This window comes from Pristiophorus japonicus, chromosome 4, assembly GCF_044704955.1.
Source record: "Pristiophorus japonicus isolate sPriJap1 chromosome 4, sPriJap1.hap1, whole genome shotgun sequence".
Taxonomy (NCBI): domain Eukaryota; kingdom Metazoa; phylum Chordata; class Chondrichthyes; family Pristiophoridae; genus Pristiophorus; species Pristiophorus japonicus.
Window position 1 is genome coordinate 150,183,306 of NC_091980.1, and position 72,089 is coordinate 150,255,394.

General features: G+C 51.4%; 1 protein-coding gene across 2 annotated transcripts; it reads left to right on the plus strand.

Annotated features, from left to right (window-relative positions):
* The first annotated feature begins 11,590 nt into the window (after positions 1-11,590).
* Positions 11,591-45,999, plus strand: LOC139263098 (E3 ubiquitin/ISG15 ligase TRIM25-like). 2 transcript variants are annotated; one of them, XM_070878643.1, is made up of 7 exons: positions 11,594-11,608; positions 18,069-18,542; positions 28,865-28,960; positions 30,026-30,256; positions 36,303-36,325; positions 37,453-37,586; positions 44,959-45,999. In XM_070878643.1, exons 2-7 carry the CDS (start codon positions 18,219-18,221, stop codon positions 45,477-45,479), a joined length of 1,329 nt encoding a protein of 442 aa, XP_070734744.1. In that variant the 5' UTR covers positions 11,594-11,608; positions 18,069-18,218; the 3' UTR covers positions 45,480-45,999. The 2 variants fall into 2 exon arrangements, with proteins under 2 accessions (XP_070734746.1, XP_070734744.1); XM_070878645.1 differs by lacking the exon at positions 28,865-28,960 and having other exon boundaries at positions 11,591-11,608.
* Positions 46,000-72,089: the final 26,090 nt, after the last annotated feature.

The following is a 72,089-nucleotide window of genomic DNA, read 5'->3' on the forward strand; positions in this document are numbered from 1 at the left end:
GCACCGACACCGCTCGCCCCGAAAGCGCCCACCCCGACACTGCCCCGACACCGTCAACCCCGACACTGCACCGACACCGCCCACCCCGACACTGCACCGACACCGCTCGCCCCGACACGCCCACCCCGTCACCGCCCACCCCGACACTGCACCGACACCGCTCGCCCCGACACCGCCCGCCCCGACACCGCCCACCCCGACACTGCACCGACACCGCCCGCACCGACACTGCCCGCACCGACACCGCCCGCACCAACAGCGCCCGCACCGACACCACCCGCCGGCGACACTGCACCGACACCGCCCGCACCGACACCGCCCGCCCCGACACCGCCCGCACCGACACCACCCGCCCCGACACGCCCGCACCGACACTGCACCGACACCGCCCATCCCGACACTGCCCGCACCGACACTGCACCGACACCGCCCACCCCGACACCGCCCGCACCGACAGCGCACGCACCGACACTGCACGCCCCGACACCGCCCGCACCGACAGCGCCCGCACCGACACCGCCCGCCCCGACACTGCACCGACAGCGCCCGCACCGACACTGCACCGACACCGCCCGCACCGACACTGCACCGACACCGCCCGCCCCGACACCGCCCACCCCGACACCGCCCGCACCGACACTGCACCGACACCGCCCACCCCGACACGCCCGCACCGACACCGCCCGCCCCGACACTGCACCGACACCGCTCGCCCCGAAAGCGCCCACCCCGACACTGCCCCGACACCGCCCACCCCGACACTGCACCGACACCGCCCACCCCGACACCGCCCACCCCGACGCTGCACCGACACCGCCCACCCCGTCACCGCCCACCCCGACACTGCACCGACACCGCCCGCCCCGACACCGCTCGCCCCGAAAGCGCCCACCCCGACACTGCCCGCACCGACACCGCCCGCCCCGACACCGCCCGCACCGACACCGCCCGCACCGACACCGCCCGCCCCGACACCGCCCGCACCGACACCGCCCGCACCGACACCGCCCGCACCGACACCGCCCGCACCGACACCGCCCGCACCGACACCGCCCACCCCGACACTGCACCGACACCGCCCACCCCGACACCACCCACCCCGACACTGCACTGACACCGCCCGCCCCGACACTGCACCGACACCGCCCACCCCGACACTGCACCGACACCGCCCAATCCGACACTGCACCGACACCGCCCACCCCGACACTGCACCGACACCGCCCACCCCGACACTGCACTGACACCGCCCGCCCCGACACTGCACTGACATTGCCCGCCCCGACACTGCACCGACACCGACCGCCCCGACACTGCACTGACACCACCCGCCCCGACACTGCACCGACACCACCCACCCCGACACTGCACCGACACCGCCCACCCCGACACTGCACCGACACCACCCACCCCGACACTGCACCGACACCGCCCACCCCGACACTGCACCGACACCGACCGCCCCGACACTGCACCGACACCACCCACCCCGACACTGCACTGACACCACCCACCCCGACACTGCACTGACACCACCCACCCCGACACTGCACCGACACCGCACACCCCGACACTGCACTGACACCGCCCCGACACTGCACTGACACCACCCACCCCGACACTGCACTGACACCACCCACCCCGACACTGCACCGACACCGACCGCCCCGACACTGCACTGACACCACCCACCCCGACACTGCACTGACATTGCCCGCCCCGACACAGCACTGACATTGCCCGCCCCGACACTGCACCGACACCGCCCGCCCCGACACTGCACCGACACCGCCCGCCCCGACACTGCACCGACACCGCCCACCCCGACACTGCACCGACACCACCCACCCCGACACTGCACGGACACCGCCCACCCCGACACTGCACCGACACCGCCCGCACCGACACTGCACCGACACCGCCCGCCCCGACATGCCCGCCCCGACACTGCACTGACACCGCCCGCCCCGACACTGCACCGACACCGCCCGCACCGACACTGCACCGACAGCGCCCGCACCGACACCACCCGCCCCGACACTGCACCGACACCGCCCGCACCGACACCGCACGCCCCGACACCGCCCGCACCGACACCACCCGCCCCGACACCACCCGCCGGCGACACTGCACCGACACCGCCCACCCCGACACCGCCCGCCCCGACACCGCCCGCCCCGACACTGCACCGACATTGCACCGACACCGCCCACCCCGACACCGCCCGCACCGACAGCGCCCGCACCGACAGCGCCCGCCCCGACACTGCCCGCACCGACACTGCACCGACACCGCCCGCCCCGACACTGCCCGCACCGACACTGCACCGACACCGCCCACCCCGACACCGCCCGCACCGACAGCGCCCGCACCCACACTGCACGCCCCGACACCGCCCGCACCGACACCACCCGCCCCGACACTGCACCGACATTGCACCGACACCGCCCACCCCGACACCGCCCGCACCGACAGCGCCCGCACCGACAGCGCCCGCACCGACACTGCCCGCACCGACACTGCACCGACACCGCCCGCCCCGACACTGCCCGCACCGACACTGCACCGACACCGCCCACCCCGACACCGCCCGCACCGACAGCGCCCGCACCCACACTGCACGCCCCGACACCGCCCGCACCGACAGCGCCCGCACCGACACCGCCCGCCCCGACACTGCACCGACACCGCCCGCACCGACAGCGCCCGCACCGACACTGCCCGCCCCGACACTGCACCGACACCGCCCGCCCCGACACTGCACCGACACCGCCCGCACCGACAGCGCCCGCACCGACACTGCACCGACACCGCCCGCCCCGACACCGCCCGCACCGACACTGCACCGACACCGCCCACCCCGACACGCCCGCCCCGACACCGCCCGCCCCGACACCGCCCGCACCGACACTGCACCGACACCGCTCACACCGACACCGCCCGCACCGACACCGCTCGCCCCGACACCGCCCGCCCCGACACCGCCCGCACCGACACTGCACCGACACCGCTCGCCCCGACACCGCCCGCACCGACACTGCACTAACACCGCTCGCCCCGACACCGCCCGCACCGACACTGCACCGACACCGCTCACACCGACACCGCCCGCCCCGACACCGCCCGCCCCGACACCGCCCGCCCCGACACCGCCCGCACCGACACTGCACCGACACCGCTCGCCCCGACACCGCCCGCACCGACACCGCCCGCCCCGACACCGCCCGCACCGACACTGCACTGACACCGCTCGCCCCGACAGCGCCCGCACTGACACTGCACCGACACCGCTCACCCCGACACCGCCCGCACCGACACCGCTCGCCCCGACAGCGCCCGCACCGACACTGCACCGACACCGCCCACCCCGACACCACCCACCCCGACACTGCACTGACACCGCCCGCCCCGACACTGCACCGACACCGCCCACCCCGACACTGCACCGACACCGCCCACCCCGACACCACCCACCCCGACACTGCACTGACACCGCCCGCCCCAACACTGCACTGACACCGCCCGCCCCGACACTGCACCGACACCGCCCGCCCCGACACCACCCACCCCGACACTGCACCGACACCGCCCGCCCCGACACCACCCACCCCGACACTGCACCGACACCGCTCGCCCCGAAAGCGCCCACCCCGACACTGCCCCGACACTGCACCGACACCGCTCGCCCCGACACCGCCCGCCCCGACACCGCCCACCCCGACACTGCACCGACACCGCCCGCACCGACACTGCCCGCACCGACACCGCCCGCACCAACAGCGCCCGCACCGACACCACCCGCCGGCGACACTGCACCGACACCGCCCGCACCGACACCGCCCGCCCCGACACCGCCCGCACCGACACCACCCGCCCCGACACGCCCGCACCGACACTGCACCGACACCGCCCACCCCGACACTGCCCGCACCGACACTGCACCGACACCGCCCACCCCGACACTGCACCGACACCGCCCGCACCGACAGCGCCCGCACCGACACTGCACCGACACCGCCCGCACCGACAGCGCCCGCACCGACACTGCACCGACACCGCCCGCACCGACAGCGCCCGCACCGACACTGCACCGACACCGCCCGCACCGACAGCGCCCGCACCGACACTGCACCGACACCGCCCGCACCGACAGCGCCCGCACCGACACCGCCCACCCCGACACTGCACCGACACCGCCCGCCCCGACACCGCCCACCCCGACACTGCACCGACACCGCCCGCACCGACACCGCCCGCCCCGACACTGCACCGACACCGCTCACACCAACACCGCCCGCACCGACACCGCCCGCACCGACACTGCACTGACACCGCTCGCCCCGACACCGCCCGCACCGCTCGACCCGACACCGCCCGCACCGACACTGCACCGACACCGCTCACACCGACACCGCCCGCCCCGACACCGCCCACCCCGACACGCCCGCACCGACACCGCCCGCCCCGACACTGCACCGACACCGCTCGCCCCGACACTGCACCGACACCGCCCACCCCGACACCGCCCGCCTCGACACCGCTCGCCCCGAAAGCGCCCACCCCGACACTGCCCGCACCGACACCGCCCGCACCGACACCGCCCGCCCCGACACTGCCCGCACCGACACGCCCGCACCGACACCGCCCGCCCCGACACTGCACCGACACCGCTCGCCGCGACACTGCACCGACACCGCCCACCCCGACACGCCCGCACCGACACCGCTCGCCCCGACACTACACCGACACCGCCCACCCCGACACGCCCGCACCGACACCGCCCGCCCCGACACTGCACCGACACCGCTCGCCCCGAAAGCGCCCACCCCGACACTGCCCCGACACCGCCCACCCCGACACTGCACCGACACCGCCCACCCCGACACCGCCCACCCCGACGCTGCACCGACACCGCCCACCCCGACACCGCCCGCCTCGACACCGCTCGCCCCGAAAGCGCCCACCCCGACACTGCACCGACACCGCCCACCCCGACACTGCACCGACACCGCCCGCACCGACACCGCCCGCCCCGACACTGCACCGACACCGCCCACCCCGACACTGCACCGACACCGCCCACCCCGACACCACCCACCCCGACACTGCACTGACACCGCCCACCCCGACACTGCACCGACACCGCCCACCCCGACACCACCCACCCCGACACTGCACTGACACCGCCCACCCCGACACTGCACCGACACCGCCCGTCCCGACACCGCCCACCCCGACACTGCACCGACACCGCCCACCCCGACACTGCGCCGACACCGCCCACCCCGACACCGCCCGCCCCGGCACTGCACCGACACCGCCCACCCCGACACCGTCCACCCCGACACTGCACCGACACCGCCCACCCCGACACCACCCACCCCGACACTGCACCGACACCGCCCACCCCGACACTGCGCCGACACCGCCCACCCCGACACCGTCCACCCCGACACTGCACCGACACCGCCCGCCCCGACACCACCCGCACCGACACCACCCGCACCGACACCGCCCGCACCGACACCGCCCGCCCCGACACCGCCCGCACCGACACCGCCCGCACCGACACCGCCCGCACCGACACCGCCCGCCCCGACACTGCACCGACACCGCCCACCCCGACACCACCCACCCCGACACTGCACTGACACCGCCCAGCCCGACACTGCACCGACACCGCCCACCCCGACACTGCACCGACACCGCCCACCCCGACACGCCCGCCCCGACACTGCACCGACACCGCCCACCCCGACACTGCACCGACACCGCCCACCCCGACACCGCCCACCCCGACACCGCCCGCACCGACACCGCCCGCACCGACACCGCCCGCACCGACAGCGCCCGCACCGACAGCGGCCACCCCAACACCGCCCGCACCGACACCGCACACCCCGACACTGCACCGACACCGCCCACCCCGACACTGCACTGACACCGCCCACCCCGACACTGCACCGACACCACCCACCCCGACACTGCACTGACACCGCCCGCCCCGACACTGCACTGACACCGCCCACCCCGACACTGCACTGACACCGCCCACCCCGACACTGCACTGACACCGCCCACCCCGACACTGCACCGACACCGCCCACACCGACACTGCACCGACACCGCCCACCCCGACACGCCCGCCCCGACACCGCCCACCCCGACACTGCACCGACACCGGCCACCCCGACACTCCCGCCCCGACACTGCACTGACACCGCCCACCCCGACACTGCACCGACACCGCCCACCCCGACACCGCCCGCACCGACAGCGCCCGCACCGACACCACCCGCCCCGACACTGCACCGACACCGCCCGCACCGACACCGCCCGCACCGACACCGCCCGCCCCGACACTGCACTGACACCGCCCGCCCCGACACTGCACCGACACCGCCCGCACCGACACCGCACGCCCCGACACCGCCCGCACCGACACCGCCCGCCCCGACACCGCCCGCACCGACACCGCCCGCACCGACACCACCCGCCGGCGACACTGCACCGACACCGCCCGCACCGACACCGCTCGCCCCGACACCGCCCGCACCGACACCACCCGCCCCGACACTGCACCGACACCACCCACCCCGACACCGCCCGCACCGACAGCACCCGCACCGACACCACCCGCCCCGACACTGCCCGCACCGACACTGCACCGACACCGCCCGCCCCGACACTGCCCGCACCGACACTGCACCGACACCGCCCACCCCGACACCGCCCGCACCGACAGCGCCCGCACCGACACTGCACGCCACGACACTGCACCGACACCGCCCGCACCGACAGCGCCCGCACCGACACCGCCCGCACCGACACCGCCCGCCCCGACACTGCACCGACACCGACACCGCCCGCACCGACAGCGCCCGCACCGACACCGCCCGCACCGACACCGCCCACCCCGACACCGCCCGCACCGACACCGCCCGCCCCGACACTGCACCGACACCGCCCGCACCGACAGCGCCCGCACCGACACTGTCCGCCCCGACACTGCACCGACACCGCCCGCACCGACACCGCCCGCACCGACACCGCACGCACCGACAGCGCCCGCACCGACAGCGCCCGCACCGACACTGCACCGACACCGCCCGCACCGACACTGCACCGACACCGCCCACCCCGACACGCCCGCACCGACACCGCCCGCCCCGACACCGCCCACCCCGACACCGCCCGCACCGACACTGCACCGACACCGCCCACCCCGACACGCCCGCACCGACACCGCCCACCCCGACACGCCCGCCCCGACATCGCCCGCCCCGACACCGCCCGCCCCGACACTGCACTGACACCGCTCGCCCCGACACCGCCCGCCCCGACACCGCCCGCACCGACACCGCCCGCACCGACACCGCCCGCACCGACACCGCCCGCACCGACACCGCCCGCACCGACACCGCCCGCACCGACACCGCTCGCCCCGACACCGCCCGCACCGACACTGCACCGACACCGCTCACCCCGACACCGCCCACCCCGACACCGCCCACCCCGACACTGCACTGACACCGCCCGCCCCGACACTGCACCGACACCGCCCACCCCGACACCACCCACCCCGACACTGCACTGACACCGCCCGCCCCGACACTGCACTGACACCGCCCGCCCCGACACTGCACTGACACCGCCCGCCCCGACACTGCACTGACACCGCCCGCCCCGACACTGCACCGACACCGCCCGCCCCGACACTGCACCGACACCGCTCGCCACGAAAGCGCCCACCCCGACACCGCCCGCCCCGACACCGCCCACCCCGACACCACCCACCCCGACACTGCACTGACACCGCCCGCCCCGACACTGCACCGACACCGCCCGCACCAACAGCGCCCGCATCGACACCACCCGCCCCGACACGCCCGCACCGACACTGCACCGACACTGCCCACCCCGACACTGCCCGCACCGACACTGCACCGACACCGCCCACCCCGACACCGCCCGCACCGACAGCGCCCGCACCGACACCGCCCGCCCCGACACTGCACCGACAGCGCCCGCACCGACAGCGCCCGCACCGACACTGCACCGACACCGCCCGCACCGACAGCGCCCGCACCGACACTGCACCGACACCGCCCGCACCGACACTGCACCGACACCGCCCGCACCGACACCGCCCACCCCGACACTGCACCGACACCGCCCACCCCGACACCACCCGCACCGACACTGCACCGACACCGCCCACCCCGACACCGCCCACCCCGACACTGCACCGACACCGCCCACCCCGACACCGCCCGCACCGACACGCCCGCACCGACACTGCACCGACACCGCCCACCCCGACACCGCCCGCACCGACACCGCCCGCACCGACACTGCACTGACACCGCCCGCCCCGACACGCCCGCACCGACACTGCACCGACACCGCCCACCCCGACACCGCCCGCACCGACACGCCCGCACCGACACTGCACTGACACCGCCCGCCCCGACACGCCCGCACCGACACTGCACCGACACCGCCCACCCCGACACCGCCCGCCCCGACACGCCCGCACCGACACTGCACCGACACCGCCCACCCCGACACCGCCCGCACCGACACCGCCCGCACCGACACCGCACCGACACCGCCCACCCCGACACGCCCGCACCGACACCGCCCACCCCGACACGCCCGCACCGACACCGCCCACCCCGACACGCCCGCACCGACACCGCCCGCACCGACACGCCCGCACCGACACCGCCCGCACCGACACGCCCGCACCGACACTGCACTGACACCGCCCGCACCGACACCGCCCACCCCGACACTGCACCGACACCGCCCACCCCGACACTGCGCCGACACCGCCCGCACCGACACGCCCGCACCGACACTGCACTGACACCGCCCGCACCGACACGCCCGCACCGACACTGCACTGACACCGCCCGCACCGACACCACCCACCCCGACACTGCACTGACACCACCCACACCGACACTGCACTGACACCGCCCGCCCCGACACTGCACTGACACCACCCACCCCGACACTGCACCGACACCGCCCACCCCGACACTGCACTGACACCGCCCGCCCCGACACTGCACTGACACCGCCCGCCCCGACACTGCACTGACACCACCCACCCCGACACTGCACTGACACCACCCACCCCGACACTGCACTGACACCGCCCGCCCCGACACTGCGCCGACACCGCCCGCCCCGACACCGCCCACCCCGACACTGCACCGACACCGCCCACCCCGACACTGCGCCGACACCGCCCACCCCGACACCGCCCACCCCGACACTGCACTGACACCGCCCACCCCGACACTGCACCGACACCGCCCGCCCCGACACTGCACCGACACCGCCCACCCCGACACTGCGCCGACACCGCCCACCCCGACACCGCCCACCCCGACACTGCACCGACACCACCCACCCCGACACTGCACCGACACCGCCCACCCCGACACTGCGCCGACACCGCCCACCCCGACACTGCACTGACACCGCCCGCCCCGACACTGCACCGACACCGCCCGCCCCGACACTGCACTGACACCGCCCGCCCCGACACTGCACCGACACCGCCCGCCCCGACACTGCACTGACACCACCCACCCCGACACTGCACTGACACCGCCCGCCCCGACACTGCGCCGACACCGCCCGCCCCGACACCGCCCACCCCGACACTGCACTGACACCGCCCACCCCGACACTGCGCCGACACCGCCCGCCCCGACACCGCCCACCCCGACACTGCACCGACACCGCCCACCCCGACACCACCCACCCCGACACTGCACCGACACGGCCCACCCCGACACTGCACCGACACCGCCCACCCCGACACCACCCACCCCGACACTGCACCGACACGGCCCACCCCGACACTGCGCCGACACCGCCCGCCCCGACACCGCCCACCCCGACACTGCACTGACACCGCCCACCCCGACACTGCGCCGACACCGCCCGCCCCGACACCGCCCACCCCGACACTGCACCGACACCGCCCACCCCGACACTGCACCGACACCGCTCACCCCGAAAGCGCCCACCCCGACACTGCCCGCACCGACACCGCCCGCACCGACACCGCCCCGACAGCGCCCGCACCGACACCGCCCGCCCCGACACTGCACCGACACCGCCCACCCCGACACTGCACCGACACCGCCCGCCCCGACACTGCACCGACACCGCCCGCCCCGACACTGCACCGACACCGCCCGCCCCGACACTGCACCGACACCGCCCGCCCCGACACTGCACCGACACCGCCCACCCCGACACTGCACCGACACCGCCCACCCCGACACTGCACCGACACCGCCCGCCCCGACACTGCACCGACACCGCCCGCCCCGACACTGCACCGACACCGCCCGCCCCGACACCGCACCGACACCGCCCACCCCGACAGCGCCCGCACCGACACCGCCCGCACCGACACCACCCATCCCGTCACCGCCTGCACGATACCGCCCGCCCCGACACCGCCCGCACCGACAGCGCCCGCACCGACACCGCCCGCACCGACACCACCCATCCCGTCACCGCCTGCACGATACCGCCCGCCCGTGTCTGGTATGTGGACAATGTGGCCTGCCCAGCGGAGCTGATCAAGTGTGGTCAGTGCTTCAATGCTGGGGATGTTGGCCTGGTCGAGGACGCTAATGTTGGTGCGTCTGTCCTCCCAGGGGATTTGTTGGATCTTGCGGAGACATCGTTGGTGGTATTTCTATGAAGACTTGAAATGTCTACTGTACATGGTCCATGTCTCTGAGCCAAACAGGAGGGCGGGTATTACTACAGCCCTGTAGACCATGAGCTTGGTGGCAGATTTGAAGGCCTGGTCTTCAAACACACTTTTCCTCAGGCGGCCGAAGGCTGCACTGGCGCAGTGGCGGAGATGTTGGATCTCATCATCCTTTTACTGGGCAGCACCGTGTTGGCACAGAGAACCCACAACAGGCCTGCGTGGGAGAGAGCGCAGCTGTGATTGGAGGAGCAGCGAGCATGGGAGGGAGCGCTGCTGTGATTGGACGAGCAGCGTGTGCGGGAGAGAACTCCGCTGTGATTGGAGGAGCAGCGAATGCGGGAGAGACCTCCGCTCTGATTGGAGGAGCAGCGAGCATGGGACAGAGCGCCGCTGTGATTGGAGGAGCAGCGTGCATGGGCGGGAACGCCACTGTGATTGGAGGAGCAGCGAGTGTGGGAGAGAACTCTGCTGTGATTGGAGGAGCCGCGAATGCGGGAGAGACCTCCGCTCTGATTGGAGGAGCAGCGAGCATGGGACAGAGCGCCGCTGTGATTGGAGGAGCAGCGAATGCGGGAGAGACCTCCGCTCTGATTGGAGGAGCAGCGAGCATGGGACAGAGCGCCGCTGAGATTGGAGAAGCAGCGAGTGCGGGAGAGAACTCCGCTGTGATTGGAGGAGCAGCGAGCATGGGGGAGAGTGCCGCTGTGATTGGAGGAGCAGCAAGTGCGGGAGAGAGCTCCGCTGTGATTGGAGGAGCAACGAGCTGGGCGGGCCCAGAATGAAGCAGCGCTCAGGGCGGTGATGGCGGACAGACTGCTTGCCCCGAGAGCTGGAGTTTCTGGATCCCCGTCAGTGGTACAGAGAGTTACAGCGCGTCCCCCCGGGCAGCTCACTGGGCCCGGACCACCCCGTCACTCCCGATCTGCCCCCTCTATCCATCCCCCACCTCTCTCCCCATGGCCCCATTCCTCCCTATTTCCCCTCCCCCCTGCCCCCATTCCCCCCCTTTCACCGTCCCCTCCCCTCCCCATTCCCCCTCTCCCCATCTCTATCGACTCGGGATCAGTTCCTATGGACTGGAGGGTAGCTAATGTAACACCACTTTTTAAAAAAGGAGGGAGCGAGAAAACGGGTAATTATAGACCGGTCAGCCTGACCTCAGTAGCGGGGAAAATGTTGGAATCAATTAGAAACATAGAAAATAGGTGCAGGAGCAGGCCATTCAGCTCTTCGAGCCCGCACCGCCATTCAATGAGTTCATGGCTAATCATTCACCTCAGTACCCCATTCCTGATTTCTCTTCATGCCCCTTGATCCCTTGAGCTGTAAGGGCCATATCTAACTCCCTCTTGAATATAATCGAACAAACTGGCATCAACAACTCAGTGGAAGAGAATTCCACAGGTTAACAACTCTTGAGTGAAGAAATTTCTCCTCATCTCAGCCCTAAATGGCTTACCCCTTATCCTTAGTATGTGACCCCTGTTTCTGGACTCCCCCAACATCGGGAACATTCTTCCTGCATCTAACCTGTCCAGTCCCGTCATAATTTTATGTTTCTATGCGATCACCTCTCATTCTTCTAAACTCCAGTGAATACAGGCCCAGTCGATCCAGTCTCTCCTCATATGTCAGTCCTGCCATCCCGGGAATCAGTCTGGTGAACCTTTCTGCACTCCCTCAGATTAGGAGACCAAAACTGAACACAATATTCCAGGTGAGGCCTCACCAAGGCCCTGTACAGCTGCAGCAAGACCTCCCTGCTCCTATACTCAAATCCCCTAGCTATGGAGGCCAACGTGCTATTTGCCGCCTTCACCGCTTGCTGTACTTGCATGCCAACTTTCAATGACTGATGTACCATGACACCCAGGTCTCGTTGCACCTCCCCTTTTCCTAATCTGCAGCCATTCAGATAATATTCTGCCTTCCTGTTTTTGCCACCAAAATGGCACATTATACTGCATCTGCCATGCATTTGCCCACTCACCTAACCTGTCCAAGTCACCCTGCAGCCTCTTAGCATCCTCCTCACAGCTCACACCGCCATCCAACTTAGTGTCATCTGCAAACTTGGAGATATTACTCTCAATTCCTTCATCTCAATCATTGATGTATATTGTAAATAGCTGGGGTCCCAGCACTGAGCCCTGTGGCATCCAACTAGTTGCTGCCTGCCATTCTGAAAAGGACCCATTTATCCCGACTCTGCTTCCTGTCTGCCAACCAGTTCTCTATCCACGTCAGTACATTACCCCCAATACCATGTGCTTTAATTTTGCACACCAGTTTCTTGTGTGGGACCTTGTCAAAAGCCTTTTGAAAGTCCAAATACACCACATCCACTGGTTCTCTCTTGTTCACTCTACTAGTTACATCCTCAAAAAATTACTGAAGATTTGTCAACCATGATTTCCCTTTCATAAATCCATGCTGACTTGAACTGATCCTGTCACTGCTTTCCAAATGCGCTGCTATTTCATCTTTAATAATTGATTCCAACATTTTCCCCACTACTGATGTCAGGCTAACCGGTTTATAATTCCCCGTTTTCTCTCCCTTTTTTAAAAAGTGCTGTTACATTAGTTACCCTCCAGTTCATAGGAACTGATCCAGAGTCGATAGACTTTTGGAAAATGATGACCAATGCATCCACTATTTCTAGGGCCACTTCCTTAAGTACTCTGGGATGCAGACTATCAGGCCCCGGGGATTTATCGGCCTTCAATCCCATCAATTTCCCTAACACACTTTCCCGCCGAATAAGGATTTCCTTCAGTTCCTCCTTCTCACTAGACCCTCGGTCCCCTAGTATTTCCGGAAGGTTATTTGTGTCTTCCTTCGTGAAGACAGAACATAGACATAGAAACATAGAAAATAGGTACAGGAGCAGGCCATTCGGCCTTTCGAGCCTGCACCGCCATTCAATAAGATCATGGCTGATCACTCACCTCAGTATCCCTTTCCTGCTTTCTCTCCATACCCCTTGATCACTTTGGCCGTAAGAGTCATATCTAACTCCCTCTTGAATATATCTAACGAACTGGCATCAAGAACTTTCTGTGGTAGAGAATTCCACAGGTTCACAACCCTGAGTGAAGAAGTTTCTCCTCATCTCGGTCCTAAATGGCTTACCCCTTATTCTTAGACTGTGACCCCTGGTTCTGGAACTCCCCAGCAATGGGAACATTCTTCCTGCCTCTAACCTGTCCAATCCCGTCAGAATTTTATATGTTTATATGAGATCCCCTCTCATTCTTCTAAACTCCAGTGAATACAAGCCCAGTTGATCCAGTCTTTCTTCATATGTCAGTTCTGCCATCCTGGGAATCAGTCTGGTGAACCTTGGCTGTACTCCCTCAATAGCAAGAACGTCCTTCCTCAGATTAGGAGACCAAAACTGAACACAATATTCTAGGTGAGGCCTCTGTACAATTGCAGTAAGACCTCCCTGCTCCTATACTCAAATCCTCTAGCTATGAAGGCCAACATGCCATTTGCCTTCTTCACCACCTGCTGTACCTGCATGCCAACTTTCAATGACTGATGTACCATGACACCCATGTCTCGTTGCACCTCCCCTTTTCCTAATCTGTCAGCGTTCAGATAATATTCTGCCTTCCTGTTTTTTCCACCAAAGTGGATAACCTCACATTTATCCACATTAAACTGCATCTGCCATGCATTTGCCCACTCACCTAACCTGTCCAAGTCACCCTGAAGCCTCTTAGCCTCCTCCTCACAGCTCACACCGCCACCCAGCTTAGTATCATCTGCAAACTTGGAGATACTACATTCAATTGCTTCATCTAAATCATTGATGTACATTGTAAATAGCTGGGGTCCCAGCACTGAACCTTGCGGTACCCCACTGGTCACTGCCTGCCATTCTGAAAAGGACCCGTTTATTCCGACTCTCTGCTTCCTGTCTGCCAACGAGTTTTTTATCCACGTCAGTACATTACCCTCAATACCATGTGCTTTAATTTTGCACACTAATCTCTTTTGTGGGACCTTGTCAAAAGCCTTTTGAAAGTCCAAATACACCACATCCACCGGTTCTCCCTTATCCACTCTACTAGTTACATCCTCAAAAAATTCTAGAAGATTTGTCAAGCATGATTTCCCTTTCATAAATCCATGCTGACTTGGACCAATCCTGGCACTGCTTTCAAATGCGCTGCTATTTTATCTTTAATAATTGATTCCAACATTTTCCCCACAACTGATGTCAGGCTAACCGGTCTATAATTCCCCGTTTTCTCTCTCCTTTTTTAAAAAGTGGTGTTACATTAGCTACCCTCCAGTCCATAGGAACCGATCCAGAGTCAATAGAATGTTGGAAAATGATGACCAATGCATCCACTATTTCGAGGACCACTTCCTTAAGTACTCTGGGATGCAGCCTATCAGGCCCTGGGAATTTATCGGGCCTTCAATCCCATCAATTTCCCTAACACAATTTCCTGACTATAAGGCTTTCCTTCAATTCCTCCTTTTCGCTAGACCCTCGACCCCCCAGTATTTCCAGAAGGTTATTTGTGTCTTCCTTCGTGAAGACAGATCCAAAGTATTTGTTCAATTGGTCTGCCATTTCTTTATTTCCCATTATAAATTCAAAGGACCTACGTTTGTCTTCACTAATCTTTTTCTCTTCACATATCTATAAAGCTTTTGCAGTCAGTTTTTATGTTCTCAGCAAGCTTCCTCTCATACTCTATTTTCCTCCCTCCTAATTAAACCCTTTGTCCTCCTCTGCTGAATTCTAAATTTCTCCCAGTCCTCAGGTTTGCTGCTTTTTCTGGCCAATTTATATGCCCCTTCCTTGGATTTAACACTCCTTAATTTCCCTTGTTAGCCACGGTTGAGCCACCTTTCCCGTTTTATTTTTACTCCAGACAGGGATGTACAATTGTTGAAGTTCATCCATGTGATCTTTAAATGTTTGCCATTGCCTATCCACCGTCGACCCTTTAAGTATCATTTGCCAGTCTAATCTAGTCAATTCACGTCTCATACCATCAAAGTTACCTTTCCTTGAGTTCAGAACTCTAGTCTCTGAATTAACTGTGTTTCTCTCCAGTTTAATAATGAATTCTACCATATTATGGTCACTCTTCCCCAAGGGGCCTCGCACAACAAGATTGCGAATTAGTCGTTTCTCATTGCACATCACCCAGTCAAGGATGGCCAGCCCTCGAGTTGGTTCCTCAACATATTGGTCCAGAAAACCATCCCTAATACACTCCAGGAAATCTTCTCCCACCATATTGCTACCAGTTTGGTTAGCCCAATCTATATGTAGATTAAAGTCATCCTTGATAACTGCTGTACCTTTGTTGCACACATCCTTAATTTCTTATTTGATGCTGTCCCCAACCTCACTACTACTGTTTGGTGGTCTGTACACAACTCCCACTAGCATTTTCTGCCCTTTGGTATTCTGCAGCTCCACCCATACAGATTCCACATCATCCACATCATGTCCTTCCTTACTATTGTGTTCATTTCCTCTTTAACCAGCAACACTACCCCACCTCCTTTTCCTTTCTGTCTATCCTTCCTGAATGTTGAATACCCCTGGATATTGAGTTCCCAGCCTTGGTCACTCTGGAGCCATGTCTCCGTGATGCCAATTATATCATATTCATAAATTCCCGAATTAGACTGTTCAGTCACCTGAGAACTCACTTTTTGAGTGGAAGCAAGTCTTCTTCGATTTCAACCTCTGATTGATGGTTACAGCCTCCCCTCATCATGAGGTGGGACTGACCAGAACTGGACACAGTACTCAAGGTGGGACTGACCAAAACTGGACAAAGTACATGAGGTTGGACTGTGGAATTCTCTGCCCAAGGAAGCAGTTGAGGCTAGCTCATTGAATGTATTCAAATCACAGATAGATAGATTTTTAACCAATAAGGGAATTAAGGGTTATGGGGAGCAGGCGGGGAAGTGGAGCTGAGTCCACGGCCAGATCAGCCATGATCTTTTTGAATGGCGGAGCAGGCTCGAGGGGCTAGATGGCCGACTCCTGTTCCTAATTCTTATTTTCATATGTTCTCATGACCAGAACTGGACACAGTACTCGAGGTGGGATTGACCAGAACTGGACACAGTACTCGAGGTGGGACTGACCAGAACTGGACACAGTGCTCGAGGTGGGACTGACCAGAACTGGACACAGTACTCGAGGTGGGTCTGACCAGAAATGGACACAGTACTCGAGGTGGGACTGACCAGAACTGGACACAGTACTCGAGGTGGGACTGACCAGAACTGGACACAATACTCGAGGTGGGACTGACCAGAACTGGACACAGTGCTTGAGGTGGGACTGACCAGAACTGGACACAGTGCTCGAGGTGGGACTGACCAGAACTGGACACAGGAGTCGAGATGGGTCTGACCAGAACTGGACACAGTACTCGAGGTGGGACTGACCAGAACTGGACACAGTACTCGAGATGGGTCTGACCAGAACTGGACACAGTACTCGAGGTGGGTCTGACCAGAAATGGACACAGTACTCGAGGTGGGACTGACCAGAACTGGACACAGTACTCGAGGTGGGACTGACCAGAACTGGACACAATACTCGAGGTGGGACTGACCAGAACTGGACACAGTGCTTGAGGTGGGACTGACCAGAACTGGACACAGTGCTCGAGGTGGGACTGACCAGAACTGGACACAGGAGTCGAGATGGGTCTGACCAGAACTGGACACAGTACTCGAGGTGGGACTGACCAGAACTGGACACAGTACTCGAGATGGGTCTGACCAGAACTGGACACAGTACTCGAGGCGGGACTGACCAGAACTGGACACAGTGCTCGAGGTGGGACTGACCAGAACTGGACACAGGAGTCGAGGTGGGTCTGACCAGAACTGGACACAGTACTCGAGGTGGGACTCACCAGAGACCTGTACACTTTGATTCTGACGTCCTTTGACTAGATTCTCCTGTTTTGGATTTGTGAACCAACATTATTCTGTCTTTGTTGCTGTAGCTCTACGTTGGTTGGACATGTTTCGTTTACTGAGACTTGGAGCCTCTGTTGCTTTGCTTTTTCCATCTCACTTTGCCCCTCTGATGAACCTTTAACTTTTCCTGTTTATTTTTCTCTCCCTCCCAGAGAGCTCCTTCCCCTTCTTCACTGCAGGATTTGTTAACGTGAAATTTCCTCTTTATACCAGTTTTAAATTGTTTGTTAACCTACTTTGGGTCTGGTCTGAGCTAATCAGTTTGGGGTCTGTGTTTACTGACTCCACATTGTAAAACTGCAATCTCGTTTTTCTGATTCTGCTGCAGGCCTGAAAGGGTTAATCTTCAGCCAGAGTGAGTCATGGCATTAAACTAACATTGACACATCCTGCCACCAGTGTTTATCAGAATTTCACTTCCTGCTCTGGTTCCTCACTCTCTCCGGTGCTGTGTGAAACATTTTCAAGATCAGTAGGGATGCAACCCGAAGCTGATCCAGCCTATGTCATGTGTGATTACTGTGACGAGAATCCAACCCCGGCTGTGAAGACGTGTCTGAAATGTGAAACATCATTTTGCTCCCGTCATTTAAAACCACATTTACTGAAAGAGGACTACAAAGATCACACGCTAATCGACCCTGTGCCTGATGTTACAGAGATACAGTGCCGTGACCACAAGAAAGTGCTAGAGTTCTACTGTAAAGAAGATGCAGAGTGTGTGTGTGGTCCCTGTTCAGAAATCGGGAAACATCGATCCCACACACTGCTGAGCCTCAATCAGGGACAAGCAGCCATTAAGGTGAGTGACACAGTTCCTGATATTAAATACAGCGGGGGAGAGCATTCCTGCTCATGACCAACATTCATTGGAACTGGTTTCCGATGGTGCCCACTAAACTTCGAATCACCCAACTCCCTTCCTGGCCCCCATGCTCGCTTGAGCACAACAAATCTAGACTGATACTCCAGTGCCGTGCTGAGGGAGCCGCTGCACTGTTTGAGGTGCGTCTTTCGGAAGAGACTTTAAACCGAGGCCCCGTCTCTCAGGTGTATGTAAAACTTCCCACGGCACTATTTCGAAGAAAAGCAAGGGAGTTATCCCCGGTGTCCTGGCCAGTATTTATCCCTCAATCAACATAACAAAAATAGATTATCTGGTCATTATCACATTGTTGTTTGTGGGAGCTTGCGGTGTGCAAATTGGCTGCCGCGTTTTCGACATTACAACAGTGACTACAATTCAAAAGTACTTCATTAGCTGTAAATTGCTTTGAGACATCTGGTGTTCATGAAAGGCGCTGTATAAATGCAAGTCTTTCTTTTTTTTTAAATGGCCCACCCTCACTGATACTGTAAATGGCCCACCCTCCCTCCCTGGCCCCACACTCACTGACACTGTAAATGGCCCTCCCTGACCCCACACTCACTGATATGATAAATGGCCCCTTCCTGGCCCCACACTCACTGATACTGCAAATACCCACCTTCCCTTCCTGGCCCCACACTCACTGATACTGTAAATACCCACCTTCCCTTCCTGGTCCCACATTCACTGATATTGTAAATGGCCCCTTCCTGGCCCCACACTCACTGATATGATAAATGGCCCCTTCCTGGCCCCACACTCACTGATACTGCAAATACCCACCTTCCCTTCCTGGCCCCACACTCACTGATACTGTAAATACCCACCTTCCCTTCCTGGCCCCACACTCACTGATACTGTAAATGGCCCCTTCCTGGCCCCACACTCACTGATATTGTAAATACCCACCTTCCCTTCCTGGCCCCACACTCACTGATACTGTAAATACCCACCTTCCCTTCTTGGCCCCATACCCACTGATACTGTAAATACCCACTCTCCCTTCTTGGCCCCACACTCACTGATATTGTAAATACCTACCCTCCCTTCCTGGCCCCACACTCACTGATATTGTAAATACCCACCTTCCCTCCCTGGCCCCACACTCACTGATATTGTAAATACCCACCTTCCCTTCCTGGCCCCACACTCACTGATATTGTAAATACCCACCTTCCCTTCCTGGCCCCACACTCACTGATACTGTAAATGGCCCCTTCCTGGCCCCACACTCACTGATACTGTAAATACCCACCTTCCCTTCCTGGCCCCACACTCACTGATACTGTAAATGGCCCCTTCCCGGCCCCACCCTTCTTTCCCGGCCCCACATTCCCTTCCTGGCCCCACACTCACTGATACTGTAAATGGCCCCTTCCTGGCCCCACACTCACTGATATTGTCAATACCCACCCTCCCTTCCCGGCCCCACACTCACTGATATTGTAAATACCCACCCTCCCTTCCTGGCCCCACACCCACTGATACTGTAAATACCCACCTTCCCTTCCTGGCCCCACACTCACTGATATTGTAAATACCCACCCTCCCTCCCTGGCCCCACATTCACTGATACTGTAAATGGCCCCTTCCTGGCCCCACACTCATTGATATTGTCAATACCCACCCTCCCTTCCCGGCCCCACACTCCCTTCCTGGCGCCACACTCACTGATATTGTAAATGTCCCCTTCCCGGCCCCACCCTTCCTTCCCGGCGCCACATTCCCTTCCTGGCCCCACACTCACTGATATTGTAAATGGCCCCTTCCCAGCCCCACCCTTCCTTCCCGGCCCCACATTCCCTTCCTGGCCCCACACTCACTGATACTGTAAATACCCACCTTCCCTTCCTGGCCCCACACTCACTGATATTGTAAATGGCCCCTTCCTGGCCCCACACTCACTGATACTGAAAATGGCCACTTCCTGGCCCCACACTCACTGATACTGTAAATACCCACCTTCCCTTCCTGGCCCCATACTCACTGATACTGTAAATACCCACCTTCCCTTCCTGGCCCCACACTCACTGATATTGTAAATACCCACCTTCCCTTCCTGGCCCCACACTCACTGATATTGTAAATACCCACCTTCCCTTCCTGGCCCCACACTCACTGATATTGTAAATACCCACCTTCCCTTCCTGGCCCCACACTCACTGATACTGAAAATGGCCCCTTCCTGGCCCCACACTCACTGATACTGTAAATACCCACCCTCCCTTCCCGGCCCCACACTCACTGATATTGTAAATACCCACCTTCCCTTCCTGGCCCCACACTCACTGATATTGTAAATACCCACCTTCCCTTCCTGGCCCCACACTCACTGATACTGAAAATGGCCCCTTCCTGGCCCCACACTCACTGATACTGTAAATACCCACCTTCCCTTCCTGGCCCCACACTCACTGATACTGTAAATACCCACCCTCCCTTCCTGGTCCCACATTCACTGATATTGTAAATACCCACCCTCCCTTCCTGGCCCCACACTCACTGATATTGTAAATACCCACCTTCCCTCCCTGGCCCCATACTCACTGATATTGTAAATACCCACCCTCCCTTCCTGGCCCCACACTCACTGATACTGTAAATACCCACCCTCCCTTCCTGGCCCCACACTCACTGATACTGTAAATACCCACCCTCCCTTCCTGGCCCCACACCCACTGATATTGTAAATACCCACCTTCACTTCCTGGCCCCACACTCACTGATATTGTAAATACCCACCCTCCCTTCCTGGCCCCACACCCACTGATACTGTAAATACCCACCCTCACTTCCTGGTCCCACACTCACTAATATTGTAAATACCCACCTTCACTTCCTGGCCCCACACTCACTGATATTGTAAATACCCACCCTCCCTTCCTGGTCCCACACTCACTAATATTGTAAATACCCACCTTCACTTCCTGGCCCCACACTCACTAATATTGTAAATACCCACCTTCACTTCCTGGCCCCACACTCACTGATACTGTAAATGGCCCCTTCCTGGCCCCACACTCACTGATATTGTAAATGGGTCTCAGTGGATTTGTAGGATCTTGCGGAGACAGCGATGATGGTACTTGTCCAGCACTTTGAGATGACTATTCTATATGGGCCATGCCTCTGAGCCATTTAGGAGGGCAGGTAACACTACTGCCTTATAGACCATAAGCTTGGTGCTAGATTTGAGGTGCTGGTCTTCAAACACTCTCTTCCTCAGGCAACCGAAGTCTGCGCTTGCACACTGGAGGCGGTGTTGGACCTCATCATCGATGTCTGCCCTTGTTGATAGTAGGCTCCCAAGGTTTGGAAAATGGTTCACGTTGTTCAAGGCCACGCCGCGGACTTTGATGATTGGGGGCAGTACTGAGGTAGTGCTGCACTGTCAGAAGTGCCATCTTTTGGATGAGACATTGAACCGAGACCCTGTTTGCTTTCTCAAGTGGACATAAAAGATCCCACGGCACTATTTCAAAGAACAGCAGTGGAGTTCTCCCGGTGTCCTGGCCAATGTTTATCCCTCAATGAACATCATTGAAACAGATTATTTGGTCTTCAACACATTGCTGGTTGTGGGGGCTTGCTGTGCACAAATTGGCTGCCGTGTTTCCTACATTACAACAGTGACTACCGCTCCAAAAGTACTTCATTGGCTGCAAAGTGCTTTGCGACGTCCGGTGGTCGTCAAAGGCATATAAATGCAAATCTTTCTTTCTTTCAGTTGCTGTTTTGATGGAAATTGTGACATTTCTTCCAAGTGTTTGTCACCATAACAAAGCATTTCAACAAAAAGACGTAGCCTTTTCTGGGTGAATGTAATTGGACCATGCAGACGGAGCAGGATATTGCTATTATTGAAATGTGCTGCTTCAACCAAATAGATTAGTGCAGGGTTAATGAGATACCGTAGAAGCAATCACAGTGTACGTCAGAGATATGTGTTTATTGAAGGGTTTATAACCCTAAGCACTGTGATTGTGTAAATAACTAGTATGTGGAGAGACCTTTGGACAAATGTTCAGACAAACACCTGATAAGCACACGATGAGTCAGACATCTCCGGATGGAACATCGAGTGACATCGAGTTTCCAGCACAGAAACCAGTCATTCGGCCCAACTGGTCAATAACCGTGTTTATGGTCCACATCAATCACCTCCCACCCGTCTACATCTGACCCTATCAGCATCTCCTTCCATTCCTTTCTCCTTCATGTGCTAATCGAGCTTACCCGTCAATGGATCTGTGCCATTCACCTCAACTATTGGTTTGTGGTGGGCAACATTGGTGGCGGGTTCTGACCTCGCTGCTGTCTTCAGCCTCTGAAATGACTTTCGCTTGATAGGGCTTCTTAAGCCCATCCAGCGCGATCCCCGGCTAATTAGATGTAGCAGGTCTGGTGATGTCATTTAATGATGCGTCATCAGCCAGTTTCCTTAAAGTGACCATGGTCAAATTCATTTTGACATTTATGCTGTCAGTGTTCTACAGCATTGAGGTGCTGCAAATACTGATAATCACTATACAAAGGTACAGGGCTGCACCCATCTTTGCCACTGAAGTGCTGCAAATACTGATAATCACTATACCCATCTTTCCCATGTCTCCCTCCACATGCTTATGGAGGGAGTCACAGCACGCAGTGAGGTTCTCTTCCCTTCCCATTGGCGGAAGAGACCTCCCCAGGACACCAACACAGCCTGGCTGCACATTGCATAGGAGGGCACAAGCAGGGATGTGGTCAGGAGGAGCTGGGTGCAGTGATGCAAATGTTTCAATGATCTCAGTAGATCACGAAACATTAGTACAAAGCCTCAAGCTCATCCCCATCACTCTGCCTTCCCTACCCTACTCCTGCAGATCCTTACTCACACCAACTTACCTTGCACCTCCACCCATCCCTCTCTATCTACACCATCACATCCCCATCTCACTAGCCACCTCACACTCACTCTCATCCTAGTGCAATCATACCAACTAACAACACACAGGGGTAGGCACTTGGGTGTTTTATGCAATGGTCATGTAAAGTTTCTGTTACTGTGGTATCAAACTTTGAAATCTTTAATTTCAACATTTTGGGTTCTTAGACAGATTTGTGTGCATCTTTGGAAATGGCTTAGTGAGTTGCAGTGAATGGTCAGATATAGCAGTACCTTCCACAATGGTGATGAGTGTGAACGGAGTGGCTTGGGCATTGTAGGGATGCTTTATGAAGCTGGTGTGGCATGATACCAACCTGGCGAATCATGTGGCAGCCAGGGTGTACAGCATCAAGTGAAGTAAATCTGGACATGGTGAGACCATCATGGTGAGACCACCCTGGGCAGCAATGTGGTTGGGTGCTGATGCCCTGTGTCCTGTGCAGCATCAGGTGATTGTGGAGAAGGTTGGTATTGTTGGTGATGTTAGTGTGTTTAGTGATGATGTTGTTGGGGCTGATCGTGGTGGGATTCTGAGGACCAAGGTGAGATAATATCAAGGGCACCCATGCTGCTGGAATAAATGGCTGGTGAAGTGGAGATGATAGAAGCGATCTGTCAGTGGTGAGAGAGGTAATGTGGTCAGACTGGATGGAGACTTGTGTAAAGAGTTGTAGCATGGTGAATCTGTTGTGGAAATGCAGTGAGGAAGAGTTTGTGGCTAAGGGGAGATATCTCTGTAAGGTGATGATCTTATTAAATGGTGGAGCAGGTTCGAAGAACTATGGCCTACTCCTGTTCTTATTTCTTATGTTTAAGCCTTTACTGTACATTTAAAGCTGTCAACTCAATAGCTGATTCAATGGCCACTGAACTCCCACCTCAGCTTGACAATCATGGTCCACGGCTAATGCATTGCATTGTGTTCAAAGTGGGGTTCTGACCCACCACCGATCGCACCCACTGACCCCCCGAAAAATCCAACACTTTGGGTTAAAGGGTTAATCTTTAGCCAAAGTGAGTCATGACATTAAACTAACATTGCCACTCCCTGCACCAAGTGTTTATACGGATTTCACTTCCTGCTCTGGTTCCTCACCCTCTCTTGTGCTGTGTGAAACCTTTGTGAACATTCTACCTGAGAAGGTGATAGAAGCTGATTCCATCAATAATTTTGAAGGGGATTTGGACAGGTACTTGAGGACGAGGAACTTACAGGGATACGGACAAAAATGAGGGTGTTGGACAAAGCCTGAGTGCTTTTTCAAAGAGCCAGCACAGGTCTAATGAGCCGAATGACCTCCTTTTGTGCTGTAAATTTCTGCGGGCTCAATTTTCCCCAGTTGCCTGCACCATTTTTTTGGCGCGCGCCGCTTTTTTTGGCCTAAATTAAAATATCCAAGTTTCCCCAAAGATTGTGCGTCAGTGTAACTCAGTCAGTTACAGTTTTTTTAGGTTTGTTTTTTTTGCATCATAGGGGGTGTAGGCACCAGTTTTTCAATTTATGCAAGTTTGGCCAACTTACATTTTTCCTAGGACGGTGTATATGACCACTCCCAAAAAACTTTCTGGGCACTTAAGAAAAAACAGCGCTCATTAAAAAATCGGTGAAGCAAGACGCCATTGTTTTTATGCGAAGTTTTGTAGGATGTCAAGAACACATTAAAGATGCATCATGGAGCTTAATTTTTTCAAACTTAAAATGCAGAAAATGAAAGTCTAATGCAATTCTTTCATTTTGGATTTTTATCAAAGTGCCACGCCACCACCAAACGTCTCCAAACTGAGCTCGAGGGTTGGAGCATCGGTCGGCAGAATCGTTCCCTCGCCCGGACACAGGGGCTCATGGTTCGGCTTCAAAAGGTATTTGCCGAGCCCCTGTGTCCAGACGAGGGAGCGATTCTGACGGCCGACCCTTGAGCCCAGTGAGATATCGTTCGGTCAGTGGTGGGGTGGTACTTTGAAAAAAAATCTGAAATTAAAGAATTGCATTAGACTTTGTTGCCCAAATGTCCTCATTGAATGACTAGCTTCCCGTTCTAAGCAAGCCTATTGCCCATGCGCAGACCTGGGTGTGGTCCATACTAGGGCATGGACCTTGGGGAGAGAGACAACAAAGAAGCTTGTCCTGCTGTTTTGAGCTTCTTGCAAAGGTACAATTAAATTATGGGGGCAATATTGACAATGCCATACCTCGTGCAAGCCTTCTGCACGATGGTGCTGCGGAGACTACTGATTCAACGTCATCCCATGAGGAACCTCAGAGCACGTAGGGTGATGGGCAGGAGGCCTTACCCACATCGGGTATATCCTGACAGGTGTTCATACCTGCACCTGAGTGATGCAGACTGTGTGAGAAGGCTGCGTTTCCGTAAAGAAGTTGTAACTGAGATCTGTGCGTTAGTAAAAGCAGCCCTGCAACCGAGAAGTATCAGGAGCACTGCTTTGTCAGTTGATGTGAAGGTTACAGCTGCATTTTCATTCTATGCATCTGGATCATTCCAGGCCACAACTGGGGATGTGTGTGCCATTTCTCAACATGCAACACATATCTGCATTCAGCAGGTGACTGCTGCACTAGACGCCCAGAGGAATGATTACATAAAGTTCCCCATGACTGCCCAGGCAATGCATGACAGAGCTGTGGGCTTCTCCAGGATTGCTGGCTTCCCAAAGGTACAGGGCTGCATTGATTGTACCCACATCGCCTTGCGAGCACCTTTGGAGGATTCCGAGATGTACAGGAACAGAAAAGGCTTCCACTCCGTTAATGTATAGCTAATGTGTGATGACATGCATTGCATCTTGTAAGTTGATGCAACATACCCTGGGAGCACCCATGATGCATTCATCCTACGTGAGAGTGTTATATCTGCCATGTTTCAGCAGCAGCCAGAAGGGCAGAGCTGGCTACTGGGAGACAAAGGGTACAGCCTCGCCACCTGGCTGATGATGCCCCTACGCGTAACCCGAACGGAAGCTGAGCGGGAATACATGTCGCACATTGTGACATGCAGCATAATAGAAAGGGCCATTGGCATCTTGAAACAGCGTTTCCGATGCCTAGACCATCCCGGAGACGACTTGCTATACTCCCCTGAGATTGTCGGGCAGTTCACTGTTGTTTGTTGCATGCTGCATAACTTAGCCATCATGAGGCAGCAGCAGCTGGTAGTAGAAGACCCACCTGAGGTGAGAGTGGCTGATGATGAGGAGGGAGATACAGATGATGAGGAGGATGAGGACGAGGAAGCCTGAACCCGGAGCACGATGGCGGAGGAGGGCGGGCCGTCGTGCCCCTTTAACAATTGCTCGAGCCTTGCACCAGCAGCTCATCCATGAACGCTTTACTGCCTGAAGGCTCAGCGGCAACTATTCCAAATGGACCATGTTTATTGTTTGGTCCTGTTCCGTAATGTGTTGTGTTAATGGAACAAATGATGGAAATGATTCTTTACTTCAAAAAGTTGGGTTAATAATGGAACAGTTAATGGAAATGATTCAGTTATAATTTAAAATATATTTTATTCCAAAGTTTAGCAAACACTTGTTTGCACTTAAATTAACTTTAATAAAAATATTCTTGTATCAAACTTTAAAGTTTTCAGTTAAGATCACTTAAAAACTTTAAGATCACTTACAAACTTTTAAACTTGTAAATTTACATAACTTACGAAAAACTTTTAATTTGAGAACAGTTACAACAGTAACAATAATAATAACAACAATAGCAGCAGCAAAGAAAGGCTGCACCCATCTCTCCTCCACCTTACTCTAAGACCGCCCGCTGCGCTTGGTCTTGTTGACTCCACCCCTGCCCGCAGGCACAGTGTTTCTCGGGTTGGTACCAAGCTTATTCTTTCGAACATCTCGGGTAATGCGCACTTCTTGATGGGGTGGGCAGGTGGTAATATGGAAGGCCCAGCTTGGGCCTCTTCAGGGGCTGTTCTGGGGATTGGAGTGGGAGTGGCAGTTGATTCTGTCAATGGGCGCGGGGTCTGGACATGTTCCCTTATAACTCTGACATTCCCTCCCTTATGTGCCCTGACAGTATCTCAACTACCTCCAACATTCCCTCGCTCATGTTCACTGACAATGTATCAGCTACCTGCGACATTCACTCCCTCATGTTCACTGACTGTGTATCAGCTACCTGCGACATTCCCTCCCTCATGTTCACTGACTGTGTATCAGCTACCTGCGACATTCCCTCCCTCATGTTCACTGACAATGTATCAGCTACCTGCGACATTCCCTCCCTCATGTTCACTGACAATGTATCAGCTACCTGCGACATTCACTCCCTCATGTTCACTGACTGTGTATCAGCTACCTGCGACATTCCCTCCCTCATGTTCACTGACTGTGTATCAGCTACCTGCGACATTCCCTCCCTCATGTTCACTGACAATGTATCAGCTACCTGCGACATTCCCTCCCTCATGTTCACTGACAATGTATCAGCTACCTGCGACATTCCCTCCCTCATGTGCCCGGACATTGTTCCCATTTCTCGTGCAAATGTTGTTACTTCTCCCGACAGTCCCGATACCTCATCACCCACCCCACTGATGGTGTCCAGGAGTGATCGCTTAAGGTCAATGCTCTCTGCACTCATTGCCATCTACATCTGTTAGATCCTGCACCTCAGGAGAGTGCTGTTGGTTCCAGCATTTCTTCATTTCTTTTGGTGAAACTTTTATGTGACCTCTGCTGGTGTCCAGCTTGTACCATCTGGCCTCAATTACAGTAACTAGTGCCTCCACTTCATCCTGTGAGAAATTCTTGGTCCTTGAGCTGCGTTGTATCTTCTATTGCAGCTGCGATTTTTCCAATGAGAATTAAGGTTCTCACACACAACTGGCTCTTCAAAAATGGCCAAATGCAGACCGGGAGGTGTACTGGGCATGCAGTCACGTAAATAACTTCCTTTTTTTTGCGCATGCACAGAAGTGGGGGCATCGTTTTTTCGGCGCAGACATTAGGCTCCACCCCCCGAGGCTAAAGGACAGGCTGCGCGGTGCCAATTTCAAAAAATAGAACGGGGAAACTTGCTAATTATTTTTTTGGAATAGTCAGGGCCAAAAAAAAACAGACATTATTCTTGCAGTTCGCCAAAAAGCGGCAGTGGGGAAAATTGAGCCCGATGATTCTAAGATGCTCCGTAAAAGTTACTGCTTTAACCAAGCAATTGTCCGAAACTCTCCTCCTTTGACTCGGTGTCAATCTCTGTCTGATTACGCTCCTGTGAAGCACCTTGGAATGTTTTCCTACATTGAAGGTGCTATATAAATGCAGGTTGTGATTTTAAACACTTTCCAATTTACAGGAAGAATTGGAGAGAGAAACCGAGAAGCTTCGGGGAGTCCAGCAGAATTGTTCCAGCAAACAGCGAGACTTGGGGAGATCAGAAGCTGAAATAAAGGTCGGGAAAAGTGGAGCTGGATTTACTGAGTCAATGAGCACATCAGAAACAGGCTTCCAAACCAGGCTGGTTGTGTTGGGGCCGAGTCACTGATTACACGGAGTTCCCGTGTGTTTGATGTGAGGGGAGCTGCTTAACTCTACCTGCCCCTCCCAGGGAATATTATTACATCACTTGGGCACTGGATTTACTGAGACACACACAGCCAGAGGCTGGCAGGTGAAGATTTGCCCTGAAGCCTGTATCATATGAACATAGAAAGGAAGAGGAAGAAAAGCCCATTAGCTCCAGCGAGCCTGCCCCATGCAGACAGGGTTCAATCACACACACCACTGATCCATCCCGAACCATGTATTCACCTGGGAAAGGCAAACCAAGAGAATAAACCCTGCAGCCAATTCAGGACAAGCTCAGGGAAATTCCTCCCCAGCTCCCTTTTAAAGGGTGGTAGTGACTCCATACCCACCACATGTTCAGGGAGTCTGTTCCAGAGATCGAGGGCTCTGGCCTCCAACCTAACTCTGTGCCTATGGATTTTATACACAGGCCCTCTAGTCCTACCATCCCGATCCATCTCCAGTACCTCACCCAACGAGTGAGTCCAATAATCCCTCCATCAGTTTAAACACCTCAATCATGTCCCTCTCGGCCTGCCTTTCTCTAAATCACCCGACCTCTTGGAGCCGATCCTCAGAACTAAACTCCATCAGACTATGTGTCATTCTGGCCCCGTCCTCTCCAGAGTCTCGATCTCCTTCACCAGGTGTGGGCACCAAAACTGGATCCATCACTCCAGGTGTGGGTGGCCCAGGTGGCAGTGCCACACACAGTCTAAACACAGCGCTCCTTCTTTTAAACTCCAGGCTCAGGGTAACACTGGTTAAACTCTGTCTCCTCTCCCAGTAGACACCCCCACTGCCAGTAGACACCCCCACTGCTTGTCTGTCTTTAACGGGTGATCGAGTGGTGATCTAAACAAACTGTCCCGTCCCTGGAAAGTGCCGTGTGCTCAGGGTAACACTGTGTGGAAGGGTCGTTTGTAATGAGAGTTGGTTTGGGTTTCAGACACGAATCAAGGAGCTGAAAGGAAAGTTATCGAAGAGCTTCTCTGAATGGAGGAGACAGCTGGAAGAAGATGAAGAATACGCACTGACACTGATCGATGAGGAGGGGCTCCGAGCTCTCGCACAGATTAGAAGCTGTTCTGAAGCATTAAACAAGAGGATGGAACAGATTACATTAATAGATGGAGAAACCCAGAGTCTGGTACAGAGGGACCCTCTCTCCTTTATTCAGGTACATCTTGCATATAAACAGGGCCATGGCTGGGGAATGGGGCCTTTCTGTGAGGCCGGTGTGAGGGCTGAATTGTTTGAAGGATGTTGGTGGGATCCAGCATTGGTGCTGCCCCCTCGGCCCTGCCCCTCGGAGTGTCGGTACCCCCTCGGCCGTACCCTGGAAGTGTCGGTACCCCCTCAGCCCTGCCCTCGGACTGTTGGTGCTGCCCCGGATGGAGTGCAGTGAAATGCTGGATTATTCCCCATTCCTATGACTGTCCCTACCTAAATATGGTGAATAGGGAGATGGAAAAGGCTTTAAACCAGTAAGATGGGAGAGAGATGTAGAAGAAATGAAATCTGGCTAAATATGAACAAAACATATAAACAAAGGAGAGCTTAGGAAAGCGTAAAGTAAGGGAGGATATTGATGGCCAGGGAATAAATAGAGTTATAGAATAGGAGTTTAAAAAGATGGCTACAAATTAAGTGGGAGGAACTTCTACTAAAAATGAGTTAGTCTGTCTGTACAGCAATGCACACAGTGCCCACAATAAAATAGTGCGCCCTGAGGAACCAGACATAGTAGGGATTACTGAGACATGGATGCTGAAAAATCAGGACTGGGAATTAAACATTGCAAGGTTTAACATATTTAGAAAAGATAGAGAGGGGAAAAGGGGGAGTTGGAGTAGCTGTACTTATTAGGGATAACATAATGGCAGTAGAAAAAAGGGACACAGCTATCAGCAAAACAGAAATAGAATCTCTGTGAATAGATATAAAAGACAATAAACAATCACATTATTGGGGCAGTCTACACACCACCTAATGGGGCAGTCTACACACCATCGAATGGGGCAGTCTACACACCACCTAATGGGGCAGTCTACACACCACCTAATGGGGCAGTCTACACACCATCTAATGGGGCAGTCTACACACCACCTAATGGGGCAGTCTACACACCATCTAATGGGGCAGTCTACACACCACCTAATGGGGCAGTCTACACACCACCTAATGGGGCAGTCTACACACCACCTAATGGGGCAGTCTGCACACCACCTAATGGGGCAGTCTACACACCACCTAATGGGGCAGTCTACACACCATCTAATGGGGCAGTCTACACACCATCTAATGGGGCAGTCTACACACCACCTAATGGGTTATTCTACACACCATCTAATGGGGCAGTTTACACACCACCTAATGGGGTATTCTACACACCAGCTAATGGGGTATTCTACACACCACCTAATGGGGCAGTTTACACACCACCTAATGGGGTATTCTACACACCACCTAATGGGGTATTCTACACACCATCTAATGGGGCAGTTTACACACCACCTAATGGGGTATTCTACACACCAGCTAATGGGGCAGTCTACACACCACCGAATGGGGCAGTTTACACACCACCTAATGGGGTATTCTACACACCAGCTAATGGGGTATTCTACACACCACCTAATGGGGCAGTTTACACACCACCGAATGGGGTATTCTACACACCACCTAATGGGGTATTCTACACACCACCTAATGGGGCAGTTTACACACCACATAATGGGGTATTCTACACACCATGTAATGGGGTATTCTACACATCATCTAATGGGGCAGTTTACACACCACCTAATGGGGTATTCTACACACCATCTAATAGGGCAGTTTACACACCACCTAATGGGGTATTCTACACACCACCTAATGGGGTATTCTACACACCACCTAATGGGGCAGTCTACACACCACCTAATGGGGTATTCTACACACCAGCTAATGGGGTACTCTACACACCACCTAATGGGGTATTCTACACACCACCTAATGGGGCAGTTTACACACCACATAATAGGGTATTCTACACACCATGTAATGGGGTATTCTACACACCATCTAATGGGGCAGTTTACACACCACCTAATGGGGTATTCTACACACCACCTAATGGGGTATTCTACACACCACTTAATGGGGCAGTCTACACACCACCTAATGGGGCAGTCTACACACCACCTAATGGGGGGTCTACACACCACCAAATGGGACGGTCTACACACCACCTAATGGGGCGGTCTACACACCACCTAATGGGGCAGTCTACACACCACCTAATGGGGCAATCTACACACCACCTAATGGGGTATTCTACACACCAGCTAATGGGGCAGTCTACACACCACCTAATGGGGCAATCTACACACCACCTAATGGGGTATTCTACACACCAGCTAATGGGGCAGTCTACACACCAGCTAATGGGGCGGTCTACACACCAGCTAATAGGGTATTCTACACACCACCTAATGGGGCAATCTACACACCACCTAATGGGGTATTCTACACACCAGCTAATGGGGCAGTCTACACACCACCTAATGGGGCAGTCTACACACCACCTAATGGGGCAGTCTACACACCACCTAATGGGGGGTCTACACACCACCTAATGGGGCGGTCTACACACCACCTAATGGGGCAGTCTACACACCACCTAATGGGGCAATCTACACACCACCTAATGGGGTATTCTACACACCAGCTAATGGGGCAGTCTACACACCACCTAATGGGGCAGTCTACACACCACCTAATGGGGCGGTCTACACACCACCTAATGGGGCGGTCTACACAACTCCTTATGGGGCAGTCGACACACCACCTAATGGGGTAGTCTACACACCACCTAATGGGGCAGTCTACACACCACCTAATGGGGCAATCTACACACCACCTAATGGGGCAGTCTACACACCACCTAATGGTGCAGTCTACACACCACCTAATGGGGCAGTCTACACACCACCTAATGGGGCAGTCTACACACCACCTAATGGGGCAGTCTACACACCACCTAATGGGGCAATCTACACACCACCTAATGGGGCAGTCTACACACCACCTAATGGGGCGATCTACACAACTCCTAATGGGGCAGTCTACACACCACCTAATGGGGCAATCTGCACACCACCTAATGGGGCAGTCTACACACCACCTAATGGGGCGGTCTACACAACTCCTAATGGGGCAGTCTACACACCACCTAATGGGCCGATCTACACACGACCTAATGGGGCAGTCTACACACCACCTAATGGGGCAGTCTACACAACTCCTAATGGGGCAGTCTACACACCACCTAATGGGGCAGTCTACACACCACCTAATGGGGCAGTCTACACACCACCTAATGGGGCAGTCTACACACCACCTAATGGGGCAGTCTACACACCATCTAATGGGGCGGTCTACACAACTCCTAATGGGGCAGTCTACACACCACCTAGTGGGGCGGTCTACACAACTCCTAATGGGGCAGTCTACACACCACCTAATGGGGCAGTCTACACACCACCTAATGGGGCAGTCTACACACCATCTAATGGGGCGGTCTACACAACTCCTAATGGGGCAGTCTACACACCACCTAGTGGGGCGGTCTACACAACTCCTAATGGGGCGGTCTACACACCACCTAATGGAAGGAAGGTGGAGGAAGAAATATGCAAATAAATTAGGGAAATTAGTAAAAAACATAGAATAATAATCCTGGGGTATTTCAGCTACCCAGATATTAATTGGACAGAAACGGTAGGTAAAGGGGGATAACAGAATGGAGTTCCTACAATGTGTACAGGATTCCTTTCTAACCCAATGTATAAAGTGCCTAATAAGGGAGGAGTCGCTATTGGATCTAGTAGTGGGGAATGAACCAGAGCAGATATGAGAAGTAAAAGTAAAAGAACATCTAGGCAACAGTGACCATAATAATACGCTTTAAGATAATAATTGAGGAAGACATATGTATGACACAGACCAGGATAATAGATTGGAGAAAAGCTGATTTTGAGGGGCTGAGAATAGAACTTGGGACAATAAAATGGACAACAATACTGGCAAACAGTGATGTAGACCAGCAACGGGAAACATTTAAAATAGTGTTCTAAAGAGTACGGGAAAAATATATTCCGCTAAATAACATGAACAAACTAAACACTAATGAAACACTGTGGATGAATAAAGCCATTTATGGTAAGGAGAGAGGCATACATTAAGTGCATGGACTGCAGGGGAGTGCATGATAAGGGAGAATATGAAGAGATTAGGAGAGAAGTCAAAATAACAATTAGGAAGGCAAAGAGGAACCATAAAATTAAATTATCAAGGAACATAAATCAAAATCGTAAAATATTTTACAGGCCGCTTAAAAAAAGGATTGTTGGGATGAGAATATCACCATTAAAGGATGGACAGGATCATACAACAAGCAGTGATAGAGAGATGGCAGAGATATTAAATAATTATTTCACTTCAGTATTTACCAGGGAGATAGAACAGGTGGACTTGACATTGGATGGTGAGATTAGTAATCAGATAAGTGCATTTAAAATAAAAAGAGGGGATATATTAATAAACTAATCAAACTCAAAGAGGATAAAATCCCTGGTCCGGATGGATTGCATCCCCGCATTTTAAAAGAATCTAGGCAAGAGATAATTTGTTAGAAAAGGATGTAATGCCATAGACCGAGTGGATAGCTAATATAATATTTATATTTAAGAAGGGAGATAGAACATGTTCAGGGATCTATAGACCAGTCAGCTTAACATCGGTAGGAAAAAAAATGGAATTACTACTAGAGGAGAAAATGGAAGAACATCTAGAAACCAAAAACATAAAAATGAATAGTCAGCATGAATTTCAAAAGGGAAAGTTTTGCTTGACCAAACTATTGAATTTTTTGAGGAGGTAACAAAGAGAGTAGAGAAGGGTAATACAATAGATGTAATTTATCTGGATTTTCAAAAGGTACCCCATAATAACAAGGTCAGAGAATGCGGAGTCAGGGGACAAGTAGCAGAATGGATCGCTAGCTGGCTTCAGGACAGAAAGCAGAGAGTGGGGTAAAGGGTAACTATTCACAGGGGCAGAAGGAGGGTAATGGTGTCCCACAAGGATCAGTGCTGGGGACCACAGTTGTTCACAATTTATATTAACAATTTAGACATTGGAATCAAAAACACAATTTCTAAATTTGCGGATGACACCATATTGCGGGGGAGGGGGCTGGCGGGATGAGATAGCCAATACTGAGGGGGATTGCAACAAATTACAAGACGACATTAATAAATTTGCAGATTGGGCATATAATTGGAAAATGAATTTCAGCACAGATAAATGTGAGGTATTATGGTAAGAAAAATAGGGAGGTCACATATTACTTGGAAATTAAGAATCTAAATGAGGTAGAGGAGTACAATTATACAAATCATTAAAAGTAGTGACACAAGTTAATAAGGTCATAAAAAAGCAAACCAAACACGAGGGTTTATTTCTAGAGGGATAGAATTGAAAAGTAGGGAAGTTATGTAAACTTGTATCGAAGCTTGGTTAGAACACACTTGGAGTACTGCGTACAATTCTGGTTGCCATATTATAAAAAGGATATAGAACCACTGCAGAGGGTGCAGAGAAGATTGACAAGGATGATACCAGAAATGAGAGGGTACACCTATTGGGAAGGGATGAACAGGCTGGGTCTCTTTTCTCCCGAAAAACGAAGGCTGAGGGGTGACCTAATAGAGGTCTTTAAAATTCTGAAAGGTTTTGATAGAGTGGATACAGAGAGAATGTTTCCACTTGTGGGGAAGAGCATAACTAGAGGCCATCAATATAAGATCGTCACCAAGAAATCCAAAAGGGAATTCAGGAGAAACTTCTTTACCCAGAGAATGGTGAGAATGTGGAACTCGTTACCACAGGGAGTGGTTGAAGTGAATAGTATCAATGCATTTAAGGGGTGATTAGATGAGCAAGTAGGGAACAGAGGGTTATGCTGATAAAGATGGATGAGGAAAGATGGGAGGAGCCTCGAGTGGAACATAAACGCTGGCATGGACTGGTTGGGCCGAATGGCCTGTTTCTGTGCTGTGTAATCCTACGTACTGTTACACACTGAATTCTTTACTCTCAATCCCAAAATCACGGTTTGCTTCCATTGGGAGTTGGTTTGTTCGTTGACTGATTTGATCTCCTCTCTTTATTCACAGAACTCGAAGCAGCTCCTTTCCAGGTAAGTCCCTGTCAGTCACACAGTATCTGTATCTGGGAGAAGAGTGAAAGTAGAATCACGGCTTGGAAACCTTCCCAGATAAGGAGCTTTCAAATGGTGGGGATATTGAGTGATGTGTAACTGTGGTTTGAGGGGTTCTTGGCTCAGGCAGCCTGTGGGAAATGGCAGTGACATGGACTGTTCCATCGGTGTGTCGAGCTTCTCAGGAAGCTGTTAGACAGGAAGTGAGAGAGAGAAAAAGCTGCAGTGACCTGTATCTAACCAACAAGCAGCTGTATTTGCCTGCGTCCGTTTGCTTCCAAATGGACCCCGTTAAGTCTTCACACACTTTCTGTCTAGAAATTTATGTCTCATATCTATTATGGCAACTTCCATAAAAAACTCTGCTTAATCATCCAAACTGTTGGAGGGCTGCATTTCCAACAGTGGCAGTAGGGTGTGACAGCGTCAGAAGTTTACATAGGCACTTCCCATTCTAAATGTGGACATTGGAATTTATAATGGAAGTATAAAAATACAGGCAGACTGTATGGCTTTAAATGGTACTGAATTCCATGTCTGTCTTGGTTCAGTTATCCCCAACCCTGTGACTCTGCTTCAGCTGAAAACAACACTTGGTGTTGATGCACTGTGTGCAATGCTGCAGTACACCTACCAGTAATAAGCATTAGTAATGAAAGGATGAGGGCTCCAATGGAAAGAAGATGGGCACAGGTACATAGGAATGTGCAGGACCAGAGAGAGCCACTTCAGTTCATGCGGCCACTGCCGATGTCTCGGAAATACCAGATCTAACAATACCTCGACAACTCTGCAAACAGACATTTCTCCAGTTACTTCTCCACTTCTGGAATATACTGATACACTCAGCCCTCAATGCCACCCTTACACATACTTTCACCACCCGCTGTGGAAAGTAGTTCAGTATAAACTGCCTCTTCTCCCTCCCTTTTCTAATTTTAATACTGAGCCTCTTGTAGAACCTGTCATGACGTAAAACACATTGAGGGTGAAACTGGTCTTCGCCAGTAGCGTAAAGTGGGCTTGGAGCGAAGCGGCAGACAGTTTTATATCCATCCCGATTTTCCATTGAACTCGATTGAACATTCTCTCCTCTTTCATTCCAGAGTGACGGAGACTCAGAGAGTCACAGACCCAGATGGCCCAGCGCTCACCCTGAACCTGTTCAATATATCGCAACTTATCCAGGAGAGGCTGAATGGATGGGAAAAGTATCACTCAGACATATTGGGAATCATTAGTAAGATCGTGCAGCTTTTCTCCAAAATAAGGCACTGAGAGCAGGTGGGGTTAGTTGTGTTCAGACAGCTGGGAATATCTCAAACTTTAATATCAGCTCCCTGTGTCTGTGGATCAGGAGCCTGAGATTAATCCTCAGTCTCCACCCCCAGTAATAGCAGGACAGCTCATTAAATCACTTCCTGCTCCTTCCAGTGACACCCGGACCATTCTTTCACTGAGCCGTCTCTGGTCACGTGACAGTGTGCGCTGGGAACCATAACAGACCATGTTCTGTAGAAACTCTCTGCTACTCCTGGGACTTATATTATGTCCCTCTGATTACACACCTCACAGTCTTGGTTTTCATTCTGCTCTCGCAGTGCTAATGATTCCAACAGTACTTCAGGATCATGTCCACTAATCCAACACATTAGTCTCATCATCCCCGCTGCCTTTAGGCCCCATCTCTTCACGTAGGACTTTGTACATATAAAAGAAGGCCAACGGAACAATAGCAGTTTCGAGCGCAGAAAGTAGCCATTCGGTCCATTGTGTCCATTGTGTCCAGGACGGCTCTTTGCTAGAGCAATTCCATGCCCATCCCACTGCCCCACTCTCTCCACATAGCCCTGTCTCATTACCAAACTAACCCCACTGCCCCACACTCTCCCCATAGTCCTGTCTCAATCCCAAACTAACCCCACTGCCCCACACTCTCCCCATAGCCCTGTCTCAATCCCAAACTAACCCCACTGCCCCACACTCTCCCCATAGCCCTGTCTCATTCCCAAACTAACTCCACTGCCCCACTCTCTCCACATAGCCCTGTCTCAATCCCAAACTAACCCCACTGCCCCACTCTCTCCACATAGCCCTGTCTCATTCCCAAACTAACCCCACTGCCCCACACTCTCCCCATAGTCCTGTCTCAATCCCAAACTAACCCCACTGCCCCACACTCTCCCCATTGTCCTGTCTCAATCCCAAACTATCCCCACTGCCCCGCTCTCTCCCCATAGTCCTGTCTCAATCCCAAACTAACCCCACTGCCCCACACTCTCCCCATAGTCCTGTCTCAATCCCAAACTAACCCCACTGCCCCACACTCTCCCCATAGTCCTGTCTCAATCCCAAACTAACCCCACTGCCCCACACTCTCCCCATAGCCCTGTCTCAATCCCAAACTATCCCCACTGCCCCGCTCTCTCCCCATAGTCCTGTCTCATTCCCAAACTAACCCCACTGCCCCACACTCTCCCCATAGTCCTGTATCAATCCAAAGCCTGTTTCACTGGGGTCTCAACTATTTACAATTTATATTAATGACTTGGATGATGGGACAGAGTGTAATGCAGTCAAATTTGCTGATGATACAAAGATAGGTGGGAAAGCGAGTTGTGAAGAGGGTACAAATAATCTGCAAAGAGATATAGGGGCCGAAATTGATGGCCTTACCACCGACTGCTGCCGAGATCCACCGACATTCCTCTCCGGGTTCCGCCCAGTGCCAGTTTGCACTTGGGTTGGAGCGGGCGGGAGGAGAGAGCCGCCGGGAACTGCCCGCTGACGTCAGCGGATGGCCCAGCAGCGCAAGTGACCTCCTGCCTGCCGAGATGCCAGATTGTTGCGGGAGGGAATCGGCGGGGTACGGCACAAGAACGGGGAGGGACCGCTGCGAGGAGGCTGGTCTGTCCCCGACAGTAGGTATGAAGACCTGCAAAAAAAGGTGAGTGAACATTTCAAAAAATATTTTCTTACAGCGACTTACCTGCATGGGGTCCCCTGAAGTTGTTCCGGTTTTTTTTTTGCATTGATTTTTGTTTCCAGCTCTTCGACCCTCCCTGGGCCCGACTCCCTCCTCAGCGGCACTTGGGCGTCAAGCGCCTTTGCCTCCGAGATCGGGAGCTCCCACCTGCTACTGCCCAGATTGACAGCGTAAGTCCCTCTTTTGCCGCCGGGCGCCCTTTCAAGGATCTTTTTGCCGAAACTCCCGCCTAAAGCACCGTCAGGTATCTCGGTGGCCATCGGCAGTCCTTTGGGCGGCCCTCGGCCTTCACCAATTTGGCCCCATAGACAGGCTAAGTGAGTGGCAACAATTTGGCAGATTGAGTATAATGTTGGAAAATGTGAGGTTATCCATTTTGGTAGGAAAAATAAAAAAGCAAATTATTATTTAAATGGAGAGAGACGACAGAATGCTGCAGTACAGAGGGATCTAGGGGTCCTTGTGCATGAAACACTAAAAGTTAGTATGCAGGTACAGCAAGTGACCAGGAAGGCAAATGGAATATTGGCCTTTATTGCAAGGGGATAGAGTATAAAAGCAGGGAAGTCTTGCTACAACTGTACAGGGTATTGGTGAGGCCACACCTGGAGTACTGCGTACAGTTTTGGTCTCCATGTCTTAGGAGGGATATACTTGCATTGGAGGCAATTCAGAGAAGGTTCACAAGGTTGATTCTTGGGATGAAGGGGTTGTCTTATGAAGAAAGGTTGAGCAGGTTGGGCCTATACTTATTTGAGTTTAGAAGAATGAGAGCTGATGTTATTGAAACACAAGATTCTGAGGGGGCTGGATAGGGTAGATGCAGAGAGGATGTTTCCCCTCCTGGGGAAATCTAGAACTAGGGTGCACAGTTTCAGAATAAGGAGTTGCACATTTAAAACGGAAATGAGGAGGAATTTCTTCTCTCAGAGGGTTGTGAATCTTTGGAATTTGATACCCCAGAGAGCTGTGGAGGCTGGGTCATTGACGATATTTAAGGTTAAGATTTTTCAATGTTAGGGGTGTCAAGGGTTATGGGGAACGGGCAGGAAATTGGAGTTCAGGCCAGGATCAGAGCAGCCATGATCATATTGAATAGTGCAGCAGGCTCGAGGGGCTAAGTAGTCTAATCCTGCTCCTATTTTTTATGTTCTTATGTTCTACTGCCTCCCTCTCTCCTCATAGCCCTGTATCACTTCAAAGCCCACCCCACTGCCATGTTCTCTCTCCCATAGCCCTGTACCAATACAAAACTAACCCGACTGCCCCTTCTCTCCCCATAGCCCTGTATCAATCCCCAACTAACCCCACTGCCCGCTCTCTCCCCATAGCCCTGTCTCATTCCCAAACTCACCCCACAGTCCCACTTTCTCCCCATAGCCCTGTATCAATCACCAACTAATCCCATTGCCCTGCTCTCTCCCCATAGCCCTGTATCAATCACCAACTAATCCCAATTTACCCACTCTCTCCCCATAGCACTGTATCAATCACAAACTAATCCCACTGCCCCGCTCTCTCCCCATAGTGCTGTATTAATCCAAAAATAACGCCACTGCCCCGCTCTCTCCCCATAGCCCTGTATCAATCCCAAACTAATCCCACTGCCCCGCTCTCTCCCCATAGCCCTGTAATCCCAAATTAATCCCACTGCCCTACTCTCTCCCCATAGCCCTGTATCAATCCCCAAACTAATCCCACTGCCCCGCTCTCTCCCCATAGTGCTGTATCAATCACAAACTAATCACACTGCCCCGCTCTCTCCCCAAAGTGCTGTATTAATCCAAAAATAATGCCACTGCCCTGCTCTCTCCCCATAGCCCTGTATCAATCCCAAACTAATCCCACTGCCCCGCTCTCTCCCCATAGTGCTGTATTAATCCAAAAATAATGCCACTGCCCTGCTCTCTCCCCATAGCCCTATATCAATCCCAAACTAATCCCACTGCCCCGCTCTCTCCCCATAGTGCTGTACCAACCCCAAATTAATCTCACTGCCCTGCTCTCTCCCTATAGCCCTGTATCAATCCCCAAACTAATCCCACTGCCCCGCTCTCACCCATAGTGCTGTATCAATCACAAACTAATCCCACTGCCCCACTCTCTCCCATATGTCCATGATGGATCTTTGTTAAACCAATCCAAACTAATCCCACTACCCAGCTCCTTCCCCATAGCCCTGAATCAATCCCAACCTAGTCCCACTGCCCCGCGCTCTCCCAATAGCCCAGTGTCAATCCCAAACTAATCCCATTGCCCCACGCTCTCCCCATACACCAGTATCAATCCCAAACTAATCCCACTGCCCCGCTCTCTCCCCATAGCCCAGTGTCAATCCCAACCTAGTCCCACTGCTGCGCTCTATCTCCATAGCCCAGTGTCAATCCCAAAGTAATCCCACTGCCCCGCTCTTTCCCCATAGCCCTGTATCAATCCCAACCTAATCCCATTGCCCCATGCTCTCCCCATAGCCCAGTATTAATCTCAACCTAGTCCCACTGCCCTGCTATCTTCCCGTAGCCCTGTATCAATTCCAAACTAGTCCCATTGCCCCGCTCTCTCCTCATAGTGCTGAATCAATCCGAAACTAATCCCACTGACCCGCTCCCTCCCCATAGTGCTGTATCAATCCCAAACTAATCCAACTACCCCACTCCCTCCCCGTAGTGCTGTATCAATCCCAAACTAATCCTACTGCCCCGCTCCCTCCCCATAGTGCTGTATCAATCCCAAACTAATCCAACTACCTCACTCTCTCCCCATAGTGCTGTATCAATCCCAAACTAATCCCACTGACCCGCTCCCTCCCCGTAGTGCTGTATCAATCTCAAACTAATCCCACTGCCCCGCTCTCTCCCCATAGCCCTGTATCAATCCAAAACTAATGCCACTGCCCTGCTCCCTCCCCATAGCCCAGTGTCAATCCCAACCTAGTTCCACTGCTGCACTCAATCCCCATAGCCCAGTGTCAGTCCCCAACTAACCCCACTGCCCCGCTCTCTCCCCATAGCCCTGTCTCATTCCCAAACTAACACGACTGTCCTGCTCTCTCCCCATAGCCCTGTATCAATCGCCAACTAATCCCATTGCCCCGCTCTCTCCCCATAGCCCTGTATCAATCACCAACTAATCCCATTGCTCCGCTCTCTCCCCATAGCCCTGTATCAATCACAAACTAATCCCACTGCCCCGCTCTCTCCCCATAGTGCTGTATTAATCCAAATATAACGCCACTGCCCCGCTCTCTCCCCATAGCCCTGTATCAATCCCAAACTAATCCCACTGCCCTGCTCTCTCCCCATAGCCCTGTATCAATCCCAAACTAATCCCACTGCCCCACTCTCTCCCCATAGCCCTGTATCAATCACCAAATAATCCCATTGCCCCGCTCTCTCCCCATAGCCCTGTCTCATTCCCAAACTAACCCCACTATCCCGCTCTCTCCCCATAGCCCTGTATCAATCCCAAACTAATCCCACTGCCCCACTCTCTCCCCATAGCCCTGTATCAATCACCAAATAATCCCATTGCCCCGCTCTCTCCCCATAGCCCTGTCTCATTCCCAAACTAACCCCACTGTCCCACTCTCTCTCCATAGCCCTGTATCAATCACAAACTAATCCCACTGCCCCGCTCTCTCCCCATAGTGCTGTATTAATCCAAATATAACGCCACTGCCCCGCTCTCTCCCCATAGCCCTGAATCAATCCGAAACTAATCCCACTGCCCTGCTCTCTCCCCGTACCCCTGTATCAATCCCAAACTAATCCTACTGCCCCGCTCTCTCCCCATAGCCCTGAATCAATCCGAAACTAATCCCACTGCCCTGCTCTCTCCCCGTACCCCTGTATCAATCCCCAAACTAATCTCACTGCCCCGCTCTCTCCCCATAGTGCTGTATCAATCACAAACTAATCCCACTGCTCCATTCTCTCCCATGTGTCCATGATGGATCTTTGCTAAACCAATCCAAACTAATCCCACTACCCAGCTACTTCCCCATAGCCCTGTATCAATCCCAACCTAGTCCCACTGCCCCGCTATCTCCCCGTAGCCCTGTATCAATTCCAAACGAGTCCCATTTCCCCGCTCTCTCCCCATAGTGCTGAATCAATCCGAAACTAATCCCACTGCCCCGCTCCCTCCCCATAGTGCTGTATCAATCCCAAACTAATCCCACTGCCCCGCTCCCCCCCCCGTAGTGCTGTATCAATCCCAAACGAACTCCACTGCCCCTCTGTCTACCCATAGTGCTGCATCAATCACAAACTAATGCCACTGCCCTGCTCTCTCCCTATAGCCCTGTATCAATCCAAAACTAATCCCACTCTCCCATGCTAAACCAATCCAAACTAATCTCACTACCCAGTTGTCTCCCCATAGCCCTGTATCAATCCCAACCTAGTCCCACTGCCCCACTCTCCCCGTAGCTCCATGTCAATCCCAACCTAGTCCCACTGCACCACTCTCCCCATAGCCCTGTGTTAATCCCAGTCTAATCCCACTGCCACATAGCCCTGTATCTCCCTGTGCTTCAGGAAGACAGATTGCCGTTGGTGTGCTCTCGGTGCACCGGATCTCATAGAACATTGTGCAGGTTGTCACATGCAGCTGTAAAGGATCCATGCAATGTTCCTATTGAAATAAACATTGTCATAATGTCCCTCCTCAGTCACAGGGATAAGATGGGCCTGTCCCTGTGGTAGCTCGCTTGGCCTCTCCCCTTTCAGGCTGTGCCGCAGTCAGTGAGTGGGTCAGCTGGCTCCAGTCAGAAGGAAAAGCACCCTGAGAGGCAAGGCCCTCATCCCTGCCTCCTCCAACACTGCCCTTGCTGCTGGGCCCTGTCTTGCCATGTCCTACCCCCAGGCGGGAAAGAGACCACAGGCCTACAGTGAAGTTACTGAAGCCCAGTGTCAGGGTGTGATCCAGGCTTGGGGAATTCAGAGCAAACACTGCATAGGCCTTGTACAGCAGCAAGGCGTGGCTGTGTGGACGATCATGGAGCTGCATTCACAATCTCGACTGAAGCACCCTGCCGATACCACTGGAGCAGTGACTAGCTCCTGGGGAGGGCCCCGAGTGTACAGCACTGGGACACACACTATTTCACTGGATTCTGATCGAAGGGCATTTATTTAACATGGGAAGAATACAGCCTAACAGATAATATGGTGCTGACACTGTCTGGGAGGTTTTCTTTTATTTGTTCATGGGATGTGGGCATCGCTGGCAAGGCCAGCATTTATTGCCCATCCCTAATTTCCCTTGAGAAGGTGGTGGTGAGCCGCCTACTTGAACCTCTGCAGTCTGTGTGGTGAAGGTGCTCCCACAGTGCTGTTAGGGAGGGAGTTCCAGGATTGTGACCCAGCGACGATGAAGGAACGGTGATATGCTTCTGAGTCAGAATGGTGTGTGACTTGGAGGGGAACTTTGAGGTGGTGGTGTTCCCATGCACCTTGTCCTTCGAGGTGGTAGAGGTCGTGGGTTTGGGAGGTGCTGTCGAAGAAGCCTTGGCGAGTTGCTGCAGTGCATCTTGTAGATGGTGCACACACGCCTACCCTGCAGCTGTTAATCATTGATCTGAGTGGATTAATCCTGTCTGACAAATCTCTTCTCTCCTCTCTAGGGCAAAGCTCACAGCTGAGCCTGGATCCAAAGACAGCAAACTGCAGCTTGGTTCTGTCTGATGATCTGAGATCAGTAACTTACACTGAACAGGACCAGCCCTACCCACCTCACCCAGAGAGGTTTACAGACTATTTCCAAGTCATCTGCTCCCAGAGCTTCTCCTCAGGATCCCATTCCTGGGATGGAGAGTCTGATGGGAAAGAATGGGGAATGGGGATTGTGTATGGGAGTATAGATAGGAAAGGGCAGTACTCGTGGTTTGGGGAAAGCAGTAACTCCTGGTGTTTATATCCTGGCACCGATTCGGTCACATTCTGGCACGATAATGAGCGCACTGACCTCCCACCGATCGGGCCTGGGAGCAGGATCCGGGTTCAGTTGGACTACGAGGCTGGGACTGTGTCATTTCACCAGGTCACTGACTCACTGATACATTTATACACATTTCACACCACATTCACTGAACCCGTGTTTCCAGCATTTGGTTGTTGGGACAAATCCATAAAACTGCTAAATTAGTGCTGACTGCTGAGATTACTTTCTGGTCAATCTGTGTTGATATGTCTACTAATGATTATAAACTCTAGTAACCTGTCATTATAGATAGTGACTGAGCACTTGAGCAAACAAGAGCTGACCAGAGAGAGCCAGCAAGACTTTGCTAAAGGGAAGCCATGTCTGACTGACCTGGTTGTATTTTTGAGGAGGTCACTGATAACCTTCACTAAGGCATGTCTCTGGATGTTGTCCATATGAACTTCCAAAAGGCATTCAATAAGGTGCCACACAAAACATTGGCAGAAACGAGAGCCTATGCAATTAGAGCCTTTTGACTTGATTTGGAATTGGTTAGGAGGTAGGAGACAGAGAGTGGTGATAACGATTGGTTGGATGTGACCAGTGGTGTTTCTCAGGGATCTGTATTGAGGACTCAATTTGTCACCATATTTATAAAATGACTTGAATGATGGAATAAAGAGTTGTATCTGACTGCTTGTCCCATGAGCAGAAATATTCTCCAATTAAATATTGAAAAGACCGAAGCCATTGTTTTTGGTCCCCGCCACAAACTCTGTTCCCTAGCCACTGACTTCACCCCTCTCCCAACTTCTGTCTGAGGCTGAAGCAGACTGTTCATAACCTTGGTGTCATATTTGACCCTCGGCCTCAAGCTCTGGAACTCCCTGCCTAAACCTCTCCACCTCTCTACTTCTCTTTCCTCGTTCAAGATGCTCCTTAAAACCTACCTCTGTGACCTTTGGTCACCTACGCTAATTTCTACTTGTGCGGTTCGGTGTCAAATTATTTATTTCATAATACTCCTGCAAAGCACCTTGGGATGTTTTACTACGTTAAAAGTTGTTGATATATCCAAGTTTGCAGATGACACTAAGTTAGGAGTAACTAGAAACTGGAATAATAAAGTAATTTGGGAGTCATTAAAAGCTAGTGAAATGTCAGCCTTTATCTCAAGGGGCTGGAATACAGAAGGGAGGACATGATACTTCAGCTGTACAGATTCTTGGTCAGACCCCACCTGGAGCACTGCGTTCAATCCTGGTCGCTGCACCTCAGGACTGACATACTGGCCTGGATGGGGTGCAGCGCAGTCACCATCATGATATCAGGGCTCAGAGGGGCAGGTTGCATAAACTTGGCTTGCATTCCCTTTAGTTTCGAGGTTAAGGGATGATCTGATCGAGGTGTTTAAAATAATAGAGAATCAATATGAGCGACAGAGACAACTTATGTCCTCTGTTAGGGGGATTCAGAACAAGGGGACATAATCTTAAAATTAGAGTCAGCCCATTCAGGAGAGAAATTACAAAGCACTTTTTCACCTGAAGGATAATGTAAACCGGAAACTCCCTCCCACTAAAAGCTGTGCATGCAGAGGGTCAATTGGAGCTTTCAAGACTGATAGATTTTTATTATGTAAAGCTGTCGAGGGATCTGGAGCTAAGGAGGGTAAATTAAGTTGAGGTGCAGATCAGCCGTGGTGTGATAGAATGGTGGACCAGGGTCGAGGGGCTGAATGGCCGCCTCATGTTTCAATGTATGCAAGCAGTGTATATCAAGCTGTGTGCAGATCTCGGGGCGGGGGAAAGGTGTGCAGGTCGTACGAGAGGTTGCGGGGGGGGGGGGATTTACATCCCGAGGTGGTAAATGGATAGGCGATGGGCAAGCTGTGGGAACCACGTGATTTTCAGCACTGCCGCTGGTCAAACTGCCAGAGTAAAATGCTCTGCCTATAGGCAGCTCACCAATCTGTGAGTTAACGGTCAATAGCAACAGTTTAAAGGGGAGGTATATTTTACATCGAGAAGTGGAAGAAGGAATACTGTGGAGCAGGACACTACAGGAGTCAGACCTGGGCCTCGTAGCACTCCACGTACGAGGGGCTGTGCCCTCAATTAAAGGGAAGGGCCCAAGCTGCATACTCTGCCAACCTGGAGCAGCGGGGAGTGGTAGAGCTGTGTGATCAGCCCTGTATCCAGGCAGACCGCTGGGCTCAGCGATCGCAGCACAAACCACGCGTCCGAAGCCGCAACTCGAGCGGCAGCGATAAGGTCAAATTTTGTTTCTCAGCAGCCGGCCACCTCCCCTTTAATTTTGGCCCCGCGAGCGCCTGGCCACCCGGTATGTGTCTCCCTGAAGCTGTCATCGCGCGGTGCAGTGTCAGGGGCCGGGGCGTTAATGGGGCAATGCGCACAGCGATGATGTCACGATTTCCGAGCGCATCAGATCGGGGTCAACACCATAGTTAACGGTGCCACACCCAGTCGCAAACTCATTGGGCACAAATGCACCCAATTTCTCCCCCTTGGGTTTGAATCATGCGTCATCCCATGGGATCTGCGCCAACCCTGTTCTTTGCTGGCTGTGAGTGCCCTACAAGAAAGCAGTCTAACTACTGTCTAACTGATGAGACGGGACGAACCCTAACCCGTCATGTGCTGCTCCGTATCGGTGTCGTTCAGAGATTACAAGTTCGCTGGTGTGAGAAACGGACAATGCCAAGCCTGAGCGGCAGGGGGAGCTCTTGTCAAGTGTTGGGGAGATGGAGCAGAGACAATCATTCTGACCAAATTCATGGTCAGCAAAAAATAGATCCCAGTGGGAGCACCAAAACAGCGACTGGTTAAAGAACGCACCAAATACTGGTGTTAAACATGGACTGCAGTATTATGGGAAGTAAACAATTCATCATCATAGGCGGTCCCTCATATCGAGGATGACTTGCTTCCACACCAAAAAGTGTTTCAATGAAGGACCTAATATTGCACGTCCCGAACTAAATGTTGAAGGGTGGAAGATGTCTGTGTGTGGATTTTTTTAACTTGTGGTGACCGTTGCACACCAGCCACCATACGGGCTTGACAGAGCTAGGTCTAGGTCCAGTGGCAAGGATTAACCAAGACGACTGGAGACCAGCTCTGCTGCACGGACCTAGTGCATGCACATATCGCAGTGTGGGCTGGCCTGTGCTGCCCCTGGGCCCTAAACAACTCATAGTAACAGGTAACACTTTAGCTCACACTAAATAACCCACAGGAACAGGGTGACTCACAAATAGAATCATTGAAATTTACAGCACAGAGAGAGGACATTCGGCCCATCGTGTCCGCTACTGCCAACAAAGAACTACCCAGCCTACTCCCACTTTCCAGTTCTTGGTCAGTAGCCCTGTAGGTTACAACACTTCAAGTGCTTATCCAAGTACTTTTTAAATGTGATGAGGGATTCTGCCTCTACCACCCTTTCAGGCTTTACAGCCAATGAAGTACTTTTGGCATGTAGTCACTGTTGTAATGACCCATTACATCCAGACCCGCCCATTGTAATCACCCATTACACCCAGACCCACCCATTGTAATCACCCATTACACGCAGACCCACCCATTGCAATCACCCATTACAGCCAGAACCACATACTGTAATCACCCATTATGCCCAGACCCACCCATTGTAACCACCCATTACACCCATTGTAATCACCATTACACACAGACACACCCATTGTAACCACCATTACACCCAGACCCACCCATTGTAATCACAATTACACCACCCAGACCCACCACTGTAATCACCCATGACACCCAGACCCACCCACTGCAGTCACCCATTACACCCAGACCCCACAATTATAATCACGCATTACACCACCCAGACCCACCCATTGTAATTACACATTGTAATCTCGATTATGCCCAGACCCACACACTGTAATCACCCATTACACCACCCAGACCTACCCATTGTAATCACCATTGAACCACCCATTGTAATCACCCATTACACCCAGACCCACCCATTGTAATCATCATTACACCCAGACCCACCCATTGTAATCACCCATTACACCACGCAGACCCACCCTTTTTAATCACCCATTACACCACGCAGACCCACCCTTTTTAATCACCCATTACACCACCCAGACCCACCCATTGTAATCACCATTACACCCAGACCAACACATTGTAATAACTCATTACACCCAGACACACACATTGTAATCACCCATTACAACACCCAGACCCACCCATTGTAATCACCCATTACACCCAGACCCACCCATTGTAATCTCCATTACACCAAGACCCACCCATTGTAATCACCATTACACCCAGACCCACCCATTTTAATCACCATTACACCCAGACTCACCCAATGTAATCACCCATTACACCCAGACACTCCAATTGTAATCACTCATTACACCGAGACCAACCCATTGTAATCACCCATTACACCAAGACCCACCCATTGTAATCAACATTATACCCTGACTCACCCAATGTAATCACCCATTACACCCAGACACACCCATTGTAATCACGCATTACATGCAGACCTAGCCATTGTCATCAACATTACACACAGACCCACCCATTATAATCACACATTACACCCAGAACGACCCATTGTAAAGACGCATTACACCACCCAGAGCCACCCATTGTAATCTCCAGTACACTCAGACCCACCCATTGTAATCACCCAATACACCCGGCCACACCCATTGTAATCACCCATTACACCCGGACACACCCATTGTAATCACTATTATACCTCCCAGTCCCACCCATTGTAATCACGCATTATACCCAGACACACCCATTGTAATCACACATTACGCCCAGACCCACCAATTGTAATTGCCCATTACACCATCCAGATCCACCCATTTTAATCATGCATTACACCCAGACCCACCCATTGTAATCACCCATTACTTCCAGACACCCTCATTGTAATCACACATTACACACAGACCCACCCATGGTAATCACCCATTACACCCAGACCCACCCATTGTAATCACGTATTATGCCAGACCCACCTATTGTAATCATGATTACACCCAGACCCACCCATTGTAATCACCATTGCAACCAGTCCAACCCATTGTAATCAACCATTACACACAGACCCATCCATTGTAATCACCATCACACCCAGACCCACCCATTGTAATCAACCATTACACCCAGACCCACCCATTGTAATCACCATTACATGCAGACCTAGCCATTGTCATCAACATTACACACAGACCCACCCATTGTAACCACCCATTACACCCAGAACAACCCATTGTAATCACCATTACAAAACCCAGACCCACTCACTGTAATCACCCATTATACCACCCTGACCCACCCATTATAATCACCATTACATCCAGACACACCCATTGTAATCACCATTACAAAACCCAGACCCACCCACTGTAATCACCCATTACAGCCAGATCCACCAACTGTAATCACCCATTACTCCACCCTGACCCACACATTGCAATCACCATTACACCCAGACACACCCATTGTGATCACCCATTACACCCAGACACACCCATTTTAATAACCCATTACACCACCCAGACCCACCCATTGAAATCACCCATTACACCCAGACCCACCCATTGTAATCACCCATTACACCCAGACCCACTCATTGTAATCACCCATTAAACCAGACCCACCCGCTGTACTCACCCATTACATCTGGACACACCCATTGTAATCACCCATTACACCACCCAGAACCTTCAATTGTAATCTCGATGACAATACCCAGACCCATCCATTGTCATCACTCATTACACCAACCAGACCCACCATTGTAATCATCTACTATACCATCCAGACCCACCCATTGTAATTATCATTACACCCAGATCCACCGATTGTAATCACTCATTACTCCTAGACTCACATATTTTAATCACCCATTATACAACCGAGATACACCCATTGTAATCACCAATACACGCAGACCCACCCATTGTAATCAACTTTAGACACAGACCCACACATTGTAATCATCCTTTACACCACACTGACCCACCCATTATAATCACCATTACATCCAGACACCCCCGTTGTAATCACCATTACACCACAAAGATCCACACACTGTAATCACCCATTACACCACCCAGACCAACCCATTGTAATAACCCATTACAGCCAGACCCACCCATTGTAATCATCCATTACAGCCAGACCCATCCATTGTAATCATCCATTACACCCAGACCGACCCATTGTAATCATCCATCACACCCAGACCCACCCATTATAATTACCATTACACCCTGACAAACCGATTGTAATCAATATTACACCCAGACCCACCCATTGTAATCACCATTACGCCAGTCCCGCCCATTGTAATCACCATTAGACCCAGACCCACCCTTTATAATCAGCATTACACCCAGACCCACACATTGTAATCACCATTACACCCAGACCCACCGATTGTAATCACCCTTACACCCAGACCCACCCATTATAATCACCCATTACACGCAGACGCACCCATTCTAATCACCATTACACCCAGACCAACCCATTGTAATCACCCATTACACCCAGACCCACTAATTGTAATCACCATTACACCCAGACACACACATTGTAATCACTCATTACACCAAGACCCACCCATTGTAATCACCCATTACACCACCCAGACCCACCCATTGTAATCACCATTACACCCAGACCCACACATTGTAATCACTCATTACACCCAGACCCACCCATTTTAATCACCATTACACCCAGACTCACCCAATGTAATCACCCATTACACCCCGATACTCCAATTGTAATCACTCATTACACCACCCAGACCCACCCATTGTAATCACCCATTACAACACCCAGACCCACCCATTGTAATCACCCATTACACCCAGACCCACCCATTGTAATCTCCATTACACCAAGACCCACCCATTGTAATCACCATTACACTCAGACCCACCCATTTTAATCACCATTACACCCAGACTCAGCCAATGTAATCACCCATTACACCCAGATACTCCAATTGTAATCAATCATTACACCGAGACTAACCCATTGTAAATACCCATTACACCCAGACCCACCCATTGTAATCAGCATTATACCCTGACCCACCCATTGTAATCACCATTACACCCAGGCCCACCCATTTTAATCACCATTACACCCAGACTCACCCAATGTAATCACTCATTACACCAACCAGACCCACCCATAGTAATCATCTACTATACCACCCAGGCCCACACATTGTAATTATCATTACACCCAGATCCACCTATTGTAATCACTCATTACACCCAGACTCACATATTTTCATCACATATTATACAACCGAGATACACCCATTGTAATCACCAATACATGCAGACCCACCCATTGTAATCAACTTTAGACACAGACCCACCCATTGTAATCTTTCTTTACACCACACTGACCTGCCCATTATAATCACCATTACATCCAGACACACCCGTTGTAATCACCATTACACCACAAAGACCCACCCACTGTAATCACCATTACACCTCCCAGACCCACCCATTGTAATCACCATTACATCCAGACCGACCCATTTTAAACATCCATTACAGCCAGACCCACCCATTGTAATCATCCATTACACCCAGACCGACCCATTGTAATAACCCATTACACCCAGACACACCCATTGTAATCACCATTACACCCAGACCCACCCATTGTACTCACCAATCACACCCAGACGCACCCATTGTAATCACACATTATACCACCCCGACCCAAACATTGTAATCACCATTACACCCAGACCCACCCATTATAATCAACAATTACAGCACCCAGACCCACCCATTGTAATCTCCAATACAATACCCAGCCACACCCATTGTAATCACCCATTACATCCAGACACACCCATTGTAATCACCCATTACACCCAGACACACCCATTGTAATCACCCATTACACCCAGACCCACCCATTTTAATCACCATTACACCCAGACCAACCCATTGTAATCACCCATTATACCCAGATCCACGAATTGTAATCACCATTACACACAGACAAACCCATTGTAATCACCACTGCACACGGACCCATCCATTGTACTCACCCATTACACCCAGACGCACCCATTGTAATCACCCATTATACCTCCCTGACCCAAACAGTGTAATCACCATTGCACCCAGACCCACCCATTATAATCACCAATTACACCACCCACACCCACCCATTGTAATCTCCAATACAACACCCGGCCACACCCATTGTAATCACCCATTACACCCAGACACACCCATTGTAATCACTATTATACCCAGACTCACCTAATGTAATCACCCATTACACCCAGACACACCCATTGTAATCACCCATTACACCCAGACCCACCCATTGTAATCACCCATTACACCCAGACCCACCCATTTTAATCACCATTACACCCAGACTCACCCAATGTAATCATCCATTACACCCAAACACAACAATTGTAATCACGCATTACACCGAGACCCACCCATTGTAATCGCCCATTACACCCAGACCCACCCATTGTAATAACCCATTACACCCAGACACACCCATTGTAATCATCATTACAGACCCACCCATTGTAATCACCCATTATACCACCCCGACCCAAACATTTTAATCACCATTACACCCAGACCCACCCATTATAATCACCAATTACACCACCCAGACCCACCCATTGTAATCTCCATTACAACACCCAGACCCACCCATTGTAATCACCCGTAACACCCAGACCCACCCATTGTAATCTCCATTACAACATCCAGACCCAGCCATTGTAATCACCCATTACACCCAGATCCACCCATTGTAATCTCCATTACACCCAGACCCACCCACTGTAATCACCCATTACATCCGGCCACACCCATTGTAATCACCAATTACAGCCAGACACAACCATTGTAATCACCATTACACCCAGACCCACCCATTTTTATCACCATTACACCCAGACTCACCCAATGTAATCACCCATTACACCCAGACACACCCATTGTAATCACGCATTACATGCAGACCTAGCCATTGTCATCAACATTACACACAGACCCACCCATTATAATCACCCATTACCCCAGAACCAACCATTGTAAAGACCCATTACACCACCCAGACCCACTCACTGTAATCACCCATTATAATCACCATTACATCCAGGCACATGCATTGTAATCAGCCATTACACCACTCAGACCCACCCACTGTAATCTCCATTACAACATCCAGACCCACCCATTGTAATCACCCATTACACCCGGCCACACCCATTGTAATCACTATTATACCTCCCAGTCTCACCCATTGTAATCACCCATTACACCCAGACCCACCCATTTTAACCACGCATTACACCGAGACCCACCTATTGTAATCACCCATTACTTCCAGACACACTCATTGTAATCATGTATTACACACAGACCCACCCATTGTAATCACGTATTATGCCCAGACCCACCCACTGTAATCACGATTACATCCAGGCCCACCCATTGTAATCAACATTACACACTGACCCACCCATTGTAATCACCATTACACACAGTCCAACCCATTGTAATCAACCATGACATCCAGACCCATCCATTGTAATCACGTATTACACACAGACCCACCCATCGTAATCAACCATTACACCCAGACCCACATATTGTAATCACCATTACATGCAGACCTACCCATTGTCATCAACATTACACACAGACCCACCCATTGTAAAGACCCATTACACCACCCAGACCCACTCACTGTAATCACCCATTATACCACTCTGACCCACCCATTATAATCACCATTACATCCAGACACACCCATTGTAATCACCATTACACCACCCAGACCCACCAACTGTAATCACCCATTACTCCACCCTGACCCACACATTGCAATCACCATTACACACAGACACACCCATTGTGATCACCCATTACACCCAGACACACCCATTTTAATAACCCATTACACCACCCAGACCCACCCATTGTAATCACCATTCCACCCAGACCCACCCATTATAATCAGCATTACACCCAGACCCACCCATTGTAATCACCCATTACACCCAGACCCACTAATTGTAATCACCCATTACACCACCCAGAACCACCAATTGTAATCTCGATGACAATACCCAGACCCACCCATTGTCATCATTCATTACACCAACCAGACCCACCCATAGTAATCATCTACTATACCACCCAGGCCCACCCATTGTAATTATCATTACACCCAGATCCACCTATTGTAATCACTCATTACACCCAGACTCACATATTTTAATCACCCATATACAACCGAGATACACCCATTGTAATCACCAATACATGCAGACCCACCCATTGTAATCAACTTTAGACACAGACCCACCCATTGTAATCATTCTTTACACCACACTGACCCGCCCATTATAATCACCATTACATCCAGACACACCCGTTGTAATCACCATTACACCACAAAGACCCACCCACTGAAATCACCATTACACCTCCCAGACCCACCCATTGTAATCAACTTTAGACACAGACCCACCCATTGTAATCATTCTTTACACCACACTGACCCGCCCATTATAATCACCATTACATCCAGACACACCCGTTGTAATCACCATTACACCACAAAGACCCACCCACTGAAATCACCATTACACCTCCCAGACCCACCCATTGTAATCACCATTACATCCAGACCGACCCATTGGAAACATTCATTACAGCCAGACCCACCCATTGTAAACATCCATTACAGCCAGACCCACCCATTGTAATCATCCATTACACCCAGACCGACCCATTGTAATAACCCATTACACCCATACACACCCATTGTAATCACCATTACACCCAGACCCACCCATTATAATCAGCATTACACCCAGACCCACCCATTGTAATCACCCATTACACCCAGACCCACTAATTGTAATCACCCATTACACCACCCAGAACCACCAATGACAATACCCAGACCCACCCATTGTCATCACTCATTACACCAACCAGACCCACCCATAGTAATCATCTACTATACCACCCAGGCCCACCCATTGTAATTATCATTACACCCAGATCCACCTATTGTAATCACTCATTACACCCAGACTCACATATTTTAATCACCCATTATACAACCGAGATACACCCATTGTAATCACCAATACATGCAGACCCACCCATTGTAATCAACTTTAGACACAGACCCACCCATTGTAATCATTCTTTACACCACACTGACCTGCCCATTATAATCACCATTACATCCAGACACACCCGTTGTAATCACCATTACACCACAAAGACCCACCCACTGTAATCACCATTACACCTCCGAGACCCACCCATTGTAATCACCATTACATCCAGACCGACCCATTGTAAACATCCATTACAGCCAGACCCACCCATTGCAAACATCCATTACAGCCAGACCCACCCATTGTAATCACCCATTACACCCAGACCCACCCATTTTAATCACCATTACACCCAGTCTCACCCAATGTAATCATCCATTACACCCAAACACAACAATTGTAATAACGCATTACACCGAGACCCACCCATTGTAAATGCCCATTACACCCACACCCACCCATTGTAATCACCATTACACCCAGACCCACCCATTATAATCACCAATTACACCACCCAGACCCACCCATTGTAATCTCCATTACAACACCCAGACCCACCCATTGTAATCACCCGTAACACCCAGACCCACCCATTGTAATCTCCATTACAACACCCAGACCCAGCCATTGTAATCACCCATTACACCCAGATCCACCCATTACACCCAGATCCACCCATTGTAATCTCCATTACACCCAGACCCACCCACTGTAATCACCATTACACCCAGACCCACCCATTATAATCACCAATTACACCACCCAGACCCACCCATTGTAATCTCCATTACAACACCCAGACCCACCCATTGTAATCACCCGTAACACCCAGACCCACCCATTGTAATCTCCATTACAACACCCAGACCCAGCCATTGTAATCACCCATTACACCCAGATCCACCCATTACACCCAGATCCACCCATTGTAATCTCCATTACACCCAGACCCACCCACTGTAATCACCCATTACACCCAGACACAACCATTGTAATCACCATTACACCCAGACCCACCCATTTTAATCACCATTATACCCTGACCCAACCATTGTAATCATCATTACACCCAGACCCACCCATTTATATCACCATTACACCCAGACTCACCCAATGTAATCACCCATTACACCCAGACACACCCATTGTCATCACGCATTACATGCAGACCTAGCCATTGTCATCAACATTACACACAGACCCACCCATTATAATCACCCATTACCCCAGAACCAACCAGTGTTAAGACCCATTACACCACCCAGACCCACTCACTGTAATCACCCATTATAATCACCATTACATCCAGGCACATGCATTGTAATCAGCCATTACACCACTCAGACCCACCCACTGTAATCTCCATTACAACATCCAGACCCAACCATTGTAATCACCCATTACACCCGGCCACACTCATTGTAATCACGCATTACACCGAGACCCACCTATTGTAATCACCCATTATTTCCAGACACACTCATTGTAATCATGTATTACACACAGACCCACCCATTGTAATTACCCATTACATGCAGACCTACCCATTGTCATCAACATTACACACAGACCCACCCATTGTAAAGACCCATTACACCACCCAGACCCACTCACTGTAATCACCCATTATACCATTCTGACCCACCCATTATAATCACCATTACATCCAGACACACCCATTGTAATCACCATTACACCACCCAGACCCACCAACTGTAATCACCCATTACTCCACCCTGACCCACACATTGCAATCACCATTACACCCAGACACACCCATTGTGATCACCCATTACACCCAGACACACCCATTTTAATAACCCATTACACCACCCAGACCCACCCATTGAAATCACCCATTACACCACCCAGACCCACCCATTTTAATCACCATTACACCCAGACCCACCCATTGTAATCACCCATTACACCCAGACCCACTCAATGTAATCACCCATTAAACCAGTCCCACCCACTGTACTCACCCATTACATCCGACACACCCATTACAATCACCCATTACACCAATCAGACCCATCCATTGTAATCACTCATTACACCCAGACCCACCCATTGTAATCACCCATTACACCATCCAGAACCACCAATTGTAATCTCGATGACAATACCCAGACCCACCCATTGTCATCACTCATTACTCCAACCAGACCCACCCATAGTAATCATCTACTATACCACCCAGACCCACCCATTGTAATTATCATTACACCCAGATCCACCTACTGTAATCACTCATTACACCAAGACTCACATATTTTAATCACCCATTATACAACCGAGACACACCCATTGTAATCACCAATACACGCAGATCCACCCATTGTAATCAACATTAGACACAGACCCACCCATTGTAATCATCCTTTACACCACACTGATCTGCCCATTATAATCACCATTACATCCAGACACCCCCGTTGTAATCACCATTACACCACCCAGACACACCCATTGTAATCACCATCATACCCTCCAGACCCTCCATTGTAATCACCCATTACACCCAGACACACCCATTGTAATCACCCATTACACCCAGAACCACCCATTGTAATCACCATTACACCCAGACCCACCCATTTTAATCACCATTACACCCAGACCATCCCAACGTAATCACGCATTACACCCAGACACACCCATTGTAATCACGCATTACATGCAGACCTAGCCATTGTCATCAACAGACACACCCATTATTATCAACTATTACACCCAGATCCACCCATTATAAATACCCATTACACCACCCAGACCCACTCACTGTAATCACCCATTATACACCCTGCCCACCCATTATAATCACCATTACATCCAGGCACACGCATTGTAATCACCCATTACACCATCCAGACCCACCCACTGTAATCTCCATTACAACACCCAGACCCACCCATTGTAATCACCCATTACACCCAGAACCACCCATTGTAATCTCCAGTACATCCAGACACACCCATTGTAATCACCCATTACACCCAGAACCACCCATTGTAATCTCCATTACACCCGGACACACCCATTGTAATCACCATTATACCTCCCAGTCCCACCCATTGTAATCACCCATTACACCCAGACACACCCATTGTATCACCCATTACACCCAGACCCACCCATTTTAATCAGCATTATACCCAGATTCACCCAATGTAATCGCCCATTACACCCAAACACACCCATTGTAATCACCCATTACTTCCAGACACACTCATTGTAATCACGCAATACACACAGACCCAACCATTGTAATCACCCATTACGCCCAGACCCACCCACTGTAATCACGATTACACCCAGACGCACCAATTGTAATCACGCATTACACCGAGACCCACCCATTGTAATCACCATTACACCCAGACCCATCCATTGTAATCACTGTTACATGCAGACCTAGCCATTGTCATCAACATTACACACAGCCCCACCCATTATAATCACCCATTACACCCATAACCACTCATTGTAAAGAAACATTACACCACCCAGATCCACTCACTGTAATCACCCATTATACCACCCTGACCAAGCCATTATAATCACCATTACATCCAGACACACCCATTGTGGTCACCATTACACCACCCAGACCCACCAACTGTTATCACCCATTACTCCACCCTGACCCACACATTGCAATCACCATTACACCCAGACACACCCATTGTGATCACCCATTACACCCAGACAGACCCATTTTAATAACCCATTACACCACCCAGACCCACCCATTGAAATCACCCATTAAACCACCCAGACCCAACCATTTTAATCACCATTACACCCACACACACCCAATGTAATCACCCATTACACCCAGACCCACTTATTTTAATCACCCATTAAACCAGTCCCACCCGCTGTACTCACCCATTACATCCGGACACACCCATTATAATCACCGATTACACCAACCAGACCCACCCATTGTCATCACTCATTACTCCAACCAGACCCACCCATTGTAATCATCTACTATACCACCCAAACCCACCCATTTTAATTATCATTACACCCAGATCCACCTACTGTAATCACTCATTACACCCAGACTAACATATTTTAATCACCCATTATACAACCGAGACACACCCATTGTAATCACCAATATAGGCAGACCCACCCATTGTAATCATCCTTTACACCACACTGACCCACCCATTATAATCACCATTACATCCAGACACCCCCGTTGTAATCACCATTACACGACAAAGACCTACCCACTGTAATCACCCATTACACCACCCAGACACACCCATTGTAATCACCATCATACCTTCCAGACCCATTTTCTTCACCAAAACAGGCAGACCCACCCATTGTAATCATCCTTTGCACCACACTGACCCACCCATTATAATCACCATTACATCCAGACACCGCCGTTGTAATCACCATTACACCACAAAGACCCACCCACTGTAATCACCCATGATACCACCCAGACACACCCATTGTAATCACCATCATACCTTCCAGACCCATCCATTGTAAACACCCATTACACCCAGACACACCCAATGTAATCACTCATTACACCCAGACCCACCCATTTTAATCACCATTACACCCAGACCCACCCAATGTAATCACCCATTACACCCAGACCCACTCATTGTAATCACCCATTAAACCAGTCCCACCCGCTGTACTCACCCATTACATCCGGACACACACATTATAATCACCGATTACGCCAACCAGACCCATCCATTGTAATCACTTATTACACCCAGACCCACCCATTGTAATCACCCATTACACCACCCAGTACCACCAATTGTAATCTCGATGACAATACCCAGACCCACCCATTGCCATCACTCATTACTCCAACCAGACCCACCCATTGTAATCATCTACTAGACCACCCAAACCCACCCATTGTAATTATCATTACACCCAGATCCACCGACTGTAATCACTCATTTCACCCAGACTAACATATTTTAATCACCCATTATACAACCGAGACACACCCATTGTAATCACCAATATAGGCAGACCCACCCATTGTAATCATCCTTTACACCACACTGACCCGCCCATTATAATCACCATTACATCCAGACACCCCCGTTGTAATCACCATTACACCACAAAGACCCACCCACTGTAATCACCCATTACACCACCCAGACACACCCATTGTAATCACCATCATATCTTCCAGACACATTTTATTCACCAATACAGGCAGACCCACCCATTGTAATCATCCTTTACACCACACTGACCCGCCCATTATAATCACCATTGCATCCAGACACCGCCGTTGTAATCACCATTACACCACAAAGACCCACCCACTGTAATCACACATTACACCACCCAGACACACCCATTGTAATCACCATCATACCTTCCAGACCCATCCATTGTAATCACCCATTACACCCAGACACAACCATTGTAATCACTCATTACACCCAGACCCACCCATTTTAATCACCATTACACCCACACACACCCAATGTAATCACCCATTACACCCAGACCCACTCATTGTAATCACCCATTAAACCAGTCCCACCCGCTGTACTCACCCATTACATCCGGACACACCCATTATAATCACCGATTACACCAACCAGACCCATCCATTGTAATCACTTATTACACCCAGACCCACCCATGGTAATCACCCATTACACCACCCAGAACCACCAATTGTAATCTCGATGACAATACCCAGACCCACCCATTGTCATCACGCATTACTCCAACCAGACCCACCCATTGTAATCATCTACTATACCACCCAAACCCACCCATTGTAATTATCATTACACCCAGATCCACCGACTGTAATCACTCATTACACCCAGACTAACATATTTTAATCACCCATTATACAACCGAGACACACCCATTGTAATCACCAATATAGGCAGACCCACCCATTGTAATCACCCATTACACCACCCAGACACACCCATTGTAATCACCATCATACCTTCCAGACCAATTTCATTCACCAATACAGGCAGACCCACCCATTGTAATCATCCTTTACACCACACTGACCCGCCCATTATAATCACCATTACATCCAGACACCCCCGTTGTAATCACCATTACACCACAAAGACCCACCCACTGTAATCACCCATTACACCACCCAGACACACCCATTGTAATCACCATCATACCTTCCAGACCAATTTCATTCACCAATACAGGCAGACCCACCCATTGTAATCATCCTTTACACCACACTGACCCGCCCATTATAATCACCATTACATCCAGACACCCCCGTTGTAATCACCATTACACCACAAAGACCCACCCACTGTAATCACCCATTACACCACCCAGACACACCCATTGTAATCACCATCATACCTTCCAGACCCATCCATTGTAATCACTCATTATACCTAGACCCACCCATTGTAATCACATTACACCCAGACCCACCCATTTTAATCACCATTACACCCAGACTCACCCAATGCAATCACCCATTACACCCAAACACACCCATTGTAATCACGCATTAAACTGTGACCCACCCACTGTAATCACCCATTACTTCCAGACACAGCCATTGCAATCACCCATTACACCCAGACATACCCATTGTAATCACCATTATACCTCCCAGGCCCACCCATTGTAATCACGATTATACCCAGACCCACCGATTTTTATCACCGTTACACCCAGACCCACCCATTTTAATCACCATTGCACCCAGACCATCCCAACGTAATCACGCATTACACCCAGACACACCCATTGTAATCACGCATTACATGCAGACCTAGCCATTGTCATCAACATTACACACAGACCCACCCATTATAATCAACCATTACACCCAGATCCACCCATTATAAAGACCCATTACACCACCCACACCCACTCACTGTTATCACCCATTATACACCCTGACCCACCCATCATAATCAGCATTACACCCAGACCAACCCATAGTAATCACCGTTACATGCAGACCTACCCATTGTCATCAACATTACACACAGCCCCACAAATTATAATCACCCATTACACCCAAAACCACCCATTGTAATTATCATTACACCCAGATCCACCTATTGTAATCACTCATTACACCCAGACTAACATATTTTAATCACCCATTATACAACCGAGACACACCCATTGTAATCACCAATACGGGCAGACCCACCATTGTAATCATCCTTTACACCACACTGACCCGCCCATTATAATCACCATTACATCCAGACACCCCCGTTGTAATCACCATTACACGACAAAGACCCACCCACTGTAATAACCCATTACACCACCTAGACACACCCATTGTAATCACCATCATACCTTCCAGACCCATTTTATTCACCAATACAGGCAGACCCACCCATTGTAATCATCCTTTACACCACACTGACCCGCCCATTATAATCACCATTATATCCAGACACCCCCGTTGTAATCACCATTACACCACAAAGACCCACCCACTGTAATCACCCATTACACCACCCAGACACACCCATTGTAATCACCATCATACCTTCCAGACCCATCCATTGTAATCACCCATTACACCCAGACCCACCCATTGTAATCACATTACACCCAGACCCACCCATTTTAATCAGCCATTACACCCAAACACACCCATTGTAATCACGCATTAAACCATGACCCACCCACATAATCACCCATTACTTCCAGACACAGCCATTGCAATCACCCATTACACCCAGACATACCCATTGTAATCACCCATTATACCTCCCAGGCCCACCCATTGTAATCACGATTATACCCAGACCCGCCCATTTGTATCACCATTGCACCCAGACCCACCCATTTTAATCACCATTACACCCAGACCATCCCAACGTAATCACGCATTACACCCAGACACACCCATTGTAATCACGCATTACATGCAGACCTAGCCATTGTCATCAACATTACACACAGACCCACCCATTATAATCAACCATTACACCCAGATCCACCCATTATAAAGACCCATTACACCACCCACACCCACTCACTGTTATCACCCATTATACACCCTGACCCACCCATCATAATCAGCATTACACCCAGACCAACCCATAGTAATCACCGTTACATGCAGACCTACCCATTGTCATCAACATTACACACAGCCCCACAAATTATAATCACCCATTACACCCAAAACCACCCATTGTAATTATCATTACACCCAGATCCACCTATTGTAATCACTCATTACACCCAGACTAACATATTTTAATCACCCATTATACAACCGAGACACACCCATTGTAATCACCAATACGGGCAGACCCACCATTGTAATCATCCTTTACACCACACTGACCCGCCCATTATAATCACCATTACATCCAGACACCCCGTTGTAATCACCATTACACGACAAAGACCCACCCACTGTAATAACCCATTACACCACCTAGACACACCCATTGTAATCACCATCATACCTTCCAGACCCATTTTATTCACCAATACAGGCAGACCCACCCATTGTAATCATCCTTTACACCACACTGACCCGCCCATTATAATCACCATTATATCCAGACACCCCCGTTGTAATCACCATTACACCACAAAGACCCACCCACTGTAATCACCCATTACACCACCCAGACACACCCATTGTAATCACCATCATACCTTCCAGACCCATCCATTGTAATCACCCATTACACCCAGACCCACCCATTGTAATCACATTACACCCAGACCCACCCATTTTAATCAGCCATTACACCCAAACACACCCATTGTAATCACGCATTAAACCGTGACCCACCCACTGTAATCACCCATTACTTCCAGACACAGCCATTGCAATCACCCATTACACCCAGACATACCCATTGTAATCACCCATTATACCTCCCAGGCCCACCCATTGTAATCACGATTATACCCAGACCCGCCCATTTGTATCACCATTGCACCCAGACCCACCCATTTTAATCACCATTACACCCAGACCATCCCAACGTAATCACGCATTACACCCAGACACACCCATTGTAATCACGCATTACATGCAGACCTAGCCATTGTCATCAACATTATACACAGACCCACCCATTATAATCAACCATTACACCCAGATCCACCCATTATAAAGACCCATTACAACACCCAGACCCACTCACTGCAATCACCCATTATACCACCCTGACCCACCCATTATAATCACCATTACATCCAGACACACCCATTGTAATCACCATTACACCACCCAGACCCACCAACTGTTATCACCCATTACTCCACCCTGACCCACACATTGCAATCACCATTACACCCAGACACACCCATTGTGATCACCCATTACACCCAGACAGACCCATTTTAATAACCATTACACCACCCAGACCCACCCATTGAAATCACCCATTACACCACCCAGACCCATCCATTTTAATCACCATTACACCCAGACCCACCCATTATAATCACCCACTACACCCAGACCCACTCATTGTAATCACCCATTAAATCAGTCCCACCCGCTGTACTCACCCATCACATCCGGACACACCCATTATAATCACCGATTACACCAACCAGACCCATCCATTGTAATCACTTATTACACCCAGACCCACCCATTGTAATCACCCATTACACCACCCAGAACCACCAATTGTAATCTCAATGGCAATACCCAGACCCACCAATTGTCATCACTCATTGCTCCAACCAGACCCACCCATTGTAATCATCTACTATACCACCCAGACCCACCCATTGTAATTATCATTACACCCAGATCCATCTACTGTATTCACTCATTACACCCAGACTAACATATTTTAATCACCCATTATACAACCGAGACACACCCACTGTAATCACCAATACAGGCAGACCCACCCATTGTAATCATCCTTTACACCACACTGACCCGCCCATTATAATCACCATTACATCCAGACACCCCCGTTGTAATCACCATTACACGACAAAGACCTACCCACTGTAATCACCCATTACACCACCCAGACACACCCATTGTAATCACCATCATACTTTCCAGACCCATTTTATTCACCAATACAGGCAGACCCACCCATTGTAATCATCCTTTACACCACACTGACCCGCCCATTATAATCACCATTACATCCAGACACCCCCATTGTAATCACCATTACACCACAAAGACCCACCCACTGTAATCACCCATTACACCACCCAGACACACCCATTGTAATCACCATCATACCTTCCAGACCCATCCATTGTAATCACCCATTACACCCAGACCCACCCATTGTAATCACATTACACCCAGACCCACCCATTTTAATCACCATTACACACAAACACACCCATTGTAATCACGCATTAAACCGTGACCCACCCACTGTAATCACCCATTAAACCAGACCCATCCGCTGTACTCACCCATTACATCCAGACACACCCATTATAATCACCCATTACACCAACCAGACCCATCGATTGTAATCACTCATTACACCCAGACCCACCCATTGTAATCACCCATTGTACTACCCAGAACCACCAATTGTAATCTCAATGACAATACCCAGACCCACGCATTGTCATCACTCATTACTCCAACCAGACCCACCCATTGTAATCATCTACTATACCACCCAGACCCACCCATTGTAATTATCATTACACCCAGATCCACCTATTGTAATCACTCATTACACCCAGACTAACATATTTTAATCACCCATTATACAACCGAGACACACCCATTGTAATCACCAATACACGCAGACCCACCCATTGTAATCAACATTAGACACAGACCCACCCATTGTAACTATCCTTTACACCACACTGACCCGCCCATTATAATCAGCATTACATCCAGACACCCCAGTTGTAAGCACCATTACACCACAAAGACCCACCCACTGTAATCACCCATTACACCACCAAGGCACACCCATTGTAATCACCATCATAGCTTCCAGACCCATCCATTGTAATCACTCATTACACCCAGACACACCCATTGTAATCACGCATTAAACCGTGACCCACCCATTGTAATCACCCATGACTTCCAGACACAGCCATTGTAATCACCCATTACACCCAGACATACCCATTGTAATCACCATTATACCTCCCAGGCCCACCCATTGTAATCACGATTATACCCAGACCCACCCAATTTTATCACCATTACACCCAGACCCACTCATTTTAATCACCATTACACCTAGACCATCCCAACGTAATCACGCATTACACCCAGACACACCCATTGTAATCATGCATTACATGCAGACCTAGCCATTGTCATCAACATTACACACAGACCCACCCATTATAATCAACCATTACACCCAGATCCACCCATTATGAAGACCCATTACACCACCGAGACCCACTCACTGTAATCACCCATTATACACCCTGACCCACCCATTATAATCACCATTACATCCAGGCACACGCATTGTAATCACCCATTACACCACCCAGACCCACCCACTGTAATCTCCATTACAACACCCAGACCCACCCAATGTTATCACCATTACACTCAGACACACCCATTGTAATCACCATTATCCCTCCCAGTCCCACCCATTGTAATCACCCATTACAACCAGACACATCCATTGTAATCACCCATTACACCCAGACCCAGCCATTTTAATCACCATTACACCCAGACCCACCCATTGTAATCACCCATTACACCCAGACCCACCCATTTTAATCACCATTATACCCAGACTCACCCAATGTAATCACCCATTACTTCCAGACACACTCATTGTAATCACGCAATACACACAGACCCACCTGTTGTAATCACCCATTACGCCCAGACCCACCCATTGTAATCACGATTACACCCAGGCACACCAATTGTAATCACACATTACACTAAGACCCACCCATTGTAATCATCATTCCACTCAGACCCATCCATTGTAATCACAATTACACCCAGACCCACCCATTATAATCAGCATTACACTCAGACCAACCCATTGTAATCACCGTTACATGCAGACCTAGCCATTGTCATCAACATTACACACAGCCCCACCCATTATAATCACCCATTATACCCAGAACCACCCATTGTAAAGACCCATTACACCACCCAGACCCACTCACTGTAATCACTCATTATACACCCTGACCCACCCATTATAATCACCATTACATCCACACACACGCATTGTAATCACCATTACACCACCCAGACCCACTCACTGTAATCACCCATTGCATCCAGACCCACTGACTGTAATCACCCATTACTCCACCCTGATCCACCCATTGCAATCACCATTACACACAGACACACCTATTGTAATCACCCATTAAACCCAGACACACCAATTTAAACAATGCATTACACCACCCAGACCCACCCATTGTAATCACCCATTACACCACCCAGACCCAGTCATTGTAATCACCATTACACCCAGACCCACCCATTGTAATCACCCATTACACCCAGACCCACCCATTAAACCAGACCCACCCATTGTAATCACCCATTACACCAAGTCCCACTGATTGTATTAACGTATTACACCCAGACCCACCCGTTGTACTCACCCATTACATCCAGACACACCCATTGTAATCACCCAGTACACCACCCAGACGCAACAATTTTAATCACCATTACACCCAGACCCACCCATTGTAATCACCATTACACCCAGACCCACCCGTTGTACTCACCCACTACATTCAGACACACTCATTGTAATCAACCATTACACCCAGGCACACCCATTTTAATCACCATTACACCCAGACCCACCGATTGTAATCACCATTACACCTAGACACACCCATTGATTCACCATTACACCCAGACATAACCATTGTAATCACCGTTACACACAGACACACCCATTGTGATCACCCATTACACCCAGACACACCCATTTTAATAACCCATTACACCACCCAGTCCCACCCATTTTAATCACCATGACACCCAGACCCACCAATTGTTATCATCTATTGGACCCAGGCCCACCCACTGTAATCACACATTACACCACCCTGACCCACCCATTGCAATCACCATTACACCCTGACCCACCCACTGTCATCACACATTACACCACCCTGACCCATCCATTGCAATCACCATTACACCCAGACCCACCCATTGTAATCACCCATTACATCACCTAGATGCACCCATTTTAATCACCATTACACCCAGACCCACACATTGTAATCACCCATTACACCCAGACCCACCCATTGTAATCACCATTACACCCAGACCCACCCATTGATTCACCATTACACCCATACCCACCCATTGTAATGACCATTACACACAGACACACCCATTGTAATCACCCATTACACCCAGACACACCCATTTTAATAACCCATTACACCACCCAGACCCACCGATTGTAATCACCCATTACACCACCCAGACCCAGTCATTTTAATCACCATTACACCCAGACCCGCCCATTGTAATCACCCATTACACCCAGACCCACCCATTGTAATCACCCATTAAACCAGATCAACCCATAGTAATCACCCATTACACCAAGTCCCACTGATTGTATTAACGTATTACACCCAGACCCACCCGTTTATACTCACCCATTACATCCAGACGCACCCATTGTAATCACCTATTACACCACCCAGATGCAACAATTTTAATCACCTTTACACCCAGACCCACCCATTGTAATCACCCATTAAACCAGACCCACCCATTGTAATCACCATTACACCCAGACCCACCCGTTGTACTCACCCATTACATTCAGACACACCCATTGTAATCAACCATTACACCCAGACACACCCATTTTAATCACCATTACACCCAGAGCCACCCATTGTAATCACCATTACACCACCCTGACCCACCCAATGCAATCACCATTACACCCTGACCCACCCACTGTCATCACACATTACACCACCCTGACCCATCCATTGCAATCAGCATTACACCCTGACCCACCCATTGTAATCACCCATTACATCACCTAGTCCCACCCATTGTAATCAGCATTATGGCCAGACCCACACATTATAATCACCCATTACACCCAGACCCACCCATTGTAATCACCCATTACACCACTCTGACCCACCCATTGTAATCACCCATTACACCCGGCCACACCCATTGTAATCACCCATTAGACCCGGACACACCCATTGTAATCACCATTACACCTCCCAGACCCACCCATTGTAATCACCCATTACACCCAGACACATCCATTGTAATCACCAATTACACCCAGAACCACCCATTATAATCACCATTACACCCAGAGCCACCCATTGTAATCACCCATTACACCCAGACCCACGTAATGTAATCTCCCATTACACCCAGACACACCCACTATAATCACCCATTACACCTAGACCCGCCGATTGTAATCACGTATTACGCCCAGACCCACCCATTGTAATCATGATTACACCCAGACCCACCCATTGTAATCAGCATTACACCCTGACCCACCCATTGTAATCACCATTACACCCAGTCCCACCCATTGTAATCAGCGTTATGGCCAGACCCACCCATTAAATCATATTACACCCAGTCCCACTCATTGTAATAAACCTTTGCACCCAGACCCACCCATTGTAATCAGTATTAATCCAGACTCACACGTTGTAATCGACCATTACACCCAGACCCACCAATTGTAATCACCCATTACACCCAGAATCACCTATTGTAAAGACCCATTACACCACCCAGCCCCACTCACTGTGATCACCCATTACACCTGGAACCAACTATTGTAATCACCTATTACTGCCAGTCCCACCCATTGTAATCAACCATTACACCCAGACCCACCCATTGTAATCAGCATTACATCCAGACCCACCCATTGTCATCAATATTACACACAGACCCACCCATTGTAATCATCCATTACACCCAGACCACCCATTGTAAAGACCCATTACACCACCCAGACCCACTCACTGTAATCCCCATTACACCCAGACCCACGCACTGTTATCACTCATTATGCCACCCTGACCCACCCATTGCAATCACCATTACACCCAGACACACCCATTTTAATCACCATTACACCCAGAGCCACCCATTGTAATCACTATTACACCACCCTGACCCACCCAATGCAATCACCATTACACCCTGACCCACCCACTGTCATCACACATTACACCACCCTGACCCATCCATTGCAATCAGCATTACACCCTGACCCACCCATTGTAATCACCCATTACATCACCTAGTCCCACACATTGTAATCAGCATTATGGCCAGACCCACACATTATAATCACCCATTACACCCAGACCCACCCATTGTAATTACCCATTACACCACCCAGACCCACCCATTGTAATCACCCATTACACCACTCTGACCCACCCATTGTAATCACCCATTACACCCGGCCACACCATTGTAATCACCCATTAGACCCGGACACACCCATTGTAATCACCATTACACCTCCCAGACCCACCCATTGTAATCACCCATTACACCCAGACACATCCATTGTAATCACCCATTACACCCAGAACCACCCATTATAATCACCATTACACCCAGAGCCACCCATTGTAATCACCCATTACACCCAGACC

Coding starts and splice junctions, on each gene's coding strand:
- LOC139263098 (XM_070878643.1), top strand. CDS start 18,219: ATGCAACCCGAAGCTGATCCAGCCTATGTCATGTGTGATTACTGTGAC. Junction 28,961..30,025: donor GATCAGAAGCTGAAATAAAG/GTCGGGAAAAGT, acceptor TTTGGGTTTCAG/ACACGAATCAAGGAGCTGAA. Junction 37,587..44,958: donor AGACATATTGGGAATCATTA/GTAAGATCGTGC, acceptor TCTCCTCTCTAG/GGCAAAGCTCACAGCTGAGC.